Source organism: Rhineura floridana, chromosome 5 (assembly GCF_030035675.1).
Source record: "Rhineura floridana isolate rRhiFlo1 chromosome 5, rRhiFlo1.hap2, whole genome shotgun sequence".
NCBI classification, from domain to species: Eukaryota; Metazoa; Chordata; class Lepidosauria; order Squamata; family Rhineuridae; genus Rhineura; species Rhineura floridana.
The window spans coordinates 80,863,160-80,935,248 of record NC_084484.1 but is presented as its reverse complement, the minus strand read 5'-3'; the positions used below and the strand labels follow the sequence as shown (position 1 = coordinate 80,935,248).

Sequence of the window (72,089 nt, the reverse complement as noted above, 5' to 3'; positions counted from 1 at the left end):
TCCTTATTTGGTGGGGCAGCCACATTTCTAAGTGGGGCATTTGGGGGAAGAAAATGTGAGGGCCAGGCCAGAGGAAGGTAAAGGCAGTGACCTTCTCCCTCACTCCTCCTCTATCCAGAGAGTGTGTTAAATTACGCGAATGACGTTTAATGTGTTGAATTGTCTCACCCTTTTTTGAGAGATCCCTAGGAATGCCAGACTCAAAAGCTTGACTTTGCCTATACCTATGGTCCTCTTTCACTTGCGTTCTGTTCCTGTGTTCTGATTCTTCATGAACTGAACTACTTTAGTAATGACAGTGAGCTCCTGAGCTTGGCTTGGATGCTGCATTAGGTATCTCAGTTTTAGATTTCACTTGAAAAATAAACTTGTCCATATTACAAGTTTAGGGAAGGGCAGAAAGAAAAGAAATTCTTTAGGGTATGCTTGTTTATTCTTCCTTGAGAGGCCCTCCTTCTAGTCTTGTTCCTGATCTTCAGATTTTTCTTCCTGTTGGACAATCAAGAGAAAACTCTTTAACTGGTTGCTATATAAAGGACTAACTAAGCAATTGGAAACTGTGGAAAGCAATTTGATTTTTTTTTGTACTGGTTGCTGGGTTGATTTTTCTGTCCAGAAACCCTGAAAAGGCCTCATGCTGAGCTGCACATATTGGGAAAATCAGAAATTAGGTCTGAGTTACAGCTAGCTAACTGTAGTGTACACAGCAATATTTCTATTCCTTTAGAACTGTTTTCATCCTTTGCCATCTAGTACTCAAGAAAAAGAAGAAATAGCCACTATTATTGTAAGCATAGTGAGGGTTTTAAAAGGGTAAAGGGTGGCTTAGGGTACCCATTTTTTCAGATCACTTTAAGTAGTCTCTTTATTTCACCCCTTAGCAATAAGCTCCCAATCCTGCCCTACTAATTGTCCTGTTCGAACTGGTTGAAAACTGATGCAGACATGTGGACATGCTTTTCTTTAATAGCTTTAATAGAAATGTTCAGTTCAGAGTGCTTCATGATTCAGCTTACAGACTACACAGGATTCAGCATCATTATTAGGAATAGCTAGGCATGACTATACTGCACTAAGACATTGGTGCAACAATTAGACATGCCTCCTGAGTCCTTACCAACTTTAAGTAAGGATGGGTGGGCTCCCTACCTCAGAGGGACAGTGGGAACTCATTGGGCCTGCCGACATCACCACCTATGCGTCTGAGGTAAGGGTGGTTGGACTACCTCAGCAAGGTCCGAGGGCTGCACAGCAGAGATGGTGGGGTGAGTGAGGAGTGAAGGGAATGTAGAGAGGCTGGTTCCTGACTGGGCAGCACCTTCTCATCAGCAACTGTATCAACAGGGGTGGAGCTGTCACAGTCAGTGGTGAGGAAGCCTTCAAGCTCAGCCGTGTCTGGAGGCACTTCACTGATGCCTTCCTTCAGATCCAAGTCTGATTTCTTCTCCTTGTCCTCCTTGCTCCACATCCACGGGGCTCATGACACTGATTATAATAACTGCAGAATAAACAAACTCTTATTCTTACTGCAGGCAAATAAACATGCTTCTTTATTACTGGCTAGGTATAGAACACAACTGAAACTGAAATTGAAAAGCAGAGCAAAGGAAAGTCCAAGGGATGGAGTCTGACTCTAGCCCATAATACAACGTTCGAATGTCTAACTCTTCAAGGATCACTTCTTCCCTAAATTTTTCAGAAGGATCTATTCTTAAATTGTTCCTGTTCTTAAAACAAACTACCATTCTTGAAATGGAGGTTGTCATTGTCTGTCATGTCACAAATTAAAAAGACAATCCCCCCAAATCCTATGGGGTGGGCGGGGAGCTGGCAGGCCAGCGAGTGGGAGGGCTGCTCCCTCCCTGCAAACTGAGGCAGGCTGCCGCAGAAGAGGAGTTCTACTCTCCCACCATCACGAGAGGCCCTTTAGGGGCCCCTGTGGGCCACGGGGCCCTCAGCCGGGGCCCTCAGCCGGGGCCCCACCTGGCCGCCCTTTAGAGCCAACCCTGCTAAGGGTATAGACTTCCTGACTCCTATGAAAATTTAGGTAATATCACCCAGTAAGAATCAGGCACTCCTTTCAAACAAAGAAACAGTTTGCATAAGGTTTATGATAATCTAAACCTTTAGGAGAAGACAGGATAATGATTATCTGAAACATTAGGAATTTACAGCAGGGAGATTGCAGATATTATTTGGGAACTTATTAGGGAATGGATTCTGGGGAAAAATCAGATTCCTTGACCAGTACTCCTAAATTCTTAAATCCTAAATTTATCGGTCGCGTCCACATCTTCCTGGTCAGGTTTACATTGGGGTCAGTTCAGTTAGAAAAGGTATAAAACATGAGGGGTTTGAAGGGGTCAGCAGTTCCTCTTCTGGAGGGCTCCAATGGCTGCCTTATTTATCAATGCTCCCCAGCATATTCAGGACAATTGAGCTTCAGAGCTAAGGATTTGGGTGAGATCTTTCAAATCTAGTGCTGGTTACATGAGGGCAGAGCCTTGGCTCACTGGGCTAGATATGAAAGTCTCTCAGACTTGCAGCAACTCTTCAGGAAAGGTATACACAACTTCTGGGTCTCTTTCTTTCCTTTTCTCTCTGTATGGATGAGCTTGATGTGAGAGTGTGTGAAGGGTTTAGTCTCTTTGCTTTAGTCTATCTAGCACTACAAAATGGATGAATGAGTGAGTAATAGTTAGACACTGTTTAAATATTCATTCATGGTAATTGTACACAGCAATATTTTTCCTTGTTTCTTCTCTTAATAAAACCATTCTTTATTTTACTTTCCGTGTGTGTGTCATTGGGTTAAGGGTAGATTTATACATGCTTTAGGAATGACATGCGGATAACTCCAGCAAAGTCTTGCTACCCTCGCAATAGGGGAACTTGCATTTCTAGTGAGCTATGCTCATGAGGAAGTCCAAGGTCCATTCATAATAGAACTGTTGGAAGTCAGCTTGCCCACCATTGCTGAACTTCCACTGCAATGTGCAGCCAGAGCTTCTTCAAGCTTGTGCATCAGTGTAAATTTTTATGCCCTTCTTATAGTGGAACCTCCAGTCAGGCTCCTATGTCAGCTTAGCTCCAGCTGTAGATAAGAAATGATCTATTTTCTAAAGAAATTAATAGCATATTTCATGAGGCAGAAAGAGAGGCTATATCCCTGCCAATGAGATACATTGGTACAATAAAAGTTAGGGTATATGGTCCTCGCTTTCAGACACCCAGAGCTTGGAAGATTACTTTTAAAAAGTAATAAATTACAGTTACAATTACTTGGCCCAAAAAGTAGTAATTACAGTTACAATTACAATTGCTCTGAAAGTAACTGATTACTTTACTTTTTCTCAAAAGTAATCACTACAATTACATTTCAGTTACTTTTTTTAAAAAAACTCCTACAAGGTGCTGGCCTTGGCTGCTGCACATCTAAGAAGCCCAAAACAATATTAAAAATAAACACACACACACAGGGGGTAGTAGAATAAAAAAAATTATCCATAAGATTAACATAATGGCATAACAGAATCTCACATCCCCCCAAGCAATGAAGATACCCCAACTCTTGAAATCAAATTTTACACTTGAAATGCTTTTATAATATGTTTCTGTTATGTCTCAAAAGAACAAGATGCTCAAAGAGCATGTCAGACAAGGAATGTCTTTTTACAGTCATTACGTTGCCACCAGTACTGAACAGGCGTTCTACTGCCGCACTTGAAGGCATGCCTGTGTTGTGCTGCAAAAAACACCGCAGCACACGTGGAAAGCCATGGAGTGATGACACTTCCCTGCTGGGAGACCTCAGGTACCTCACCAGTTCCTCCTCAGCAGTGTCCACTGCTGACTTCTTGTCCTGGGGCAGAAAGTTAAAGAAGTCATCTTCTAAGTCATCTCCTTCCTGGTCTTTATCTGAAGACTGATCACTGTCCTCATTAAGTACACCCATCTTTATTTCAGCTTTCAACAAGGCTTCCATTGTGTATCTAAGAAAGAGAGAGGATATGTTAACACATATATGTTAGGAAACCATCATCTGCTCTTCATTTCCTGATGCTTGTCATGTCCCCTGGTTCAGGGTCCAGCCTGAGCCTGTGGATGATGACATGGAAGGTAGGAAGGTGACCAAGTCACCACACTCATGGGGCAGCACAGCAGACCCTTAAGGATTACCTGCAGCAACCCAAGGTTATGATGAGGAGCCCCAGGAAGAAAAGGCCCAGCCCCTGCCTACCACCTTAAGCCCTCTGATGCCTCCCTTGAGACAACATTTCCCTTGGAGTAATCCACCCAAAGGGCTTCCCTAATGTTCTTACTTGTTGGTATGGGTGGTGGCCTGACACGATTCCAGCCAATCTAGTTTGAAGCGAGGGTGTAGGCAGGCTGCCAGAAGAAGCCTCTTGTCCTCCCAGATAGCTGCAAACCGCTTTCTTAGGGCTTCGCGCACACCTCTCAGCAGCTGAAAACAGTATGTGTACCTCTCAGGTTTGTTTTCCAGTCCTTCTAACTTGCGGTCCAGATTGCAGAGCGTTGGTAGCAAATACCCCATGAACATGCCGTTCTCCCGTTGCAGGATATCTAGGGACTGGGCTAGTGGCTCCATAATCTCTGTGTATTCCTGTACCACTTCAATCTCAGCAGCTGTGATCCTGGACAAGGAGCAGCTGTCCATTATGGCATGCATTTTTAGTGGCACAGTTGACAGGAGCTCATGTAGTTGCTTCAACGCATCAAAGGTGGAATTCCACCTGGTCTTATTCGGTACCTTCAGATACACACCACATTGCGCACGGTTATACTCAGCAATCTGGGCTGACTGGTTCTGCTTGGACCACAACTTGCTGCACTTTCCCATCAAGGAACAAAACTGTTCCTTGAAAGGACCAAGAAGACTACTTTTGGAGGAGTCAGAAAGCATGGCCTCTATGTCTTGTGTTGCCACAAGGTTGAGGGTGTGGCTAGCACATCTCTGGCGTGGTGGTAAAACAAAATCCTCTCCTGAGTCTGCAGCTTCTTCCTCTGCCTCAGGTCCTGTGTCCAGGATCTCACATATAGGCACAAACTCCACCTCAGCCTCCTCCTCCTCCTGGTTATCACCATCATCGTCACTGGTGCCTGCAGCTTCCACTGGTTCTTTGGCCATGAAAACTCTGAACGCTTTCACAAAGTTGGAGCCATTGTCTGTAGTAGTGCACATAACTTTGTTGTGGATCCTGTACTGCACATGTACATCATGCAGTGCTTTTGAAAGGACATCGTATGTATGGCGCCCCTTCAGACGCTTACAAGCCAAGGCCCCGACCTCACGTTTCAGGGTAGTTGGGTTGATCCAGTGGGCTGTTACCCCAAAGTAACTCTTCTTGCCATTGGTCCAACAATCTGCAGTGGTTGCTATATATGCCATAGCACTCATTCGGTTTGCAAGAGTTTCTCTCATGTGGCATGCTCTCTTCTCAATTCTGTCTCTCAGAGTCTTAGCACATATGATGGTGAGATCTTTCGGGAGACCAATGCGAACCAGATTAATGAACGATGGTTTGTCCACAGTCTGAAGTGGTAATGTCTCCTCTACAATGAAATCAATGATTCTCCTGTCGAGATTGCTCTGGGTGACAGGCTCCCTGCCAGATCCCCACCTCTCAAGGGTTGTCTGCTGCTGCTTCAGCATTTTGGGAGGAGGGGTGTCATGCATTGGTTCAGGAAGGCCACATCTCCTTGCCTTTATTGCTTCTTCAATTGCTGTCAGCTTCTCAGGGTGTGCCCTCTGAGGAAGAAGAACAAAGCATGAATCCAAGAAAAAATGGAAGAGGAACTTCACAATTTAAACATACATAGACAATGGACACTCTTTGAGGACCAGCATGACAAAGGCTTACCTCAAAATGTTTCTTCACATTGGATGAGGAAGAAACAGCTGATCTCAGATTTTTGAACCTTGGAAGGCAGTAATTGCATCGTACAACAACATTTTTCCCACTCTGGCTCACAAATGTACAAGCTTTCTCAAAGCCAAACCATGGTACTTGCTGTTCTGCAGATGTGGCTGTGGGCAACTGGCACTGCTTCATGCCCTTCTCCTCCTCATGCACAGGGCCTCCTTTCTGAACCTCACTTTCTAGTTTTGCCTCCTCAGGATCAACAAGCTGTGACTCAAGTGGCCGCACTAACTGACTGCTGCTCTCAGCAGCAAAACCTGCAACAGGTGTCTCTGTAATAAACAAGAGATAATGCTCCTATATGGGTGAACTTCAGCTGTGATGTGCCCCCATCTCTTCCCCATGCTGCAAGATGCCCCAGTCAGAGTGGAAGTAAGCAGGTCGATAGCACAATTAAAAGAGATCCTATTTGCATCATTTTTGCTCACTGAATAACCCTGCCTGGGCCAGTCTAACCTACTATCTCACAGGGTTGTTGTGAGAACAAAATGAGACTAGGGTTCAAATCCCCACATAGCCATGAAGCTCACTGGGTGACCTTGGGCCAGTCACTACCTCTCAGCCTCATGAAAACCCTGTTCATAGGGTCACCATAAGTTGGAATCAACTTTTTTATTTTGAATATGATGATTATGATAATAAATATGCAGCGTTTCAAATTAATTCTGTATGAGAAGCATTCCATGCCAAGCTTGGAAAACCAAGGATGAGGTATAAAATGTAGACAAAAATACTTTTGACAAAATGCCGTTTATCTTTTATATCTATATCTATAATTAGCAATACAGCTGAATGATGTATGTAAAGTATTTTTTCTTTCCCTTTTCTTTTTTATTAATATTTTAGTACTACTACTAAAGTTCCGATGAAAGAATAAAGCGTTCATTAGCCAAATTCAAATGATTAGAACACATCACATAAATTCCACTGAAGTTGGAGTTTTTGCCATAGAAAATGAAAAAAACATATAACCTATGATAGCCCAATAGACAATCAGAACTAATATAAAACCCTATTGCTTCTCATTTGCAAATCTTGCAAGATCTAAGGTAACTCTAGATCATGTGAGTTCAGGTGATGCATGTTATGTACATTTGTATAGATATTAGCAGAGATTGTCAACAGTCTATCTCTCTCTGGGACTGGGAATCTCTCTCTTTCTCACAGAACATGAGTTTGAGAGCTGGGGGACTGAGAGGAGGAGCTGCAAGGACCCTACTTCTCACCTCATCTCTGCCAAGAACAAAAAAAATCAGCCTTAAGCCATTTATTATACGCCTAATGATTTTTTATTTTTATTATTATTATTATTATTACTGAGACAGTTTTTGTCCCACATACAATTCAGTCTTGTGATTAAACAGGACAAAAATACAAATAAAAAGAAAGATGGAGTTCAAATAAATATACAATAAAAAGCTAGCCGGCATTTTAAAAGGCAGGAGTGCTCTGTCTGGATAAATACAGCACAGTATGCATGGGAACAAGGGGGAGAGTTCAAAAAGGGGGGGAAGGAAGAGAAGTAGGCCGAAGTTTCAGAAGTGCCTTGTGATTGATGGAGGGGGCGGCAACGAGGCAAGGAGAGGCAGTGGGGGGGGCAGAAGGGGCCGTGGGGGGGTGGGGGGGCAAAATGCCACGGGAGTGGAAGGGGCTGCGGGGGGGGCACACACACACACACACACAAATCATCATCACTCACCTCCACAGCTCTTCACCATTCTGCTGCTGCCTTCTCCTCTGTTGTCCTTGCCCTGGCTTTTTCCTCCGGCATCCATTTTTTCCTCTCAGACACTAGCAGGCCCTGCCTATTCACCTCTTCCCTCGTGCCTCCTAACACAGATCACGAGGGAAGAGACAGTCTGCGCAGAGGTCCAATCAGTGTGAGGCACATGTCTTGTGTTAAGCAATCACAGCCAGGAGCTGACTTCCCCTTGTTCCCGCCCCCAAGTAACGTCCAACCTAACGTGGAAACGTTAAAGTTGCAGCTGAAAAGTAGGGAAATTACTAGTCGTTCCATTACTTGCCAAATGTAATGGAATTACCCACTCGTTATTTAAAATTGTAACGAATTACAAGTAACTCGTTAAAAATAACAAGTTACTTCCAAGCTCTGCAGACACCACCTATTTATTGGGCATTCATCCTGAGTTGTTTGCACAAAGTTTGTGGAGAGGTTAGATCACATCTTACTTTGGGAATGTGGAGGTTATATGGCATTGTGTTATATGGCATTGTTATCCCATGACAGCTCTTCACTGAGACAGCAGTGTCGGTGGGGGTGCAGGCAGGACTGGAGATTCCTTGGTAATTGCCAGGCCATAAGTCCTCAGCCGGCAGCTTGGCTATAAATCTGCCAGGCTAGCAAGGAGGAAGCAAGATAAGGGCAGAGGCCGTTCGAAGCCAGAAATCCAGAAGAGATGTCAGTGAAGGTCCAGGTCTAGTTTGCCGAGAGATCAGTCCAAGTCAGGGGATAGGAAGACACACAGTGGTCACACCTGACACTGTAGTCAGCAACAAGCTGAAGCCAAGGTTTGACTTTTAAGGAGCAGGTTTGTCAGCAGGTGTGAGCCCTCAGCGTTTTGGCCTTAAGTGGACAGGCCTGCCCTTCTTCTGCCTGACCTTCTGTTGTCTACGTTCTGCAGGTGAGGGGGGAGTATCCTGTTCACTGTCTGGCTGAAGGGCTTCAGCTGTGTCTGGGGTGCTCTGCAGCTGAGGGGGAGAAGGAGCTGGGTTCTCAGGAGTTTCCTCCATTTTCCTTCTGGGTCTGCTGCTTCTGGGTCTGCTGCTGTTACTCCCGAGTCATCGTCATCTGATGAGTCCTCTGACGGGGCCATGACATCCCACACTTCCCAGAAACCCTGTAGGGCAGGGGGGAAGCCTAGGGGGAAGGGGTAAATGGGAACATAACACCACAGAGCTATGCTTTGCCACCCCATAGGATTTGGGGGGGGTTGTCTTTTTAATTTGTGACATGACAGACAATGACAACCTCACCCTCACCCACTCCCTCGTCCTCCGCCCCCACCAGCTCCCTCGCTCACCCTCCCCCCTGCTCGCTCCTCTCCCCCTCCCTCGCTCCCTTCCTCCCTCCCTTGCCCTCTGCCCCCGCCGACTCCCTTGCTCACCCTCCCTCCGCTCGCTCACCCACCGACCTCCCGCCTGACCTTCCGCTCCTCCGTCTGCCTGGTAGGTAGGTAGGTGGGGCTTGCATTCATGTCCCAGGGCCCAGGGCAGGCTGATGCCCAAGGGTGCTGGCATGTCTGGGGCCGGCCCTGACCCTTAGGCTTTCAAGATATGTACTCAGGGCTGTCTCCCAGGAATCTTTGCTGTTGTAGGTTTTTCCAAACTCTGGTTCACTGAGATGAATCAAAGATTAAAAATCCCCAATATTTTATTCCTCATTATAATTCTTAGTATTGAGGAACTCCTAAAAAGCTTCTAAGGAAGGCAGAAGCCTGATGATATCTGACAGTGTTTGATAGTTGATGTGCAACACTCTTTAATATTAGATAGCATTTCATAGTTGAATGTAATGGTATTTATATCTCATTTATTTTATATCTTATTTCATATCCATAAGATACATTTACTGTCTGACAGCATTTGAAAGTTAACATGCACAGGTAATTACTGTTGGACAGATCAGGGCAACCTATGAGACCTCTTGTGATCTATGTATCACAGACAGGGCTTGAGTGAGCAAGGAGGCCTCCAATTATTGCCAGGAGGGTACTCTGTAAAGGAGTAATATAGGATTCATGGGTTGAGAGGTGGGGTTTCTGCTATCCATACAAATTCCATCTTTCTTTTTCAGATGCCCCAAACAAGATGGAAGTTGGAGTCCAACAATACCTGGAGGTCCACGGATTAGCCACCCAGTATTAGATGGCCCCATTGTGCTATTGCCAGAATAAGCCCCTCCCCCACAAAGCTATGTGCTCTTGAATGGCTAGCCATTTTGTATGGCTTTTCTGTCTGCCTCCCCCCCCCACTGTCCCTTCTGAACATGCCTTTTACAATTAGGGATGTCACGTAATGTGGCTGGCACTAGTATGACACTAACAAAGAGAAACATTACAGTATCTCCTTCTAAGAAAAGGAATGTCTATGGGGTCTGAAAAGATTCTAGCTCTACATGGGAGTCTTTGGTTTTTCCCAGGTCATTACTTTGTTGTGCAATAAATGTGCGGTTGTTACGTATAGAATCCTAATGACATCCAGCCAGAGCATCTGTTGCAAAGACTGAACTAGCATTTTCCTAGTTCAATGCTCACTATTTTTCACTGGGAAAATGCCATTTCCCCCATCTGTATTGTCATATGCATTGCCCATGTTTACTGGGGCTGTGCAAATATCACAGGCATCCTATTCCTAACGTTTATGAAATCTCTGATAATAATCAAAGTATTCTTCTCCCATACTGTCTTGAGACACTTTCCAAGGCTTTAAAAAGAAAAAAAGGTTGAGCATTTCACTGTACCCCTGCAACAGGAATTCTCAGTTAAACTATGTGATACGTTAATTGCATGGCTAGCTTAGCAGCCAATGGGAACTTTATTTCTAAGGCTAACTGCACTGTGTATGGGAGCAATTTTCATGGTGATCGCAGTGGGAGATGGAACAGTTACACTTTCTCTTCTCATATGCAGTGGTTCCAATGGAAAATTGAGGGTGCGTGCCTAGGATTAAACATTTTAAGTTCCTTGACACGGCTTCTAGTCATGCAATTAGCATAAAGACCCTTAGGAAGCTTTTAACATTCAGATAAAATGAACTCACAAACACCAGCAAAATTACTTTCCACAAAATTGTGGAAGGGTTGACAAAGCTAGAAATGGAAAGTGAAATAAGAGAGGAAAGCCTCGAGCTGAAAAATAATGGAAAAGTTTATTCCTTATTCAGCCACCCCTCTGGGTCTGACATTTATCAGGCAATGCCCACATGCTTTCAAGCCTATCTTCATAGCTAAACAGAAGGGAAACTGAAATTCTCAGCATACTGCCCATAGTATCAAATTCTACAAAGTGGTGAATTCTTTGTCTGTTTGCACTAACCCTAAGACCTCTAGTTACCATCATCTAATTATGCACAGAACAAATGATAACAGGTAAAGTTGGGGCACCAGTCTGACATCCATCCATTTATTTTTCTTTTCATTTGTATCTCACTTCATACATAACAAGCTCAGAAGCACTATTACTGTAAAGAAAAAATAAACACAAGAAAGAATAGTAACCTTGCCTGTTGTTATGTGCCTTCAAGTCGATTACGACTTATGACAACCCTATGAATCAGTGACCTCCAAGAGCATCTGCCATGAACAACCCTGTTCAGATCTTGTAAGTTCAGGTCTGTGGCTTCCTTGATGGAATCAATCCATCTCTTGTTTGGTCTTCCTCTTTTTCTACTCCCTTCTGTTTTCCCCAGCATTATTGTCTTTTCTAGTGAATCACATCTTCTCATCATGTGTCGAAAGTATGATAACCCCAGTTTCATCATTTTAGCCTCTAGTGACAGTTCTGGTTTAATTTGTTCTAACACCCAATTATTTGTCTTTTTCGCAAAGCTCTCCTCCAACACCACATTTCAAATGAGTTGATTTTTCTCTTATGCTTTTTTTTCACTGTCCAACTTTCACATCCATACATAGAGATCGGGAACACAATGATCTGAATGATCCTGACTTTAGAATTCAGTGATACTTCTTTGATCTTTGAACCTTGCCAATGGATAGGTTAAAGGACAGCTATAAAAAAAGAAAAGTATGCTTGTATGCTGTCTGACTCAGCAATACATTGAATTCACATATAGCATACAAGCATACTCGTCTTTTTGAGGGGTGGGGGGTTCAGTGCATTGCCAGTTTTCTTCAGTGAAATGGGCATTTTGTGGTGCCCACAGCACTTTTTTGGATTTCCAAATGTGCCTCTGTCTCCAAAAAGGTTGAGGATCTCTGTTCTGTTGTCTACCTTCTCCCTCAGCTCGTGGGCTTGTTTCATGATTAATTTTTGGTACACCTCTTTACAAATAACAATAGAAAACAAAGGGAGCCTTCCCACATTTTCTCCAAAAGGTTAATGATCTTCTTCCCATGTGGTTTTCAATGGATAATTATGTTGCTTCAGGCGACAAAACAGATGTGGAGGCCAACTACTTGAAACATCATCTATGCTTAAAACTGCAGCAAATTTCTTCACATAAATATAAGCCTTGAATGTTACCAGAAACCACCTTTCTCCTCAAAAAAAAAGGGACTCCTACTGGAGAAAGGGCGGAATATAAATCAAACAAATCAATAAATAAAATAAAAAAAGATTTAGGCTGCAATCCTATACTAATTTACTTGGGATTAATTATCTCAGTAAGACTTATTTTTTAGGAAACACGCATAGGAATGCATTGTCAGGTTACATGGTAGACATGCCTTCATGATAAAGTTAACTGTTAGTATGTTTTTAAAGCTTGTAGCTTTACATATTTCATTTCTGTAACTGAACAGAACAGTTAATGGGGAAAGTATCCACAGTCATGCTATAATAATAGTTGACTACTGTTTTAAAATTCACATTTAGTAATATGAATTTGAAGAGGCTTTGCTCTAAGTTTGTTATTGTTTTGTTCCTGCTCAGGTCATTGTCCCCTTAAATCTTCTAAAATTCTTTACTGTTACTAATTTTGTTTTCAGGCATAAAATAGAAATTAATTAAGCAGCTATAATTTTAATATTAACTTTTCTGAAGTCAGTTTTTTTTTAAGATGTTGGTTATAATTTGGATGTGATGTATTCTCATTTTGCAGTCTTGATGCCCTATCCACATTTACTGTAGTCCTCAGTGAAGAGTCCAGTGCAACATCTGCTGCAACTTGTTGGGATCAGTTTGAATTGATGCAGCCTGATGACATGAACAAGGTGCTTGTGACAATGTGGCCAGCAGCGTATCTTCTCGACCAGGGACGGTTCTAAAGGGCGGCCAGGTGGAGCACTGGCCCAATGGCCTCTGGAGCTACAGGGGACCCCTCAGCCACCCCTCCGCTCCCCTTCCACGATCCGCGGGCCCCCCACACCCCCACTTACCTGTTTGCTGTCTTTTACCATTGCCCTTAACGAAGATGGCGGCTGCAGTTTCCCTAAGGTACTGAAGCCCCTGCCACCATCTTAGTTGATGGCAGAGATGCATGTGCATAGCATGCAAGTGTGCCATCAACGAAGATGGCGGCGGAGGTGTCATCCCCTTAGGGAAACCGCAGCCGCCATCTTCGTTAAGGGCAATGGTAAAAGACAGCAGACAGGTAGGTGGGGGGCATGGGGGGGCCGTGTGCGTGCGTGCGCACACACACACACACTGGGGCTAGGGTTGCCAGGTCTCCGGTTTTCTGCCGGAGTCTCCAGCAAAAGGGGGCCGTCTACGGCCTCCGGCAATACTTCATTTAAACTGGTGGATCTCCGGCTTTTCATTGGCCCCCTCAGGCACGCATGTGTGATTGACACACGCATGCGTGAAGGCTGTGGCTGGCCGCCTTCCCACCCTTTCTGGAGAGACAGGAGGAGGAGTTGAGGCAGTGCCCTGCAGTCTCCATCGCGGCCGCTAGAGCACCTCATCGTTTGAATCAGCTCGGGATGAGAAGGCCGCTTTTCATGAGGAGCAGGTTGGAGGCCGGTTCGTAGGCTCTTTGGGCAGTGAGAGAGAGAGAGAGAGAGAGAGAGAGAGAGAGAGAGTGAGTGGGGGGCAGGCAGGCAGACCGTAGGCAGGCCCTAGGCAGGCAGGCTCCAGACAGGCAGGCAGGCTCCAGGCAGGCAGGCAGGCCCCAGGTAGGCAGGCAGGCAGACCACAGGCAGGCAGGCAAGCAGACCCCAGGTAGGCAGGCCCCAGGCAGGCAGGCAGACAGGCAGGCAGGCAGACCCCAGGTAGGCAGGCCCCAGGCAGGCAGGCAGACCCCAGGTAGGCAGGCCCCAGGCAGGCAGGCAGGCAGGCAGACCCCAGGCAGGCAGGCAGACCCCAAGCAGGCAGGCAGGCAGGCCCCAGGCAGGCAGGCAGGCCCAGGCAGGCAGACCCCAGGCAGGCAGGCAGGCAGGCAGGCCCCAGGCAGGCCCCAGGCAGACCCCAGGCAGGCAGGCAGGCAGACCCCAGGCAGGCAGGCAGACCCCAGGCAGGCAGGCAGACCCCAGGCAGGCAGGCAGACCCCAGGCCCCAGGCAGGCAGGCAGGCAGGCCCCAGGCAGGCAGACCCCAGGCAGGCAGGCAGGCCCCAGGCAGGCAGACCCCAGGCAGGCAGGCAGACCCCAGGCAGGCAGGGCCCAGGCAGGCAGGTAGACCCCAGGCAGGCAGGGCCCAGGCAGGCAGCCAGGCAAACCCCAGGGAGATGGGCTGCATAACCTCAGAGGGGGGGCAGAGAAAGCGGTGGGCTGCATAACCTCAGAGACGGGGGGGCGGCTGTGGGCTGAACAATTCTCAGCGCTGATGTGCCTGTCCCTCCACCTTTATCTTGCTGTAGATAGCCGGGACGAGGTCCAGAACAGCCAAGAAACACGCACAGCAGGATCTTGGTAGGCATGCCTTTATGGAATCATATGGCTTCCTTTATGGAATCAATCCATGTCTTGTTTGGCCTTCCTCTTTTTCTACTCCCTGCTATTTTCAAAGCACTATAAAAGATTATTCTTATTTTGTATAATCTTTTATAAGACGTTTCATCTTGATGCAATTAAAAACCATTCAATTGCTTCAGCAGGCAAAAAAGTCATTAAGTGGTCTGCCAAGACCCTCAGTGATGTTCAAGTAGTGGTGGTGGTGAGTTTGCAAATCCCTGGTCTATCGCCTTGCTGTCTGGTTGTGAGCTTACAGGATGCGGTGGACACAGGATGCTGGGTTTGAAGAACATAAGGAGAGCCCTGCTGAATCAGCCAAAGGCCCATTTAGTCCAGCATCTTGTTTGCACAGTGACCACCTAGATGCCTGTGGGAAGCCCACAAGCAGGACCCGAGTGCAGCAGTGCTGCCCCCACTTGTGATTCCCAGCAAATGGTACACAGAGGCATATAGCTTCTGATATGAAGGGCCTTTACTCTGATCCAACAGGGTTCCTCCAGCAGCATTGAGGCATACTTGTGTGCGGGGCTGGATTACCCACTAGGCCCCTGCATTAGTGCCTATGAAACTCCTACAGGCCTACAAGAAAGTTTGGGTTCTACAAAATAATTTAATTAATGCAAATTATTGTCTGATGTAGCAGTTTACTCAGCCTTCACCCAATGAACAACAAACATATGTCTTAAGTAAATGTAGATTAAAAACTCACTTTGCAGCTGTTGTTAGCAAAATCACAGATTACAATAGAGGAGCACAAGCCAAGATAGCCATGAAGCATTCTCAGTACATGAGATTTTGGCGTGAGGGACAAAATGATAAAATCTGACAGTGAAGCAGTTTGCTTCTCTTCAAGATACCCAGCTTATAAATGATGAGTAATAAAAATAGAACTCAACCCACAAAAAGAGTGACTGGACAACCAGCCAGATGGGTTTTCCCAGCATTGTTGTCTTTTCTAATGAATCACGTCTTCTCATGATGTGTCCAAAGTATGATAACCTCAGTTTCATCATTTTAGCTTCTAGTGATAGTTCTGGTTTAATTTGTTTAACATGGCTGCAACCATATCTACTCAGAAGTAAGTCCTATTGAGTTCTATGGGGCTTAGTTCCTTAATAAGCATGTTTACAGTTGTTGCCTTCAAGGGCATCCATCTGTGCTCCCATCTAACATCTCTGCAACACTAAGCTCCTTTCTTCCAATAATGGCCTGGCCTGAGGGCACGTAAACCCTTCTTGCCAGAAGCAAGTAAACTAGATTAAATGTTCCCTAAAGGCGTTGAACTGTGACCTGGCAGACCAGGGTTCGAATCCTCACACTGCCATGAAGCTCCCTGGGTGACCTTGGGCCAGTCACTGCCTCTCAGCCTCAGAGGAAGGCAATAGTAAACCACCTCTGTCTGAATACTGCTTACCATGAAGACCCTATCTGGGATCAACTTGAAGGCAGTCCATTTCCATTTTGCATCACCATAAGCTTGTGAGAAAGAATGACCTTGTCACTTCAGATGGACCGAGGAACACCCTATTTTAGGTAAGATTTCTATTTTAATCTCCAATCAGAGAATTTTTTTTTGAATGGTATGCTCCAAGCAACTGTGGTTGATACAATGTGTCATGTTTAATGATGTCACTACGGCCCGCCCCGTGACATCACCAGGGCCCACCCCGTGACATCACCAGGGCCCGCCCCCATTTTCTCAGGTTTTTGGATGGTTCCGACCTGGCAACCCTAACTGGGCCCAGGGCAAGCTGATGCCCAAGGGCCCCGGCATTCCTGGAGCCGGCCCTGCTATCGACCCTTGCCCTTCTTGGCTTATTAAAGCTTGCAGAAGGGGTTTGATTGAGTGGATCCAGGATGTGGTCAATACGTTGTTGCGGAAGGGAGTGGTTCCAGCTGCCCTGAAATAGGCGGTGATCCAACTGCTCCTGGAAAAGCCCACCCTGCACCCATTGGTTTGTGTCAGCTACTGTCCGTTCGCAAATACCCCCTTTTTAGGAAAGGTGATTGAGAGGGTTGTGGTGCAGCAATTGCAAGTACTCTTGGATGAAACAGATTATCTGAACTGGGAGAGGCCATGCAAGCTCTGGACCGGTGCCTGGACTCAGTGATTGGCTGGATGAGGGCCAATAAACAATCTGAATCCTAGCAAGATGGAAGTGCTAGGGTTGGTAGTTCCCAAGTTCATATAATTGGTCAGTTGCCTGCTTTGGATGGGGTCGTATTCCCTCTGAAAGAGCAGGTTCGTAGTCTAGGGGTGCTCCTGGATCCATGTTTGTCACTAGAGGCCCAGGTGACCTCAGTGGTTAGGAGTGCCTTTTACCAGCTTCAGTTGATAAGACAGCTGTGGCCATTTCTTGACCAGGATAACCAGACCACTGTTGTCCATGTACTGGTAACCTCCAGGCTGGATTACTGTAATGGGGTCTATGTGGGGCTGCCCTTGAGGTTGGTCTGGAAGCTGCAGCTGGTGCAAAAGACAGCGGCGTGACTGCTCACTGGGGCAGGGTATCGCCATCATGTACTGCTACTGAAAGAATGGAACTTGCTGCCCATTAGCTCCTGGGCCTGGCTTTGGTGTACAAAGCCCTTTATAGTTTGGGAACAGGATACCTGAAAGATCGTCTTACCCCTTATATACCCAGTCGATCACTGCGCTCTGCAGGTGAGAGTCTCCTGCAGATGCCATCTTAGCAGGAGGTCCGTTCTGCACAATATAGGAAGCGGACCTTTAATGTAGTGGCACCTACCCTTTGGAATTCCCTCCCTTTAAATATTAGACAAGCACCATCGCTGTTATCTTTTCAACACCTACTGAAGACCTTCCTCTTTCAACAAGCCTTTTAAGTAGAGATGTTATCCCAGCCTATGTCTGTGTTGGAAATGCTTTTTAATGTGTTTTTAAAGCTTTTTTTTAAAGATGTTTTAAAAGATGTTGTTTTAACATGTTTTTAAGTATGTTTTCTTTTAATATATTTTAAAGTCTGTTTTTATGATGTTTTAGAATGTTTTTAGTGTTTTTGTTTGCTGCCCTGGGCTTCACATGAATACTTCACGCAATTTGGAAACTATACTTCTGTTAATGCAGCCTAATATAGCATTTGCCTTTTTTTGCAGCCACATCACACTGTTGGCTCATATTCAACTTGTGATCAACAACAATACCAAGATCCTTCTCACATGTCTTATTGCTGAGCCAAGTATCCCCCATCTTATAACTGTGCATTTGGTTTCTTTTTCCTAAGAACTTTGCATTTATCCCTGTTGAATTTCATTCTGTTGTTTTCAGCCCAGTGCTCCAGCCTATCAAGGTCCCTTTGAGTTTTCTTTCTGTCTTCCACAGTATTAGCTGTGCCCCCTCCAATTTTGTATCATCTGCAAATTTGATAAGCAAGCTCTGTACCTCCTCATCCAAGTCTTTAATAAAAATGTTGAAGAGCAATGGGCCCAGGACCAAGCCCTGTCGTACCCCACTCGTTACTTCCACCCTGTTTGAGATGGAACCATTGATAAGCACTCTTTGAGTATGATTCTGGATCCACCTGTGGATCCACCTGATAGTTGTTCCATCCAGCCCACATTTAACTAGCTTGCTAATATCATGGGGCACTTTGTCAAAAGCTTTGCTGAAGTCGAGATATATTACGTCCACAGCATTCCCACAGTCTACCAGCGAGATTACCTGATTAAAAAATGAGATAAGATTAGTTTGGCAGGATTTGTTCTTCATAAATCCATGTTGGCTCCTAGTAATCACTGCATTGTTTTCAAGGTGCTTACAGATTGACTGCTTTATAATCTGCTCCAGAGTTTTTCCACGGATTGATGTTAGGCTGACTGGTCTGTAGTTCCCCGGTTCTTCCTTTTTGCCCTTGTTGAAGATAGGGACAACATTAGCTCTCCTCCAGTCATCCGGCACTTCACCAGTCCTCCACGATTTTGCAAAGATAATAGACAGTGGTTCTGAGAGTTCTTCAGCCATTTCCTTCAATACTCTAGGATGCAGTTTATCGGGCCCTGCTGATTTGAACTCATTCAAAGTGATTAGGTATTCCTTGACCATTTGTCTATCAATCTCACGCTCCAATCCTGCCCCTTCTACTTCATGTTTCCTGGGAGGGTCATAGACCCTTTTCGGGAGAAGACTGAGCCAAAGTAGGAATTGAGCACTTCTGCCTTTTCTTTGTCATCTGCTATCATTTTGCCTTCCTCATTGAGTAGCTGTGCCACCATTTCTTTTCTCTGTCTTTTACTATGGACATACCTGAAGAAAGGTTTTTGTTGCTTTTAGCATCCCTCGCTAATCTCAGCTCATTCTCAGCTTTAGCTTTCCTGACGCCATCCCTGCAATTCCATGATACCTGCCTGTACTCTTCCTTTGTGGCCTGGCCTTCTTTCCACTTCCTGTATGTGTCCTTTTTTTGTTTTCAGGTCATCTCACAGCTTTTTATGAAGCCACATTGGCTTCTTCTGCTGTTTTCCCCCTTTTTTCCTTGTTGGAATTGCTTGCCATTGTGCTTTTAGAATTTCGCCAGACCCCCTCTCCATGAGACCAAGTTTGTTGATTGCATGTACTGGAGGTTGGGCCCAAAGGGCAGTCTAGGGATTCTACTTGTGTACCGCCCACCCTGCTGCACAGCAGACTCCCTGACCGAGGTGCTCGAGGTGGTCTCGGACGTGCGGTTGCTTTCCCCCAACCTGTTGGTTGTGGGGGATTTCAACGTACACGCCGAGACTACCCTCACGGGAGCCCCTCGGGATTTCATTGAAACCATGACTTCATGGGATCTGCACCTTAGTAATACAGGGCCCACCCATGTAGCCGGTCATGCTATTGACCTTGTGTTTGTCTCGGGAGGGGATGGAAGTGCTCTGAAAATGGGGGCTGTTTCTTCTAACCCTGTGTCATGGTCAGATCACTATCTGGTGAATATGGACCTCTTGATGCCACACACCCTCCGCAGGGGACAAGGACCTATTAGGATGGTCCGCCCCAGATGCCTGATGGAACCTCAGGGATTCCTGAATGCGCTGGGTGATTTGGAGCTGGCTGAAGGACGCCCGGTCGAAGCCCTGGTGATGGAGTGGAACAGGGAGATTACTGGGGCTTTGGATCGGGTGGCTCCGAAGCGTCCTCTCCCCCTGAATAGAACTCAGACAGCACCCTGGTATACACCACGGTTGCGGGGTCTGAGACAGGAGGTGAGACGACTTGAGCGCCGGTGGCGGAAATCTCGCACTGAAGACGATCGGACACTGGTTAGAGCAGCAATAACTGCCTACCAAGTGGCAACAAAGAGGGAATTCTTTGCTGCCTCTATTACGTCAGCAGAGTGTTGTCCCAGGAGATTGTTCCAGGTTGTCCGAAGCCTGGTCGGTCCAGTTGCGCAGGAACCCATGGAGCAATCTAAAATCTCCTGTGACATTCTTGCTAAACACTTTGCTGGTAAAATCGAGCACCTAAAGAGCATGATTCCGTTCGCCGTGGATACAGGAAGTGGGCCAGGGTCGGCCAGTTGCATTCCGGTCTGGTGGGATCAGTTTCGGCTGCAGCAGGATCTTGGTAGGCATGCCTTTATGGAATCATATGGCTTCCTTTATGGAATCAATCCATGTCTTGTTTGGCCTTCCTCTTTTTCTACTCCCTGCTATTTTCAAAGCACTATAAAAGATTATTCTTATTTTGTATAATCTTTTATAAGACGTTTCATCTTGATGCAATTAAAAACCATTCAATTGCTTCAGCAGGCAAAAAAGTCATTAAGTGGTCTGCCAAGACCCTCAGTGATGTTCAAGTAGTGGTGGTGGTGAGTTTGCAAATCCCTGGTCTATCGCCTTGCTGTCTGGTTGTGAGCTTACAGGATGCGGTGGACACAGGATGCTGGGTTTGAAGAACATAAGGAGAGCCCTGCTGAATCAGCCAAAGGCCCATTTAGTCCAGCATCTTGTTTGCACAGTGACCACCTAGATGCCTGTGGGAAGCCCACAAGCAGGACCCGAGTGCAGCAGTGCTGCCCCCACTTGTGATTCCCAGCAAATGGTACACAGAGGCATATAGCTTCTGATATGAAGGGCCTTTACTCTGATCCAACAGGGTTCCTCCAGCAGCATTGAGGCATACTTGTGTGCGGGGCTGGATTACCCACTAGGCCCCTGCATTAGTGCCTATGAAACTCCTACAGGCCTACAAGAAAGTTTGGGTTCTACAAAATAATTTAATTAATGCAAATTATTGTCTGATGTAGCAGTTTACTCAGCCTTCACCCAATGAACAACAAACATATGTCTTAAGTAAATGTAGATTAAAAACTCACTTTGCAGCTGTTGTTGTTAGCAAAATCACAGATTACAATAGAGGAGCACAAGCCAAGATAGCCATGAAGCATTCTCAGTACATGAGATTTTGGCGTGAGGGACAAAATGATAAAATCTGACAGTGAAGCAGTTTGCTTCTCTTCAAGATACCCAGCTTATAAATGATGAGTAATAAAAATAGAACTCAACCCACAAAAAGAGTGACTGGACAACCAGCCAGATGGGTTTTCCCAGCATTGTTGTCTTTTCTAATGAATCACGTCTTCTCATGATGTGTCCAAAGTATGATAACCTCAGTTTCATCATTTTAGCTTCTAGTGATAGTTCTGGTTTAATTTGTTTAACATGGCTGCAACCATATCTACTCAGAAGTAAGTCCTATTGAGTTCTATGGGGCTTAGTTCCTTAATAAGCATGTTTACAGTTGTTGCCTTCAAGGGCATCCATCTGTGCTCCCATCTAACATCTCTGCAACACTAAGCTCCTTTCTTCCAATAATGGCCTGGCCTGAGGGCACGTAAACCCTTCTTGCCAGAAGCAAGTAAACTAGATTAAATGTTCCCTAAAGGCGTTGAACTGTGACCTGGCAGACCAGGGTTCGAATCCTCACACTGCCATGAAGCTCCCTGGGTGACCTTGGGCCAGTCACTGCCTCTCAGCCTCAGAGGAAGGCAATAGTAAACCACCTCTGTCTGAATACTGCTTACCATGAAGACCCTATCTGGGATCAACTTGAAGGCAGTCCATTTCCATTTTGCATCACCATAAGCTTGTGAGAAAGAATGACCTTGTCACTTCAGATGGACCGAGGAACACCCTATTTTAGGTAAGATTTCTATTTTAATCTCCAATCAGAGAATTTTTTTTTGAATGGTATGCTCCAAGCAACTGTGGTTGATACAATGTGTCATGTTTAATGATGTCACTACGGCCCGCCCCGTGACATCACCAGGGCCCACCCCGTGACATCACCAGGGCCCGCCCCCATTTTCTCAGGTTTTTGGATGGTTCCGACCTGGCAACCCTAACTGGGCCCAGGGCAAGCTGATGCCCAAGGGCCCCGGCATTCCTGGAGCCGGCCCTGCTATCGACCCTTGCCCTTCTTGGCTTATTAAAGCTTGCAGAAGGGGTTTGATTGAGTGGATCCAGGATGTGGTCAATACGTTGTTGCGGAAGGGAGTGGTTCCAGCTGCCCTGAAATAGGCGGTGATCCAACTGCTCCTGGAAAAGCCCACCCTGCACCCATTGGTTTGTGTCAGCTACTGTCCGTTCGCAAATACCCCCTTTTTAGGAAAGGTGATTGAGAGGGTTGTGGTGCAGCAATTGCAAGTACTCTTGGATGAAACAGATTATCTGAACTGGGAGAGGCCATGCAAGCTCTGGACCGGTGCCTGGACTCAGTGATTGGCTGGATGAGGGCCAATAAACAATCTGAATCCTAGCAAGATGGAAGTGCTAGGGTTGGTAGTTCCCAAGTTCATATAATTGGTCAGTTGCCTGCTTTGGATGGGGTCGTATTCCCTCTGAAAGAGCAGGTTCGTAGTCTAGGGGTGCTCCTGGATCCATGTTTGTCACTAGAGGCCCAGGTGACCTCAGTGGTTAGGAGTGCCTTTTACCAGCTTCAGTTGATAAGACAGCTGTGGCCATTTCTTGACCAGGATAACCAGACCACTGTTGTCCATGTACTGGTAACCTCCAGGCTGGATTACTGTAATGGGGTCTATGTGGGGCTGCCCTTGAGGTTGGTCTGGAAGCTGCAGCTGGTGCAAAAGACAGCGGCGTGACTGCTCACTGGGGCAGGGTATCGCCATCATGTACTGCTACTGAAAGAATGGAACTTGCTGCCCATTAGCTCCTGGGCCTGGCTTTGGTGTACAAAGCCCTTTATAGTTTGGGAACAGGATACCTGAAAGATCGTCTTACCCCTTATATACCCAGTCGATCACTGCGCTCTGCAGGTGAGAGTCTCCTGCAGATGCCATCTTAGCAGGAGGTCCGTTCTGCACAATATAGGAAGCGGACCTTTAATGTAGTGGCACCTACCCTTTGGAATTCCCTCCCTTTAAATATTAGACAAGCACCATCGCTGTTATCTTTTCAACACCTACTGAAGACCTTCCTCTTTCAACAAGCCTTTTAAGTAGAGATGTTATCCCAGCCTATGTCTGTGTTGGAAATGCTTTTTAATGTGTTTTTAAAGCTTTTTTTTAAAGATGTTTTAAAAGATGTTGTTTTAACATGTTTTTAAGTATGTTTTCTTTTAATATATTTTAAAGTCTGTTTTTATGATGTTTTAGAATGTTTTTAGTGTTTTTGTTTGCTGCCCTGGGCTTCACATGAATACTTCACGCAATTTGGAAACTATACTTCTGTTAATGCAGCCTAATATAGCATTTGCCTTTTTTTGCAGCCACATCACACTGTTGGCTCATATTCAACTTGTGATCAACAACAATACCAAGATCCTTCTCACATGTCTTATTGCTGAGCCAAGTATCCCCCATCTTATAACTGTGCATTTGGTTTCTTTTTCCTAAGAACTTTGCATTTATCCCTGTTGAATTTCATTCTGTTGTTTTCAGCCCAGTGCTCCAGCCTATCAAGGTCCCTTTGAGTTTTCTTTCTGTCTTCCACAGTATTAGCTGTGCCCCCTCCAATTTTGTATCATCTGCAAATTTGATAAGCAAGCTCTGTACCTCCTCATCCAAGTCTTTAATAAAAATGTTGAAGAGCAATGGGCCCAGGACCAAGCCCTGTCGTACCCCACTCGTTACTTCCACCCTGTTTGAGATGGAACCATTGATAAGCACTCTTTGAGTATGATTCTGGATCCACCTGTGGATCCACCTGATAGTTGTTCCATCCAGCCCACATTTAACTAGCTTGCTAATATCATGGGGCACTTTGTCAAAAGCTTTGCTGAAGTCGAGATATATTACGTCCACAGCATTCCCACAGTCTACCAGCGAGATTACCTGATTAAAAAATGAGATAAGATTAGTTTGGCAGGATTTGTTCTTCATAAATCCATGTTGGCTCCTAGTAATCACTGCATTGTTTTCAAGGTGCTTACAGATTGACTGCTTTATAATCTGCTCCAGAGTTTTTCCACGGATTGATGTTAGGCTGACTGGTCTGTAGTTCCCCGTTCTTCCTTTTTGCCCTTGTTGAAGATAGGGACAACATTAGCTCTCCTCCAGTCATCCGGCACTTCACCAGTCCTCCACGATTTTGCAAAGATAATAGACAGTGGTTCTGAGAGTTCTTCAGCCATTTCCTTCAATACTCTAGGATGCAGTTTATCGGGCCCTGCTGATTTGAACTCATTCAAAGTGATTAGGTATTCCTTGACCATTTGTCTATCAATCTCACGCTCCAATCCTGCCCCTTCTACTTCATGTTTCCTGGGAGGGTCATAGACCCTTTTCGGGAGAAGACTGAGCCAAAGTAGGAATTGAGCACTTCTGCCTTTTCTTTGTCATCTGCTATCATTTTGCCTTCCTCATTGAGTAGCTGTGCCACCATTTCTTTTCTCTGTCTTTTACTATGGACATACCTGAAGAAAGGTTTTTGTTGCTTTTAGCATCCCTCGCTAATCTCAGCTCATTCTCAGCTTTAGCTTTCCTGACGCCATCCCTGCAATTCCATGATACCTGCCTGTACTCTTCCTTTGTGGCCTGGCCTTCTTTCCACTTCCTGTATGTGTCCTTTTTTTGTTTTCAGGTCATCTCACAGCTTTTTATGAAGCCACATTGGCTTCTTCTGCTGTTTTCCCCCTTTTTTCCTTGTTGGAATTGCTTGCCATTGTGCTTTTAGAATTTCGCCAGACCCCCTCTCCATGAGACCAAGTTTGTTGATTGCATGTACTGGAGGTTGGGCCCAAAGGGCAGTCTAGGGATTCTACTTGTGTACCGCCCACCCTGCTGCACAGCAGACTCCCTGACCGAGGTGCTCGAGGTGGTCTCGGACGTGCGGTTGCTTTCCCCCAACCTGTTGGTTGTGGGGGATTTCAACGTACACGCCGAGACTACCCTCACGGGAACCCCTCGGGATTTCATTGAAACCATGACTTCATGGGATCTGCACCTTAGTAATACAGGGCCCACCCATGTAGCCGGTCATGCTATTGACCTTGTGTTTGTCTCGGGAGGGGATGGAAGTGCTCTGAAAATGGGGGCTGTTTCTTCTAACCCTGTGTCATGGTCAGATCACTATCTGGTGAATATGGACCTCTTGATGCCACACACCCTCCGCAGGGGACAAGGACCTATTAGGATGGTCCGCCCCAGATGCCTGATGGAACCTCAGGGATTCCTGAATGCGCTGGGTGATTTGGAGCTGGCTGAAGGACGCCCGGTCGAAGCCCTGGTGATGGAGTGGAACAGGGAGATTACTGGGGCTTTGGATCGGGTGGCTCCGAAGCGTCCTCTCCCCCTGAATAGAACTCAGACAGCACCCTGGTATACACCACGGTTGCGGGGTCTGAGACAGGAGGTGAGACGACTTGAGCGCCGGTGGCGGAAATCTCGCACTGAAGACGATCGGACACTGGTTAGAGCAGCAATAACTGCCTACCAAGTGGCAACAAAGAGGGAATTCTTTGCTGCCTCTATTACGTCAGCAGAGTGTTGTCCCAGGAGATTGTTCCAGGTTGTCCGAAGCCTGGTCGGTCCAGTTGCGCAGGAACCCATGGAGCAATCTAAAATCTCCTGTGACATTCTTGCTAAACACTTTGCTGGTAAAATCGAGCACCTAAAGAGCATGATTCCGTTCGCCGTGGATACAGGAAGTGGGCCAGGGTCGGCCAGTTGCATTCCGGTCTGGTGGGATCAGTTTCGGCCTCTTCCCTCTGAGGAAGTGGACAAGGTGCTCAGTACTTTGAAGCCAACCACCTGTCTGTTTGATCCTTGCCCTTCGTGGCTCATTATGAGTTGCAAAGAGAGACTGAGCGAAGGGATCAAGGCAGTGGTAAATGCATCCTTGAAAGAGGGTGCAATGCCATCAGCCCTCAAGGAGGCGGTGATAAAGCCCATCTTAAAAAAACCCTCCTTGGATCCCCAAGAGCTGAATAACTTCCGCCCAGTTTCTAACTTACCATTCTTGGGCAAGGTGATTGAGCGAGTGGTGGGCAAACAGTTACAGACACACTTGGAGGAAATGGATTATTTAGATCCATTCCAATCGGGCTTCAGGACTGGGCATGGAACTGAAACAGCCTTGGTCGCTCTGGTGGATGATATGAGGAGGGCGTTGGATAGGGGAGAATATACCTTCCTCATCCTCCTAGATCTCTCAGCGGCTTTTGATACCGTTGACCACGGTATCCTTTTGAATCGCCTAGAGGGATTGGGAATGGGGGGCACTGTTTTACGGTGGTTCCATTCCTATCTCTCAGGTAGGCACCAACGGGTGGCTTTGGGAGATGAGGTTTCAGACCCTTGGCCTCTTAATTGTGGGGTGCCACAGGGTTCTATCCTCTCTCCCATGCTGTTTAACATCTATGTGAAACCGCTGGGGGCTATCATCAGGAGTTTTGAGCTGAAATGTCACCAATATGCGAATGACACGCAGCTCTCTCTCATTTAAGTCCTCACCAGAGTTGGCTGTGAATACCATGTCCAAGTGCCTGGAGGCCGTAAGTGGATGGATGGGAGAGAACAGGCTGAAGCTGAATCCCGACAAGACCAAGGTGTTGCTTGTGGGAGACAGAGGAAGGTTGGGTATTACGGACCTGATGCTTAATGGGGTGAGATTGCCCCTGCAGGACCAGGTCTGCAGCCTCGGGGTCATTCTTGACTCCGGGCTGTCCATGGAGGCTCAGGTCTCGGCAGTGAGTCGGGCAGCTTGGTATCAATTACATCTGATACGGAGGCTGCAACCCTACCTTCCTGTTCATCTGCTCCCACAGGTGATACATGCCCTGGTCTCTTCTCGCTTAGACTACTGTAATGCGCTCTATGTGGGGTTACCCTTGAAAACGGTCCGGAAGTTACAGCTGGTACAGAATGCGGTGGCGCACTTGATCAAGCACAGCCGTCGCCGTGACCATGTCACGCCAGTGTTAATAGATCTTCACTGGTTACCAGTTGTCTACCGGGCCCAGTTCAAGGTGTTGGTGTTGACCTTTAAAACCCTATACGGTTTCGGCCCAGTTTATCTGAAGGAGTGCCTCCAGAATCACCAATTATGCCACCTGACAAGATCAGCCTCACAAGACCTTCTCTTGGTCCCACCAGTTAAAACAGCTAGACTGGTGTGGACCAGAGAGAGGGCATTTTCGATTGTGGCCCCCACCCTCTGGAATTCCCTTCCTTTTGATCTCCGACATGCTCCCTCCCTGATAGGTTTTCGCCAAGCCTTAAAAACCTGACTATTCAGGCGGGCCTATGGAATTGGGGAGGATTAATTTTTATGAGGTTTTAACTGGAATTGCTTTTAAATTGATTATGATTATGTTTGCTGGTTTATTATGTTGTATATTATGTACTGCTTTTATTATTGTAAGTCGCCTAGAGTGTCCACTAATCTGGACAGATAGGCGACCAACAAATAAAATTTATTATTTTTATTATTATTCCTTTTTTAGAAACTCCCACCCATCTTGAACTCCTTTTCTCATTAGGGTCGCTTGCCATAGAACTGTATTTGCAATTGTTCTGAGTTTATTAAAATCAGCTTTCCTGAAGTCCAGGGTGCACGTACGGCTTTGCTTCTGTTAAAATCAAGAATTCAAGTATGGTGTGGTCACTTTCCCCCAGAGTTCCCATAACTGCCACTTCATCCACCAAATCATCTCTATTGGTTAGAATCAAGTACAGGAGAGCTGATCCTCTGGTTGCTTCCTCCACTTTCTGTAGGAGAAAGTTATCTCCAACACAAGTCAGAAATTTCTTGGAGGGGCCGTGTTTGACAGAATTTGTCTCCCAACAGATATTGGGATAACTGAAGTCCCCCATTACTACTACATCATGCCTCCTTGAAACTTTGGCAATTTGCTTTTCAAAAGTTACATTCTTGTCTTCTCCTTGATTGGGTGGTCAGTAGTAGACTCCAAGCACCACATTCCTTTTAGTACTTGCCCCATTAATTTTAATCCAGATACTCTCAGTGGAGCTACCAAGCTCATCTTTTTGTATTTCTGTGCAGGGATATATATTTTTAACATATAGTGTGACTCCACCTCCCTTTTTATTCCTTCTGTTCTTTTTTAACAAGTTATATCCTTCAATTGCTGTATTCCAGTCATGGGAGTTATCCCACCAAGTTTCAGTTATACCTATCAAGTCGTAATTACCCTCCTGTATTAAGAGTTCAAGTTCGTCCTGCTAGTTTCCCATGCTCTGCGTGTTAGTATACAGACATCGAAGACCATGTGATTTGTGGCTTGGCTTCCTTACTACATTTTTCTGAGGACTGTTACTGGGCCCTATTAGAGCCGATCTCTCTGTTCCCATTACTGTGCACAAGCCTTCATCAGTCGTTACCGCCAAGTTTACGTCTCTCCCCCCCTTAGGCTTCTGTTTAAAGCCCTCCTGATGAACTTCTCATGCTGTGGCCAAACACATTCTTCCCAGTCCTTGTGAGATGCAACCCATCACTTGCCAGCAGTCCGTCTTCCAGGAAGTATAGCCCATGGTCCTAGAATCCAAATCTCTCATGTCAGCACCACTTTCATAGCCATTCATTCACATGGAGTATTTTTCTTTCCCTTTCTACTCCTCTTCTAAGTACCGGAAAGATGGATGAAAAAACTATCTGGGCCCCAAAGTCCTTGAGTTTCCTTCCCAGAGCTTCAAAGTCTAATGTGATTTCTTCATTGCTCTGTTTGGCAGTATCATTTGTTCCCACATGGATGAGGATAAAGGGATACCTGTCAGGGGCTTGATGAGTGATGGCAACCCTTCCGTCACATCTCTAATCCATCTTCCTGGTAGACATCATACCTGGCAAGTCCACAGATCATCTCTGCATACTTGGGTTTCAATCCCACGCAGTAGGGAGTCTCCCACTATTAGTACTCTTCTCTTCTTGATGTGGGGTGTGGTTTCATTGCCCCTGCTTGATTGAGCTTCAGCCTCTTGGTCATTGTCACACAAGGTCTCCTGTAATTCTTCCACCACAGCCTGTTCTCTAGTCTCATCCTCGAGTGGTTGAAAGCGGTTCCATAGTTCCACTGGTGAAGGGTGTTTTCTAGCTCTTCTACTCCTAACTGTCACCCTTTCCTACGGAGTTTCCTATACTTCGTTGTTCCTCTCCAAAGTAGTCTCCTCTTCTGCTACCACATGCTGTTGTTCTTCCACCTCCACTTCTCTTTGCTGCTGTTGTTCCAGCGTTCTGTCTAAGAACTCCTCATCTTCTCTTATAGTCCTCAGTGTGGCCACCTGCCATTCCAGGCCTCTCACTTTTTCTTCCAACAGTGCCACGAGCTTGCACTTGTTGCACGTGTACGCCATGTTGTTCTCAGGCAAGAAAACAAACATGGCACACACTTTGCAAGTCACAACCACTGGAGTATCCTTCCTGTTCATACTCTCTTCTACCTTTTGTTTCTTTCTAACTACTTGTTTTGGAGTGGCCTGTGCTTTGTCCTGTCCTACTTCAGGATAAACTTGAGAGTCCCACTGGTATGTGGTGTGCTGTACAAGGAGAATTAGTGTTTTTTAATATTTTTTTAAGGGACCTCCCCCGTTGAACTCCTTTGTCAAACCCCTGTTTGCTCTCCCTGTTCACTCGCTCTGTTTACTCGCTCTCTGAAAGCTGGCTTGCATGTATCTCCTCTCCTGTGGACCAGCTGAAACAGCCCCTCTGCTCTGCTCAGTTAAGAGTCAGGAAACAGAATGAAAGTCCCAGCACACACAGCTACTGCTTGTTGCCCTCAGCAGTTCTCAGGCCACCCCCTTAAGCCAAAAGATGGTGATGTGATTTTGTTCTATTTCCCTTTCTCTTTCAGACATTTCTCACCATTACTAATATCCAATCATAGACAGTGTTTTGTAGAAATTTATAGTTAAAGCTTTTAATTTTTAATCTCTAATTTTTAGGATTTTGATTATGTCTATATGGAATGTACTTGTGTTTGGTTGTAAGTCGCCCAGAGTGGCAGATTAACCTCTGCCAGATGGGCGTCTAACAAATCTCATAAATAAATAAATAAATAAATAGCTATCAGGCCACATCCCTTCCAATCAAGCTGCTATGGAGCCCTTCAGAGCACAAGGATTAGAGCACACGGCTTCAGAGCCCTCCTGGCCTTTTTCTTTTCTTTTTCCTCGCTACAGCTCCTTTGTCAAATTCCTGTTTGCTCACCCTGTTCGCTCACTCTGTTCGCTTGCTCTCTGAAAGCTGGCTTGCTTTTATCTCCTCTCCTATGGACCAGCTGAGACAAATCCCTCTGCTCTGCTTAGTTAGGAAACAGAATGAATCAGAATGAAGTAGATTTGTACAAATTCCTTCAACATGACATATTTACAATAAATATTTCTGGGGGAGACGGAAACTTTCTAATATTTTTCTTCTGGGTTCTGTATTAGCATGTGGGTGCCTTTTCCTCAGTCCATAAAGCTGAGCTAGTTTTCCCCCCTCAAAACTTGCATCTTAAAAGATAACAATTATTTATTATTTATTAATTAATTTATATCTCGCCCTTCCTCCCAGTAGAAGCCCAGAGTAGCAGTTTTTAAATGTTTTTAAAACTTTTTTAAAGAAGATGTTTTTAAACATGTTTTGTTTTAATATATTCTAAAGTTTGTTTTTATGATGTTTTAGAGTGTTTTTGGTGTTTCTGTTTGCCGCCCTGGGCTCCTACTGGGAGGAAGGGTGGGATATAAATTTGGCATGTATATGATTTTAAATAAGTTAAAATGGTGAACTTCAAAAGTCAATGAAGCTGATCAATAAAAGCCCTCTTTTCAAAACTGCATTCAGCCATACAGAGGTGTTGTTTTAGCATCATATCCTGTTTTACAGTCCTAAAGCCAGTCACAAGGATCCTAGATTGCAGGGCTAATGGCAACAGCAAGAGGGAAAATTCAGACGTGTCACTGATTCAGAGAAACATCAAGCCTTAGCTACAAACATAATATAATAAGCAACAAAGGCTGCAATCCTGTTGTTATTATGTGCCTTTAAAATGATTACGACTTACAGCGACCATATGAATCATTGACCTCCAATAGCATCTGTCATGAACTACCCTGTTCAGATCTTGTAAGTTCAGGTCTGTGGCCTTCTTTATGGAATCAATCCATCTCTTGTTTGGCCTTCCTCTTTTTCTACTCCCTTCTGTTTTTCCCAGCACTATTGTCTTTTCTAGTGAATCAGGTCTTCTCATGATGTGTCCAAAGTATGATAACCTCAATTTCATCATGTTAGCTTCTAGTGACAGTTCTGGTTTAATTTGTTCTCACACCCAATTATTCATCTTTTTCACCATCCATGGTATGCGCAAAACTCTCCTCCAACACCACATTTCAAATGAGTTGGTTTTTCTCTTATCCACTTTTGTCACTGTCCAACTTTCTCATCCGTACATAGTGATAGGGAATACCATGGTCTGAATGATCCTGACTTTGGTGTTCAGTGATACATCTTTGCATTTGAGGACCTTTTCTAGTTCTCTCTTAGGTGCCCTCCCCAGTCCTAGCCTTCTTCTGATTTCCTGACTAGTGTCTCCATTTTGGTTAATGACTGTGCCGAGGTATTGATAATCCTTGACAAGTTCAGTGTCCTCATTATCAACTTTAAAGTTACATAAATCTTCTGTTGTCATTACCTTAGTTTTCTTGACATTCAGCTGTAGTCCTGCTTTTGTGCTTTCCTCTTTAACTTTCATCAGCATTCGTTTAAATCATCACTGGTTTCTGCTAGTAGTATGGTATCGTCTGCATATCTTAAATTATTGATATTACTTCCTCCATTGTTCACACCTCCTTCATCTTGGTCCAATCCCGCTTTCCGTATGATATGTTCTGCATATAGATTAAATAAATAGGGTGATAAAATACACCCCTGTCTCACACCCTTTCCTATGCTGAACCAATCGTTTCTCCATATTCTATCCCTATATTAGCCTCTTGTCCAGAGTATAGGTTGTACATCAGGACAATCAGATGTTGTGACTCCCCCGTTTCTTTTAAAGCATTCCAAAGTTTTTCATGATCTACACAGTCCAAGGCTTTGCTATAATCTATAAAGCACAGGGTGATTTTCTTCTGAAATTCCTTGCTCCATTCCATTATCCAACTTATATTTGCGATAAGACCTCTGGTACGTCTTCCCTTTCTAAATCCAGCTTGAACATCTGGTATTTCTCACCCCATATATGGTAAGGGCCTTTATTGTAGAATCTTGAGCATTACTTTACTTGCATGGGTTATTAAGGCAACAGTTTGATAAGTACTGCGTTTCCTGGGATCCCCTTTCTTTGGAATTGGGATGTATATTGAACGTTTCCAGTCTGTGGGCCATTGTTTAGTTTCCATATTTGTTGACAAATTTTTGTCAAAATTTGGAGCAATTCAGTCTCAGTAGCTTCTAGCAACTCTATTGGTATGCCATCTGTTCCTGGTGATCTGTTTCTTCCAAGTATTTTAAGAGTAGCTTTCACCTCACATTCTAAAATTTCTGGTTCTTCACCATATGGTTCCTCCATGAATGAATCTGTCATCCTGGCATCTCTTTTATAGAGTTCTTCAGTGTATTGCTTCCATCTTCCTTTTATTTCATCTCGGTCAGTCACTGTGTTCCCCTGTTGATTATTCAACATCCCTACTTTTGGTTTAAGTTTCCCTTTAATTTTTATAATTTTTTGGAATAGGGCTCTTGTTCTTCCCTTTTTCTTGTCCTCTTCTATTTCTGTAACATAACTATTGTAATAGTTCTCTTTGTCCCTACGTACTAGTCGCTGTATTGTTGCATTAAGGGTTCTCGCCGTGTTTCTGTCTCCTTTTGCTTTTGTTCTCTCTTTAACCATTTTAAGAGTTTCTTCAGTCATCCATTGAGGTCTTTCTCTCTTTTTAACTAGAAGTGCTGTCTTTTTGCATTCTTCTCTGATAATGTCTCTGATTTCACTCCTCGTTCTTCTGGTTCTCTGTCAACTAAGTTTAAAGACTCAAACCTGTTCCTTATTTGATCTTTATATTCTTCTGGGGTGTTATTTAAATTGTATTTTGGCATTATGATTGCTTTGTTGTTCTTCTTTAGCTTTACTCTGATTTTCAATATTACCAGTTCATTATCTGTACCACAGTGTGCTCCTGGTCTTATTTTCACAGAAAGTATGGAACTTCTCCATCTTCTGCTACCAATTATATAATCAATTTGTTTCCTATATTGACCATTTGGTGATATCCACATGTACAGTCATCTTTTTGTTTGCTCAAAAAATGAAACAAATTATTGGCTTTACAGAATTCAATAAGTCTTTCTCCTGCTTCACTTCTGTCTCCTAAGCCCCATTTCCCCACACTCCCTAGTTCTTCTCTGTTCCCTACTTTTGCATTCCTGTCCTCCATGATTATCAGCACATCTTATTTTGGTGTGTGATCAATTTCTTCCTGTACTTCTGTGTAAAATCTCTCCAATTCCTCCTCTTCTGCGTTTGCCGTTGGAGCTTAGACTTGGATGATGGTTATGTTAATAGGTTTCCCATTTAATCTCATTGATATCACTTGCTCAGACCTTGCGTTGTAGTTCCTAATTGCTTTTGCTACATCACTTCTCACTATTAAAGCAACCCCATTTCTTCTTAATTTCTCATTTCCTGCATAAAATATTTTGTAGTTGGCTGATAAAAATGTCCCATTCCAGTCCATTTTAATTCACTCAGACCAAGTATTGTAATGTTGATACGTTCCATTTCTTGCTGGACAATTTCTAACTTTCCCTGGTTCATGGTTCTCACATTCCATGTTCCTATTGTGTGCGTCGTACAACTCCGGACTCTCCTTTCGCATCTGTGCGCATCAGCCTCTGGGCTTCCATTCAGACTCTCCTTTCGCATCTGTGGGCATCAGCCTCTGGGCTTCCATTCGGCTTTGATCCAGCTGCGTCATTAGTCACAGTGCTACTTGTACTTGTCCTTTGTTCTTCCCCAGTAGCTCTTTGAGTGCCTTCTGACCTGGGAGGTCTCATCTTCCAGCACTATCTCGTGTTGCATCCTAATCATACTTATTTGGGAGTGAACCTTATTGTCAAGAATGAGACTTTCTTCTGAGTAGACAGCACTGAAAATAAATTGTTGAAAAAATCTTTAACTGGGGTAGCAGCTGATCTTCCACATGCAGGATTTGTATTGATCCGAATCCATCAAATGATCATTTAAAGAGCAAAATTAAGTACAAAGTCTATAATGAGGCTGCATATCTGTTAATTTTCTTCCCCTTTCTGCCTTTAAACTTGCTTAACAGATGAAACACTGAGCATGTGGGAATAGCAAGAAATCCATAATGGTGAATTTAGTGTGCCATCTAGTGACTATTTTTATTGCAGTGGAGACCACACAAATTGCTCATGTAGTAAAGAAAAGTTGTTGGTTTTAGACCAATAATACAATACAGAAATCATCAGGTGGGAAATTACTGAAGGAAATGGAGTTTTAATCTTTGGGATGTGCCCTAATTGAGCAGAAGGTGCTAACTATGAGACAATTGCATTTCTTTCCTGCATGGAGAATAACAAATCGAAATATGGTGTCAGAATAGCAAATCAATGTGGATTTTGCAGGAACAAATCATGAGCAATAACCATTTAGTATGTACTCACGATGATCACAGATTTTTCTTGCTCAGTGCATGTTCGTCTGTGAAAGAATAATGTTGCATCAGAATCTGAAGTGTGTTCTGTAACTTCAGTAGTCAAGTGAAAATGAGTCTCATTCAAAAACATCCATTTACATGAAAATAATTGATTTCTCTGGAACCGTTTCATTTTTGTAAACATTAAAATAGTTTATTTCTCACCATTTCAATGAATGGTGAAATTCTATGCATATTTAGATGGGAGTTAGCACCACTGAACTCAGTGGGACTTATTTCCAAGTAAACATGCATAGGATTGGGCTGTATATGCACAAGCTAAATTTAGCTATATGTATTTGAGGGGAAGTTCAATGGAAATCAATGGGGCATATTTAAGATTGAGGTAGACTCAGCTATATTGTAGATTTGTGTGTCATTTGACTAATATCCAAGGTGCAAGAACTAAACAAATGGATTTTAAAATCCTCTCAAGCTCAAGCATAACTACATAATGCAAGCTTTATTTGCAGCCTGTAAAGTGTTCAGCAGCTGCGTTGTTTGAAGAATCCAGAACATATTTTATAATTGTTCATGCTGTAGAAGAAGTGAATGGAGAGAGGTTTCTAGTATTATGAAACAGAACCCAGGGTCATCCAGTGAAGCTAAATATTGGAAGATTCAAGACAGACAAAAGGAAGCACTTCTTCCTACAGGGCATAGTTATACTATGGAATTTGGGGTCACAAGATGTAGATATGGCCACCAACCTGGGTGGCATTAAAAGGGGATTAGACAAATTCATGGAAAACAAAGCCATCTGTGACTAGCAACCATGATGGCTTTGTTCTAGCTCCAGTATCAGAAGCAGTATGCTTCTGAATATCAGTTGCTGGGAATCACAACTGGGAAGATTACTGCTGTGCTTATTATCTGTTTGCGGGCTTCCCATAGGCTTCTGATTGGCCACTGTGAGTACAGGATGCTGGACTAGATGGACCTTTAATCTGATCCCACATGGCTCTTTTTATGTTCTTGGATCCCAAGGTAAAAAATCAGTATGCTCTGCATGGTCAAAAGGAAAACCTAAAAGCAACCTGTATAGTCTACAGTTACAATGACACAGTCGGAGTTATTTCTGAGTAAGCATGCATGGGATTGTATATGTTCAATATGCACATATACAACATGAATATATATTCAACATGGGTTGAGCTAATTACCTAATCACAGAATACTGAATTGTCTCCTGATGACAATTATTATTGGTCTTCTCATTTGCTGAGACCAAGTCTTTCCTTCTGGATGAAGAGGAGTGAGAAAACCCTCCCCAAAAGAAAAAGGTATTGCCTCTCCTTTATTGTGAAGCTTATATTTATAATCTGAGCTACATGCCAGTGCAAGGGGTTTGTTGAAGCTGGAAACTCATTTAAAGCGAGAGAGAATGTTTACTCTTAAAAAACATTTACTCTTTAGAAAAAGGTTGCAAAGAAGCACTTTGATTTATGGCTCCAAGGGACCCAACACATAGCAAACTGCCTGTATCCAGAGCAACCAAATCACATATGAAAGATTTCTATTGTACATAGTATACGGGTAGTGGCCGCTAGTACTATTGACAATAGCAGGTAGGCTCATGGTAACAGTGTACTAGACAAAAGATAATGGAACTGGGATTCTGAATCCAAGGACCAACAAACAATCACAGATAATGAGTCAGGGAAACTGAGGGACAGAAGAAATTGCAAGAGAATCTCCATGGCTATATAGGCCAGCTCAGTGTTGCCACTTGTATAGCACTATTGCTGCTTGACAGGCTTGAACATATTCCCAATGACGTTGATATTCCACAAAATCATCAAGGTCCAGTTTCATCGGCTTCTGATCACTTTGTAGACACAAAGCATAGCTGTGATCTGTCTTGTTCTACAGAATAAAGATCGCCCATTGGCCTGATGCCCAATGTTCCCTTCCTTCAATGGAAGGTGCCATCCTCTAATAGAAGGTCTCCTTCCATCAACTAAAGGAGTCTTTCAATAGGAGGTTTGTCTGTTAGCTGAAGGGAGTATTTGAATCCAAACTATTATGTTTTATGTGATTTAAAAATAAAATACTAACTTTATTTGGTTTACAGCATTTATTACAAATCACAAAAACATAAGAGTTCATCAACATCTCATATCTTCTCTTCCCTACACCATACCACCCCATGGGAAAACATCCACATCAGTAACTTATTTTTAAAATATTGATAATTACTTTAAATATAATTCAAATAATACTTCTGAAATTTTCCTTCCACCATAGACATTTTTGTAGTTGTCTGGATCTGACCATTCTTGCTTATGGCAAGACTAGAGAAGGAACTGTTCAGGAAATGTGCTCCTTTCTCTGAAGCCCATGAGCTGGGCACACCAGTACTTTTGCATAAAGTCGTAGTGTATGTCCCAGCGTTTCTGTAGTTATTGTACAATTACAGTACAATATTCTTAAGTAGAACAAACCTGTTAAATGAAATCATAATCCTGATTCTGGCAACCCAACCATGCATGGCCCATTAAGTACAGCACAAACTTACTATGTTTTAAATTTCCTTAAAATTCTGAGTGGAGGTCACTAATGATAATACTCAAAATCCTGCTGACGGTTCATTTTTCATTTGCCATGGTAGAAATAAGAATCACTACTGTACCTTTTATTTATGCCTAAATAACTTTGCAGATCTCTCCCTGCCCCCCCCCCGGTCTATTTATGGATGAATGGTTAGCAGTGGTGCCATCAGGATAGGACTTTAGGGCTGAAGTCCAGCATCCCATTCAACAGAGCTGCTTCATAACAGGCAGAAATTCAACACTTGCAACATTTCTCTGCCTTTATTTATTTATTTTTGCTCCATTCTCTGAACTCAAGTATAGCCCCACTGGGAGAGACTAAAGACCAAATCCACTTAGCAGCAAGGTGGAGAGAAATTCCGTTCCATTCACATTTAAAGGCAAACTTGCTGAATTCCCATTTTCCAAAACAAGATACAAACCAAAACACTAGGGCTGTGCAGAGAGCCCCCTATCCGCCCCGTGGTCCTGATCTGTGAGTCCTAGGGAGGGCCTATCTGTCCTGTCCTGAAGGGGGGACCACTCGCCCCACCCCAGATCCATCTATGAAGCTATTCTGGGAGCAGGGCTAAGGTTTTTTTTAAATATTAGGATCTAGTCAGGGGGGAGTGTCTCCTCCTTCCCCCATCCTGACTGAGAACAGGCGGGTGCAACCAGCACTATGCAGGATGGAATCATCCTGCTTACCAGCTAGTAAGCACAAGGATTCCATCCTGTGCATTGCCAGTCGCTGCTGCTTCATAAGCAGCTGATCTTCATGCAGGGAAGCTGCCCATGAACGAGCAACAAGCAGCACTGCACAGGATGGGCTCCTTGCACTTAATTCCCTGATAAGCAAGAGGATTCCAAACTATGGGGTGCTGCTCTTTAGTGAGCAGCTTTCTTGCATCACAAAAGTGATTTGGATCCTGCACAGGGCTTGGGGACGCCTGGTGGGAAGGAGTGGTTAGGTGAGAGTGGCACCTCCTTTCTCCTGCAAAGGGGTGCCTCCTTTTCCTGGTTTCTTTTTTCCTGCACGGACACCTGCCTTCTTTCTGTCTGATGGCCTACCTCCCGATAGCCCTGGATCACTCTGGGCCGCCCAGCCTGACCCATAGAGATCTGGAGCGATCTCAACCTTACTCGGCCAAGGCCAAATACCTCAGAATCGGCTGGATTCGGCTTGGGCCTCGGCCAAATCCGGTGCACAGTCCTACAAAACACAAACCTTCAAAATTTGCACGTCTCCAAATTTTGCAATGCAGTTTATCACCAAGCAATGTGCACAAAAATGCATATACGTTTAAATGTGTATATTAGTAAGAACAATATACAAAATACATTCTAGCAGGGGAAATGGCTTTATAAAAACATGTATATTAGGAAAAATTGGATACAACAATCTGTATATTAGGAGACACTTGCAGTAAAATGCTGAAGAATTTCCATGAATTTCCATTTTCTTAAAAAAAATCAAATTGTTGTTGAAAAGTGGAGAACTGAACTAAAGACTGGAAAAGAAAAAAATGGAGAGAAACCGAAATTGACAGATTCACCCATCTCTTCTCAACAGGATACCAGGAGGGTACTCAAATGGCAACAGGGATGGACTACCACAATTTGAAGTAAATGAAGTAATACATATAACATTTTTAAAAAAGGAGCCCCATAACACCATTAAGTCCAGGATCTAAATTTACCTAACTGCACCACTGTAAGTGGCATACAGGCAACATTAACCTATTAACATGTAGTAGTTTGGGTTTCATATATATCCATTGCCCAAGTTTGCACTAATAAAAATCTATGACTGAAACGAAGGGTGTAATGAATGTGTGTTTCCTGCAAAGGAACTGCAGTTTTATTTGCATTAAAGGTAGAATACAAATGAACTCCTCTGGGTTTGGAATTGCAGTGATGTAAAACAGAAAAGCATCTAAACAAGCCTGAATATCTTTAACATTTTGCCGCTTTCTTGAAAGCAATCATTTCAGTGCCAAAACAGAGCTAAATACAGAATCAAAGTAAGTTGAAGCAATCACTAGGACAGTCTCTGAAAGTTCTCAGGCATATGAGAGGCTTATGTGTGTAACTCATAAAAAGCTATACAGCAACATAGATTACTTCAGCTCTTTTTCCAATCCCAAAGAAATGAATCCCTCTCTCATTAGCCTCCACATAGGTTCAGATGTTATACATTGTGGTAATTATTTCCAAATCACAAGTGCAAACACTCACCCTGATTGGAAAATTAGCAGATTTCAAACTCGAGTAATTTGTTCTTAATGAGGAACTTGTTGAACTGAATTTAACAATTAGCTCACTCCCTTTGCTGGCTGAGTGTGATACGGTTTCGTGGAAGATATTAAACATTCATCAAAGAGTTTTCAGCCAAAAAGGGAGAGGGGAGTCAAGGCTGTAATCCTATGTACACTTACCTGGGAGGAAGTCCCATTGTACTTCATGGAACCTGTTTCTGAATATACATGCACAGGATCAGTCTGCACAAAAACTCAAGACCATTCTACATGGCATTTTATTTCTTAAGTGTTTTTCTGGACCAGCCAAGTCTGAGGTTGTGATTTAAAGGTGGGGTTTAGTTGATTATTCTTCAGAGGCTTTAAGGTGATATCATGGAAAAGGGGTTGATGACAGTGGCGTCACTAGCGGGAGTGCGGGGGGGTGCGGACCTCCGGTGCGCGCCCTCCCAGGGGCATGGATGAGGTGGCTGGGCTTGCGTGCGCACGTGCGCACTCAAGGCCAGCCACCCCGTTCATGCCCCTGGGAGGGCGCACGCCAGGGGGGAACCCAGCCGGAAAAGTCCTGGGAACGCCGGTGCGTCTCCCTTGCCCCACCGACGCTGCTCCCGGTCTCGCCCGCCCGCCTGCCTCCAAGGAGGAGTTGGAGCAGCCTTGCTGGGCAATGGCACGGGGCGGCTCTGGGTGTCACCCCCCTCATGGTGACACCCGGGTGCGGGCCGCATCCTCCGCACCCCGGTAGTGACGCCCCTGGTTGATGAACCTGTCAACTTCATTTTATCTGTGTTTTTCATTTTTCCAGTGTTAAATTCAACGTTCCGTAATATAAGGCATTTTATATGTTATTTTCACAAAAATATACATTTTTATGCACACTTTCCCCTAATGTACAGTATCTTGCAATTTGGAGAAGTGCAAATTCTGAAGGATATCAGTGGCTGTGAGCACACTAGTCACCTACAGCAAAGCATGTCCAAAGCACCTGGTTGGCCACTGTGAGAACAGGATGCTGGACTAGATGGGCCACTGGCCTGATCCAGCAGGCTCTTCTTATGTTCTTATGTTCTTAACCACACCTGGAGGGGAATGGGTTGGCCTTCTGATCCATTGTGAAATCTCTTTGAAGCAAATTTCTTTAAAATGCACTCAAGCTGCTCTCACCGTGTTTTACAGTAAAAAGGGGGTGGGGTTTGACTAGCGTTGTGCGCCCGTTTTCAGAAAAGAGAGGTTCAGAAACTGAACCAAATTTCTCCCCGTTCCCTATAATAGAGCTCTAGTTGCCTGTTGTGGGTACAGATATTCCTTTTTGGAAGGAGTCCCACTAATGGTAACTGGTCACACCAGTTTTACAAGTATTTAAATGCTACCAAAAAAAACCTTGTTTGTGTGGGAGAAAAAAAACTTATGTACAACCCACAGGCAACAAAAGCTCCATCTTCCATCAGCCCCAGCCAGCATGCCCAACGGTCAAGAATAAGGGAGCTGGAGTCCAGCAACATCTAAAAGTATTTTGTCCTTGTTGTATTAATGTAATTTTATTGTTGATTTTATGTTGTTCGCAGCCATGCTTTTTTTCTTAGTATTGGTGGTATATTAAATTCTGCAAATAAAATAATGTCATGAGCCATAATGAGGTTTGTTAAGACACAGATCTTGAGTTGATAGCTTGGTTTGTAGCCATGAGATGAAACCAGTGTTTCCTGGTGGCAGATGTAATGAGAAACTGTTATTTAACAAGCCCTGGAAGTCTTGCTAGAACAATATGATGACCTGTTTCACACAGATTCTTTACCAGTGACGTTGCATTTTCAAGTGGCTACCCTGTGGTTGGATTGCATGTGTCAATCAGATTTTGCCTCTTAAACCTGGGAGTGCAGAAAGTCCCCCAGAAAGATGCAGAGTACGACAAGAAATAAAGGGGACCCAGAACCAGCATGTTCATGGATACTCTCTGCCCCTAATGTGTTGAATTAAGCCCTAGGATGTATGAAACATATTTTCCCATGTTACTAGCCCACAGATGTAGCCAGGAACAAAGGAACTTTAAATGAAGAAACACATATATTTCCTTTATTATTATAGTCCAGGAGCAGTATACTAAGCACAGCTCAATAAATGGAATATTTGTCCTAAGGGCTATCCTTTCTGGAAGAGAGTGCCTCTTCTCAGCTCTTTGGCTCACTCTCCTGTGCCTCCTCATAGATTTGGTGACATCTAAGAAGTGGATGCTTACCTCCTTGCCCCTTCTTTTTCCTGCCCATGTCCTAGAGCAGCTTCTGCCCCCAACATTAGTCACACATTATTCCGTGTGCCACCACAGCAACACACATCTATTAGGATCAGTATGGAGAAAAAAACTTGAATGAGAGTTGGTGAGGTAATTTGAAACATTACTTTTAGGGATCATAAAGGCAACATAAAAAACATTTGTCTTTTGTTCTAATACAATAGTTTGAAACTTGGAATGAGGCTCAATCAAATGCAAACTACATCATTTTATGACAGCTGTGTAAAAATTAAACCATGACACTGGAAGATAAGCCAGTCCCCAGTCTAGGGTTTGTTTTACTTGTCTACATTTTAAGGGCTGATTAGCTTTAACCATCATGAGTAATAGCTATGTTTAGCATTAACTAATTCTGTGACACCACCAGATAAATATGGCTAAAGTTGGCACTGGTGGGCTCTCACAATAGTTGTATCAGGTTTCATTATGTCAAAGCAGAACACTGCATCACCAAATGATTCCTTTAGCTAATGTGCCCTGTTACAGTTTAGTCCTGGACACCCATTTTTTAACCCTGAATGCCCCCAGCTCATATGAATTTATTCCACTTGTACCAGTATTCTTCGTTGGATTGCCACATTATAAATGGTCAGAAAGCCTCTTCAAGGACAGCAAATGTTTTGGACAGAATCTTGATTAGTGTTCCAGTTAATATACGATCACCCTTTCAAAAAATGTTGCCCTCCATGGTGATCTTGCTGTTCTGTTTGTTGTCCTTAGTTTCCTGGTCAGAACCCACTGGAAGCTCCAGGTCATCATATTTTTTCCTGTAGATGACCCGTGAGGTCAGAGTTATGAGAAACATTTCCAAAATGAGCAGCTGTTGGTTCATATCTGGCAAATTAAAGGAGAAAAACAACAGGTAAATATAGTGAACTCGGTTCTGCTCTTCTTACACTGTTGGAATGGACAATGCTTATGGGTCTCAACTATAGCTGGGTTTTTATAGTGGTCCTGAACAAATGGAAGGAATTATTTACTCTCTTTCCAATGTCCTCCATATTTTGACAGGTGCCTTTCTCTAGCAAGTGCTGAGCACCAGGGCTGTACCGTCCTTGGGTCTGCCAAGTTCAGTCTGTTTGCATTTGATCTGGATTTCAGGTGAGTCTTTTTCTAGGAGAATGTTTGGGACCTCCCGCGGGTATCTTAGTCTCGTGGTTACAGAGGGAAAGCATAGATGATGGCTACAGGCAGCACCATACAAATATCAGAGCAAGAGAAATGTTATCAAGTTCCAGAGGGTAGCCATTTTAGACTGTTGCGGTACTTTATTGAATAAGCCCAGGGTAATCAACATGGTGCCCTCCAGATGTTATTGGACTTCAGCGCCAATCAGTCCCAGCAAGCATGGCAACAGTCTGGGATGATGGCAGTTGTAATTCAGCTAAATTTGGGAAACACTATGTTGGCTACCCATGGCATAAGCTTTGTGGTTTACAGCCTTCTCCATCAGATGCATGCAATGTTATCCTGAGTTGCAGTTATATATTCTCATGTTTGGTGGGGAATTGTAAATAGTGAGGTCAGAGGGAAATGAAATGCTAGAAAGTACAGAGGATGATCATTACGTTAGCAATCTTTCTATAAACTACATGCTGTATCTTCCTATAAGCTGCCTGAACAGGAGACTGCCTGGGAATTATAGATAGGCTTTTGTGAGCACTCTGGAAGAAAAGCAGGGTGCAAATAAATAACAATTAGGAAATCAACCCTACTTTGTGTATTAGATACCATGATCTTAAGCATACCTCCCTGACAGCAAGGTCTGTTTGTTTCATCATGAGAATTACTTCCAAATATGTGTATTTTTGAGACTGTTTTGTTTTTGAGCTTCTCTCACCCTACCTGTGTAAACATTTGATTGCTGTTAAGATGATACAGAAAGTGAAACACAGGCATTGGTAATTCACATTAGCCCTGTAGTCAGTGTGGGTTTTACAAACCACCTGAAGCAAAAAATGCTTTAAGTCACATGTGAAAACACCTTTATGACACAATCTCATGAAAGTAAATTGCACTAAGCTCAACAGCATTAATGTCCTGATGATGGCAGAATGGGACTAGATGGCAGGGGAACTCTGTGTGGAGCTGCCAAATAGGCAAATTAAGCTAAATGCAGAGGGCAATTTAGAATGAGATCATGGCACTATGGGAGGTAGGGAGTGCAATTTTTTCTGATTTGTATGTTTCTCCCACCCATCCTTCAAGACCAGAATGATCAAGGAGATGTAGTGACTCCCCTATGAGGACAGGTTTCAGCATTCAGGATTTTTAGTTTAGAGAAAAGGCGAGTAAGAAAGAGGTGACATGATAAAAGTGTATAAGATTATGTATGGCATGGAGAAAGTGGATCGAGAAAAGCCTTTCTCCCTCTCTCATAACACTAGAACTTGTGGACATCCAATGAAGCTGAATGTTGGAAGATTCAGGACAGACAAAAAAAGTACTTCTTCACACAAGCACATAATTAATCTATAGAATTTGCTCCCACGAGGCAGTGATAGCCATGAACTTGGGTGGCTTTAAAAGAGATTAGACAAATTCATGGAGGATAAGATTATCACAGGCTACTAGCCATGATGGCTACTCTCTCCTTCCATAGTCAGAGATGGTATACTTCTGAATACTAGTTGCAGGAAACTGCAGGAGGGGAGAGGGTCTTGTGCTCAGGTCCTGGTTGCAGGCTTCCCATGAGTAACTGATTGGCCCCGTGAGAACAAGATGCTGGACTAGATGGGTCATTGGACTGATTCAGCAGCCTCTTCTTATGTTCTTATGCTATTGCAATTCAGACTGGGAAATGGCAGAGGAAGGGTCCCTCTCATAGAATCAAAGCTCACTGACTGAAATGTTCGTAATCTGAATTGCGGGTCCCTGCAGTTACATTTGGTCTTTTCAAATCAAGAACACTAGTGATCCAATAATTATTCTCCCTTTGTCACATATAATTTAACTCTTAGTGTCCTTTAGGTTTAGGGTTGCCAGGTCAGAAGCATCCCAAACCCTGAGATTTCAGGGGCAGGCCCGAGTGATGTCATTAAGCATGATACGTTAAGCATCAACCACAGTTGCTTGGAGCATACAATTCAAACGAAAACATTTCTCTGTTTGGAAATTAAGAAATCTTAGTTAAAAGATGGAGCCTAGGTAGGGAACATTTAATCTAGCCTACTTGCTTCTGGCAAGAAAGGTTTAAATGCCCTCAGGTCAGGACAGTCACCAGAAGGCCATTGTAGAAAGAAGGGAGCCTAGTGTTGTGGAAATGTTAGATAGGAGCACTCAGGAGTAAAGATGGATGCCCCTGAAGGCTACAATTCTAAACACGCTTACTAAGCCCCATAGAACTCAATAGGACTTACTTCTGAGTAGACATGGTTTGGACTGTGCTGTTGGTAAGGCTTGACTAGGGATCCTCTGCAAAGACATCCATATCCTAGCAGGGTTGGCAACCCCCTGCCTGCAGTGCCCTGCCCCTACCTTTTAACATGGCTGCTCCAAGCTTCTTTACAGTTTTTACCTGTCACTTCAGAAAGAAGTCTGAGAAATGAGTAAGAGTAAGAAGATTCTCTACCCTTTTCTATCTACCCTGTGGGCTACTATAAACTCACTTTGACAGCCAACCCAAATCCAGTGAGTAAAAATTGACAGAGAGAAAATACACATGGTTTGGTCTACCTTCACGGGGAGCAGCTTGGGAACAACAATGATTGCAGCCACACTTCCCAGTACATGAATTCTCTTTTACTACTATTGGGGAAGATACAAACTGTCATGCAACCTACAAGGTGCATCATCAGTGGATTTAAGGGGGTTGAGTTAAGTGCATGGAACCACTGTTGTTGCTTCTATGGATGTAAGGGAGTGAGGTTAGAGGTAAACGAAATGCAAATAGAAAAAGAAAAAGACAGTGATGATGTCCTAAATGCAATACTATACCAACCACAACAAGATTCCTATGAGTAAGGCAGAAAACTCAGCATCCCTCGACCAGTCAGGGTTCCCAACCAAAAACCAAAACTAAAAAAACCTGGCAGCTAGTCAGCTGGGGTCACAGAAATCCCCATGCAGCACAACCTGACCTGGGGGCTGCAGTTAGTACAGAATGCTGTGGCACAATTGCTGACATGAGTGAGACCCTGTCAGCACATAATACCTCTGCTCTGAAATGAGCACTGGTTGCCGATTTGCTACCAGGCCATGGTCAAGGTGTGCTTTCCATGTTACGGGTGCCACACAGTACTTGTTCTGCTCTTGTAAGAAATCAGTGCTTTAGTGTGGCAGCACCTATGCTTTGGAACTCCCTGCCTATCGACATTAGGCAGACCCCTTCATTGTACTCTTTTCAGCACCAGCTAAAAATATTTTTGTTTAGGAAAGCCTACCCAGGCATGTAGAAGCTTTTGTGTTTTTTATCTGTTTTTAACTCATTGTTGGTTTTATTATTTTGAATGTTTTAAAATACCTGTCTTTCCTGTTTTTGCCAATATTCTTATTGTTTTAATTCCTTCTGTAAACCACTTTGAGATTTTTTACAATAAAGGAGTATATAAATGTTGTAAATAAAATACATAAATAAATTTTGGAGTCACTGTGGCCCTTGGGTCTCTTTCCACTTTTAGGAACACAGGAATCTGCCTTATACTGACTCAGGCCATTTCGTACCATCTAGCTCAGTACTGGTTACATGGACTAGCATTGGCTCTCCATGATTCCAGGCAATAGTCTTTTCCAGATGCTGAATTCTGGACCTTTGCATGCAAAGCATATGTACTACCACTGAATGAAAGTTCCTGCCATTTAAAAAAACCTTCTTTTAAAATCATTATTTTCAATTCACTAATAAATGCACATCATACCTAGGGCAGATAAACACCATTTATTTAAAACACATTCAACACATAGTTGAAGCACATGAATCACACCACAGAATCATGAGAACTGTAGTTTGTTAAGGGTGGTGGGAACTATAACTGTGATGGGGAAACTACATTTCCCAGGATTCTTTAGGGGAAGTCATGTGCTTTAAAAGAAGAGATTTACTGTATATAAGCATGACTGTTAAATATGTTTATTATTTACACAACCTATAAAGATATTTGAAGTGCAATCCTATGTTTGTTTACTCAAAAGCCAGTCCCAATGTATTCAATAGGGCTTACTCAAACAGGGAAGCGTGCACAGAACTCCAAGCTCAAGTGATAAGAAACGTCACTCACCCATCCGCAAATTCAGAATCATGCCACTTTAAGCTGTTTTGTGACTATTTATACTTGTTTTTATGGTTATTGGATTTTAAAGGGATTTATTTCATATTGTGAGCTGCCTTGGTTACCAATCACCAACCCTACCTCACAGGGTTGTTGGGAAGACTCCATATACACACACACACTGGAGAGTAAAAATACATACACCTCGTATAATAGTTTATTATCAAAACCAGTTGATCATTGCAGAACATTTTTAAAAAATCAATATTAGTTTCCTACATAATAAAAGCAGCGATACCTATGTCAGCCTTGCCTAATTGCTTTAAAAATAGGATTGGAGGGGGAGAGACAGATTTACACAACAAAGACAATTCTTTGCTATGTTCACTTAAAAGTCCCATTCATTTACAGCACAGTCCTAACCGTGTCTACTCAAAAATAAGTCCTACTGAATTCAAGGGGTTTACTCTGAGTATATGGGATTAGATTGCAGCTTTACTCTCAGAAAAGTGAGTATTGGATTAAAGATTCATATTGGGAAAGTTTTCAAAACCCTGCCCTTTTCAACAGCCCAGGAAAATTCAACTTGTTTGACTTCTGCACAAAAAAGGGAAAAAGACTGAAAACTATATACTTACTCAATTTATGAAACCACACTTTTCAGGCCTTCCAATGTGGTCTTGGTACTACTGCCTGGAGGGCAATACATATTGGCTACAAACCTGAAAGGGCAGGGTTAGAGCAGCCAGCTACGAGCTAATTTAACAGACGTTGCAGGGGGCGGCAGCTGCCATTTTTGTGTATACCTCGAGAACCAGACCATATAGAAACTTAATTTTTAAAAAAATGAAAGCCGAAAGTCCGGAGATTAAGGTGACTTACCCAGAGAGTAGAATGTTGGAAGATTCAGGACAGACAAAAGGAAGTACTTCTTTACTCAGCGCATAGTTAAACTATGGAATTTGCTCCCACAAGACGCAATAATGGCCACCAACTTGGATGGCTTTAAAAGAAGATTAGACAAATTCATGGAGGACAGGGCTATCAGTGTCTACTAGCCATGATGGCTGTGCTCTGCCACCCTAGTCAGAGGCAGCATGCTTCTGAAAACCAGTTGCCGGAAGCCTCAGGAGGGGAGAGTGTTCTTGCACTCGGGTCCTGCTTGCGGACTTCCCCCAGGCACCTGGTTGGCCACTGTGAGAACAGGATGCTGGCCTAGATGGGCCACTGGCCTGATCCAGCAGGCTCTTCTTATGTTCTTAGAGAGGACCCCAAAAATCTGGAGTCTCCAGGCAACAACTGGACATCAGGCAACCCTATTTAGACTGCAGGCAGATGGTAAGCACTTTGAGGAGCCATTATATTACCCCTTTTTTCTTAATCTTTATACTACATCTGTCTCTCCCTTTTACTCTTTACCCTACTTTTTATTCTTTACGTTACTAGGATTTTAACTCCACTGAACTCAGAGCAATTTCCTTCCACAAACAACATGATGGCTATGTTCTACCTCTGTATCAGAGGCGGTATACCTCTGAATACCAGTTGCTGAAAATCATGTGTGGAGAGTGCTATTGCACTCAGGTAGTGCTGGCAAGCTTCCCATAGACATCTGATTGGCCACTGTGAGAAGAACAGGCTGCTGAATTAGATGGGCCTTTGGTCTGATCAATCAGGGCTCTTCCTATGTTCTTTATTTACATGGAAACCTTTGGCCATTATACATGAATATAGAAATGGACCTAGTTCAGCTTGTCATACAAACCTAAGTCCAAGCAACTTACATGCTCCTCTTGCTGAAGATGAAAGTGGGGGTATACAAGCAATTACCCCTTCCATAGCCAATATGTTGATGATGGTTGCCTGGAGCTGACTCAGAATAAGGGCAAACTATATAAACACAAAGAAATAGAGAACAGTAGTGCTACATAAAGTTCCGTTTTGGTACAGAGTGAATGTGTTTCAATGAAAAGTATACATTTTTCGCCTTAAATTAAAATAAAGAGGTAAATCTCTCTGAGGGGGATGACACTAAAGACAGTTGTCCCTTTGGAGGTGGCATAAAGGTGAGGGTGCCATCCCAATGGTGTATGTTTTGTCCTGTAAAAGAAGATGGTGCCCTTGGAGAAGAAAGATAGGGGAGAGCTAGAGAACAGATGGCCCAAGTGAGGGGCAAGCTGCAAGTTCTTGTATGTAAAGTATTATTACTCCAGCCTTCCTGGATATGGTGCCTGCCCACAGATGTTTTGGTCCATCTTTTGGTCATTGGAGAAGGCTATGTTACTCCCTCAGCATAGACTATTTTCGTGGATGAGGGGATGAGAATTTTTAGTTTAGTTTCTGCTACTTTCATCTTGGGGAAAATTAACATGTACTTTTTCTGTTAATGCTGCTGCACTGATTTTGCAGATGTTCATGTACTTTTAATCATGTTTCTGTAGTATGGGTATTAACAGCAAAAGTGGGTTTTGTAAGCCCTTAAGGTTGCAAAGAAACTTATATTTTGAGCCTGGAAGGATAAACACCCACTGTCAATTCTGAAGTGGTCTGAGGACCTTACCACTCCCTGCTACATTAAACATTTATCTCCTATACATACTTATTTGGACAGCTGGAAGGCTTATATTGACTTGGCTACAGAATCATACTCAAAGAGTGCTTATCAATGGTTCCTTCTCAGACTGGGTGGAAGTAACGAGTGGGGTACCGCAGGGCTCTGTCCTGGGTCCAGTGATTTTCAACATTTTATTCATGACTTGGATGAGGCGGTGCAGGGAATGCTAAATTTGCAGATGATACAAAATTGGGAGGAATAGTGAATACCTTAGAAGACAGAAACAAAATTCAAAGGGATCTTGATAGGCTGGAGCATTGGACTGAAAACAACATGATGAAATTTAACAGGGATAAGTGCAAAGTTCTACATTCAGGAAATAGAAACCAAATGCTCAGTTAAGGATACTTGGCTCAGCAATACTACATGTGAGAAGGATCTTGGAATTGTTGTTGATCACAAGCTGAATATGAGCCAACAGTGTGATGTGGCTGCAAAAAAAGGCAAATGCTATTTTAGGCTGCATTCATAGAAGTATAGTTTCCATATTGCGTGAAGTATTGGTTCCTCTCTATTCATCACTGGTTAGGCCTCGTCTTGAGTACTGCTTCCAGTTCTGGACAGCGCACTTTAAGAAGGATGCAGACAAACTGGAGCAGGTTCAGAGGAGGGCAACGAGGATGATCAGGGGACCAGAAACAAAGCCTTATGAGGAGAGACTGAAAGAACTGGGCATGGTTAGCCTTAAGAAGAGAAGACTGAGGGGAGACATGATACAACTCCTCAAATACTTGAAAGATTGCTACACAGACAAAGGCCAGGATCTCTTCTCGATCATCCCAGAGTGCAAGACATGGAATAATGCATTCAAGTTATAGGAAGCCAGATTTCTGAGCATCAGGAAAAACTTCCTAACTGTTAGAGCGGTACAACAATGGAACCAATGACTGTAGTAGCAAATTTAGAAGTGCAGGGTCCCGTCAAGATAGACAGAACCATATACACCCTTTTGGGCTACTGAGTTGTAGCCTTCTTCCACAACAGCAGACATCCCTAGGAGCCAATCAGCATGAAAGGGGGGAGTGTAAGCTACTGAAAAGAGTCTTCTCAGGGGCTGACTCACCTCCTTTCACTGTATTTGGCTCCAATCAGCAGGAAAGGACAAGGAAGCATATTAGAAGACTCTTCTCAGAGACTAATACATTTACCTTTCATGCTGATTAGCGTGTAGAATGCTGGAAACATAGGGACCCAGCTGGGACTCTGCTCCCAAAAAAGTAATGGGTCTAAGACCCCTCAAGACCCTGAATGACTACACCCCTGCCTAGGGAAGTGGTGGGCTCTCCAACACTGGAGGCGTTCAAGAGGCAGCTGGACAGCCACCTGTCAGGTATGCTTTAATTTGGATTTCTGCACTGAGCAGGAGGTTGGACTCGATGGCCTTATAGACCCCTTCCAACTCTATGATTCTATGACTTATATATTTAATTTTAGATGGAAGTACTGATGGTTATTGTATTCATAATGTGAGCTGACAGTTTTTTTGTCATTGTTTTTTCCCCTTTCCCTTTTTTAAAAAATCTTTGTTTATCTTTTTCTTTTCTTTTTCAATCAAGTTGAGGGACTTGTTTCACACTGTGGAGAAGACTTGGCTGGAGAGGCAGCGAAGGAGCCTGGGAACTGCTGTCTCCTAGGTCCAGTGTCCACCTCAGGACTGGTTACAGCACTGGAGAAGGAGTGTGGCCAACTGCTGTGACATCCTCCTTGCAGCTCTGCTGGAGGAGGGAAAGGGGAGGCCAGAAGGAGAATGCCAGGGCTGGTAGAGGCAAGCCCAGTGACACACTATCCAGGCTTCAAGCCAGCAGGGCGAGAGCTGTAGGGGGTGGGTCAGCTTGGAATGCTATAGACGGTGTGTCAAGAAGAGCAGAGGAAGCAGACATGAGAGAGAGTGAAAGAGATTCTGAGAGCTTGTGTGTGGAGGAGAGTGAGAGCGTGCAAGAGAGAGAAAGAGAGAGAGAGAGAAAGGGAGAGAGAGCATCAACTTGGACAAACGATACATGGAAACAGTAGTGTAGTGGCAAATTCAGAAGTGCAGGGTTCCTTCATGTTAGTCATAGCCATGCCCCTCCCCCTTTTTTGCTGCGGGGTTGAGAATGAGATCCTTGTTAATGCCTTCTCCCACAACAGACATCCCTAGGAGCCAATCAGCATGAAAGGGAAAAGTGTTAGCTACTGAGAAGACTCTTCTCAGTGGCTGACTCATCTCCTTTCACACTGATTGGCTCCAATCAGCAGGAAAGGTCAAGGAAGCATGTCAGAAGATTCTTTTCAGTGGCTAAGACACTCCCCTTTCATGCTGATTGTCTCATAGGATGCTGGAGACACAGGGACCCTGCTGGGACCCTGCTCCCCAAAATGTAAAAGGTCTAAGACACACACCCCAAGACCCTGGACAACTACACCCCTGCATGGCAACCTGTGTTGGGGTTGGCAAGAAGCCCATGTGCTGGAAAAACTGGGAGAATTGGACTAGAAGCCTGTCCCTGGAGTTTGGGGCAAAGGTGGAAGAACAGCAAAGAACTGAAGGTTCTCAGCAATAAACTCAGTAGCAAGTCAGAGACATCAGAGACATGTGGGTACTATAAAGAAGTCTACTGATCCAAGAAGTCCAAGGATGAACTGGGTTCTGAACTCCATTGGGAACAAGGGACCCATTAGGTGAACCCTAATGTCCCAAGGGCTCCCTTTACTAAACCTGTAACCCTAATCTTACAATATTTTTAGTAATGTATCCTCCTGCTGTCGCCCTAACCATTTTTATTTTGATATGTTTTGTGATAAGGAGTGTGTTAGTGACATGTTCTAATTTTGTTAGTTAAATGTTTGTTTTTGTTATATTGTTTTACTTTATAAAAGGAATTGTTTGCATTTTTTGGAAAAAAGTTTGTGCTGTTTAGATATGTTTAGGAAACTGAATCAGTGGTGCTGCAATTTGTTAGCTAAATGTGGATGTTATATTATTTTAATACTGTTACTTATGAAATGGCTGATGGTATTATGATGTGGTACGTTTGGTGCATTTATATATTGTCTGAAATATGTTCATACGTATCATATGTTCAGGTAGGTGAAGAATAGTCCTGCTATGGACAAGCAAATGTTATTCTTACAAGTTAAAATCCATGGAGGAATTCTTTTTCATCACACAGGGGCTAGCAGTTACAGAGTTGCAAGGACTGTGGCAAGTTTTCTTGGCAGAAAAAAATATTAATGAAATGCTAAATGCATGTAAATGGGTACCATTTTTTAAAAATAGGAGACCAACCGTACTTGTTACATCACAGCGCATCACATACAGATATCAGTTCCAAATCAAGATCCCCAACTTTATGCTTAAATCCTAATGAAATTAATAGAGTTTATTTTTCTGATTGATTTCAATTAGTTGAAGTCTTATTTCCTCCTAGTAAGCTTGGGACAGTGTACTCTGCTTCCCCTCTGCTTGTTTTATCCTTGCAACATCCTTGTGAAATAGGATAATGACTGCCATAAGTCAGGTCACCCAGAAAGTATTATAGTTGAGTAGGTAGTTGAACTCTGTCTTCCCAGTTCACCCCACCACATTGGCACTCTCATTTGCAGATTGGGGCAAAGTGTTTCTTTTTTTAAAAAAAAATACTGTGGGTTGGATCCAGCTAACTTGAACTTAGGCCCCAGTGAAATCAGGAGGACAAATTAGCAATGACTTCACTGAAGTCCCACTGTTTTCAGGTAATTTAGCTAAAATTCTGGGAGTAAGCCCTATAGAACTCAGTGGAAATTACTCTGAGAAGATGTATTGTGCTGTTAATCTGGATCCAACCCACATTCTTATGGGTGGAGTGGCCCAGGAAAAATAGCATTACATAAACTGTGATGCACTGAAACAATTTAAACAACTCCATTTTTACCAGTACCTATCATAGTCTTCAGAAGTACACTCTGGAATTTTAATATTGTATTACAGGATATACTTTTTTCTACAACACTTCCTCCCATGCATAGGAAAAGGAACTCAGCAACTGCTATATTTTTAGCATGTGAAGACTTCATGGACTGTAAATATTGTTCAATTCTTCATTGTTACTCAAAAATGTTGAAAGAAGCTATCACAATATAGGAATGAATTACAAAGATCACTTTTCAGACTTCAAATAATAAATCTTCAAATAATAAAGTTTTCTTTTTTAAAAAGGGGGTCTTTGATCTTGGATTGCTCTTTTAGGTTTGCCAACTTGAGTCTACAGCTGTTCTCCTTGAGAAGCATTTCAAATTCAGGCCTGCAATGTAGTCTTAACTTTCTCACCTGATAGAGTGCAAATTTAGGAATAATCTTCTTGCAGTTAAGAAGAACTCGAACTCGTTGAAACATGATTCCAATTGGCCACAGGGCAATGACTGTAAGGACGCCTATGAAGCAGTTAATCCATATGGCAGCTCCATTGGGTGATAACTGAAAAGGTAAATTGAACAGATACACAGATAATATTCCATGGCATGTCATTTTCTGCTTCCAGGCCAGCATTATTCATATAAGAATGCATGTTTCCTTTTTACTCTAAGTAACACTCAGTGGCACCAAAAATATCCACGTCAATCTCTCTTTGAAGACTTTGAGTAAAACACCCTTCCTCTCAAACCAGGAAAATAGTTTTGTGGACATACTTGGAGATACCCAAAAACAACAGTCACGCTGTGATCCATGCCAAAGATTATGCTGATATAGCTAGTGTAAAAACAACATTACAGTTAGCAGAAAGTGAACGTGCAACAGTGATTGTTGATGATACAGGCTGTGTTCACACCATACATTTAAAGCTCATAGTTTCCCCCAAGGAATTCTGGGAACTGTAGTCTACCCTTCACAGAGTTACAATTCCCAGCACCTTTAACAAACTATAGTCCCCAGGATTTTTTTGAGGAAGCCCTGTTCTTTGAATGTGCTTTCAATGTATGGTGTGTATGCAGCCACAGGCGTATCTGTCCTTCTCTTGCATCATGTAAAAGGGAACATAGTAATGTAGTCTGCAACACGTGATGTAGGAGCAGAACACAAAATTCTCCCTTTTTCTCAGGCTGTGATACAACCAGCTCCACTTTTGGAAAGAGTAAAACATCTACATTTCACCTCCTTCTTATAGCCAAAAAATGATGTGAGCGAACATCGTTGCTTGGGAAAACAAAACACGAAACCTAGAAACAACTGTCAGAGGTCAGGCATGAAATGTTGTCATCTGCATATGGAGGGAATGATGAAAATCCATACTTTGACAATCTGAGATATAAACTGCATATAAGGAAAATCTCTACAGGGGGGAAAAAGAGTTCACCTTGCACCTCTGTCTCCAACAGTCAATACAGCAAATTACCACTCAGGCAGGACACATTACCAAGATGTGATATGGAGAAGGCTTGGAGATACTGAATTGGATCCAAAGATACGGGGATGGTGACGTTTACATGGGCAACCATAGCCCATAACCACCACCACCCATGCACAAAGTCCACCAGAAAAGTGACTGAAAGAACAATTTATTGCACTGGCAAAATCAGTGTGAATGAACCATGTATACCTGCCGAATGTATGGTCTGGCATGCTTAGTGGCTTACGAGAACTGCAGTGGAAGTACTTGCACAAATATATCAGCAGTTCTTAGTGAGGAGGAGGAGGAAGAAGCAGTATCAATGTTCATTCCTTTACATTGGTTCAATTTCAATTGAATTGTTTCTTAGTAAGCTTGTTTGAAATTATATCAAGGGTCTTTATGTATGTTTTCAATAAAGCTCAATAATAGAACCCCCTCTCTCTGTTTCTCTCTCTCTCACACACACTCACACAAATGTCATGACTGGATGCTGGTAAGACGGGTGTGATCACACAACAATAAATTTAGAATGATAATTTTTGGAAGTAGTTGACAGGGCAATTTTAAACGTTCCTCTTCTGCACTAAAAGTCATCCATAGGAACCTCTCGGGGCCAAACTTATTTATTTAGGCTGCAATCCATAGACCTCAGTGGGACTTCTGAGTAGGATTTCACTGTTAGTTGCCTTGGGCACAAAAGTTAGCTAACAGCAATAAAAGCCAAGCACAAAATAACAAAAGTATAAAAACAAGAGCACAGACAGTTCAATTAAAAAAAAAAACAGCAGCAAAGTAGTGGCCAATTAAAAAAAAGTGCAGTGGCATTTAATGTGTTTAGTTTTTTCCTTCTAAGTAACAGACCTATCTGGTTTTGCCTTCAATGCTACTCCTCAAAGCCAGTCTGGCAAGAAATGCAGCAGTTAAGAAATGCTCAGTTAAAGACGCTTTTGCTTAACAAGCCTTTCTAGGTGGATGAAAAGGTCTTTGCCTTAGGGCTTTCTTTCTGAATTCTTTTAAAACCCATCTCTACTTGGTTTTTATACTGTTTATAAAAGCTATCTTAGTTTTTTTATTGTATGTTTGTACATCGCCTTAAGACTCATGTGAAAGGTGATTGATAAATGAATAAGATAGATAGTCAGGGCTGTGTCTCAGGGGGCGGGCAAGCTGGCAACCCCACGGACAAATGAAATATGTGATTTTAATATGCAAAGAAGATGTCCTATTTGTGACAGCAGCGTTAAGATGATCAGAGCTTGAAAAAAATACTTTTTTGAACTACAACTCCCATCAGCCCCAGCCAGCATGGCCACCGGATTGGGCTGATGGGAGTTGTTGTTCAAAAAAGTAACTTTTTCAAGCTCTGAAGATGATGACCTGTAGGCTTTCACACTGCAGTGGCCTGTACGAACCCTCTGTCAGCAAATGCACTGGCACTGGCAGGAGAGTAGATTTCTTCTCTAGGTCTGGTACCACTGCCCACTCCTTTCAAAAGGGAGAAGGCATTCTGTTGAGACATCTCCATCCATCAGTCACTAATATACATATTACCTGTTTATTTTTTTGTTTCATCAGGTTACCATTTTATTTGCCACTGAACTTGCATGAGACCACAGGAAAATATTTGGAATCACTGCTGCCATGTTCTTCTTTTTTAATGGCAATACTGGTTGCTTCCAGACAACCTAGTTATTGAACATTCATCCTGATCTGTTTGTTTGTAAGGAGGTTATATGATGTCAGCTGTTTATTGAACATTCATTCTGACTTGTTTGCAGGAAAGTTAGACAATTGTTGTGTCAAGCAAGTGCTACCCCACACTTTCCAGTGCATTTTCCTTCTACCTTCCTTATCACAAAAAGTCCAATCTTATTTATTTGTTCCAAAAAAATTATATGCCACTTAACACCATTGTCTCTTAACACCATAGCACAGTAAGTTTACAAAAGATACAATAAGGATAAAATCTTTTGGGGAAACAGGTTTTTCTCAAGACTTCGGAATCGCTTTTCATTGCACGACCTGAATCCCACCCCAAAACAGTGACAGTCTGGAAGTGCCCTCTGTTTAACCCTCTTAATTCAACTATAGCAGGCCATTTTTTGTTAAATTTTTGCTTTACACCTTGACTCTGCTAGCTACACACCAGCTGTGTATTAATCATACAGTATTGCAATTCTGCTTTGGGTTCCTTATTACTGTATTGATTTTGCAGCAAGACAATGATGATTTACATCTACATTCTGACTGGCACTTTTTAGTTCAAAACTGTTTGGTGTTCAGGTGTTTGTTAATCATGCTTTGTCAAGTTTCAATAAACTCTTCAAACATTTGCTTACATCAGAAAGACTGTAGTTTCCATTGGTCCAAAGCACGATCGATAGAAACATTAGCACCGGGCGGAGAAAAGCAAATTGGAACGTCCCCAGCTTCAGTAAAAACAGTGTTCGCCTGACAAAAAAAAAAAAAGTTGGGGAGACCAGTTCATAATCTCAACGAAGATTGAGGTGGCCATCTTGATGCACTGACTATTGGGCTTTTGTTTGGGCAGTCTGAGCAGTAACACCCCTAGCCAACATCCCTTCCCCCTCCCCATCACACCTTTCCTTCTTCCCTTTATTTAGATCTCCAACCTTCCTCACTTTGCACCTCAGACACTCTCATTAATGAAGGCAAGCTGCTATTTGGTGTACTCTGTGCTATATTAATGAACTTTGGCTTAATATAATTGCTCAATTAATACAGCCATAATTGCATAATAATGATATAATTATAGTGGCAATTTTACTCCTGCAAATAATTACAGAACTATAAACAGTACAAACGAGTGTACAAATGAGCTGGCAGATCACCTCTTCTTGCTTTCTCTAAGGAAGCTAAGGAACTATTTGGAGAACATACCAGTTGTTGACAGAAACATGCTTCTGTGACATCTCTACCCTCTGTCAATCTAAGGGCCAAATAGTAAAGATATGGAGAGAACTGTCATCAGATCTTCCACAGATTTATTCACATTTTAATTCAAAGCAGTTGTGGGGCGAAGGGCAGATCAATTGAAGGTGCAGTGCTAAAGGAGGGATGCAGACCTGTAGCATGGGTGGGGCAAATGGGTGCACAGCCCCTCCCAATATTCTTGGGAAATTGTATTTTAATTTGTGAAATGACAGACAATGACAGCCTCCATTTAAAGAATGACAGCTTGTTTTAAGAACTGGAACAATTTAAGAAAAGAGCCCTCTGAAAAATCCAGTGAATTAGGCAGGGCAAGTGCACAACAAAAGCCTCACCTGAAGAGCCCCCAAAAGTATGCTCATGCAAGACTTTCCCTGACTGAGGGTGGATTTTTCACGATCACAATCACCCTATTACTTCAGTGATCCTGAAAAAATCCAGACTCCACCCCTTGGACTTTCCTTGGTCTGCTTTTCAGTTTCAGTTGTGTTCTTTACCCAGCCAACAATAAAGAAGCATTTTGTTTGCCTGCAGTAAGAAGTAAGAGGTTGTTTATTCTGCAGATATTATGACAAGTAGAGCAGGACTGGGTGCTTATTCCTAAAGGGTAAAATAATGAGACAACTGAAACTGATCTGAAAAAATATCTACCATAAGTTATCTTTACACTTTTAACACACTCACTATATTCATAATCATAGTGACTATTTTTTCTTCTTTTTCTTGAGTACTTGATGGCACAGGATGAAAGCAGCTCTAGAGGAATAGAAACACTGCTGTGTGCATGCTATAGTAGCTGGCTGGCTGGCCACCTAGGCTGTAACTAAGGCCTAATTTCTGATTTTCCCAATGTGTGCAGCTCAGCATGAAGTCTTTTCAGGGTTTCGGGGCAGAAAAATAAATAAATCCAGCAAACAGTGAAAAAAATCCAATCACTTCCTACAATTAATTTCCAGTTGCTTAGGTAGTGCTTTATATAGCAACCAGTTAAAATGCTTTCTCCTGATTGCCCAACAGGAAGGAAAATCTAAAGATCAGGACCAAGGCTAAAAGAGGGATGCTCAAGGAGGAATTAACATCTTTAGGTGTCCCTTTGTTCACTGTATTCTTAACATCCTTTTTTCTTATGAAACAAAAAAAAGCCAGTCATTTAATTCATGCCGCTCATACTAAATTTTCTGTTAACATGACCTTTCTGTAGCCCTGTATGTAAATTAACACTCTCTCTGCATTGAGGAGGAGCCAGGCCTTCACATCCTCTCCACCAGTGAAGGGGAGGAATTGGCTGGCACTAAGCGCCTCCTTCACCCCCATGCTCCACCATGGCTGCCCCACCTAACAAGAAAGGCTGGTTACAGGGCTGGAGGGATGGGGAACCTCAGGCCCTGGGGGCCAAATACAACCCTCCAGGTCCCTTCATCTAACTCTCAGAATTCTCCCATAGCCACGCTCCCTGACCCAAGCCACACCCCTCAATGACCCCACTTTGCACCATTAATGTTTTTGCCTGTCTGGAATGTGTCCTTGAATTCTGTTAATGCCTCTTGCTTGTCTGGATGGGGGATAGATTGGAGTGTGTGAACATGTGTCAAAACTAGTCTACTATACAAAGGTAAAATTCACATTTGGTGCTCCACCCACTTTTAACTCTGGCCCGACCCACCAATGGCATATGGCCCTCAGAAGGTCGCCCAGAAGGAAAAGTGGCCCTTGGACTGAACAATGTTCCCCAGCCCTTTTTTGGCATCTATTTTTCACAATCTAGATTGCCTCCCCCCACTCCCCATGCCCTTTGGAGAAGCATCACAGCTCAGTGGTAGAGCATTTGCTTTGCATTCAGAAGGTGTCAAGTCCATTTAAGGCTTGGCATTTCCAGTTAAAATGATCAAGTAGTAGGTGATAGGAAATACCTCTGCCTGAGACCATGCAAAGCTCCTGCCTATCAAAGTAGAAAACCATCCTAGACTAGATGGACAAATAGCCTAACCTGGTATAAGGCAACTTCTGGATATGAGGCCAATTAGTATTAGGGATATGTTCCTATGAAAATGGTCTCTGCCCCACAGGGAACAACATATATAACTCAAATCAGTTCAACCAAGCTCATGCTCTGGTCCAAACATCTGATGTGCAAGCAAGAAAGTACTGAGGAGATGGGGTTCCACAGTGTCAGCATCAAAAACTATCATTGGACATTGCATCAGTGCCAGAGGGTAAGTTGGTGTTACTTCACTGGAAGAAGCCACTAGTTCCAGATGAATTGTACCATCAGAGGGATGGTATAAGTCAGGGGTGGAGAACTGGTAGGTTTCAAAGATAAACTCACCTATTGATGTGTATATATGGGAGGCAAAGGCAACAGCAACAGCAAGGCCCTGTGCTTATCTTGAAGCGGTCATTCTCAAAGTGCCTGAGGAATAGTTTTTGACCCCCACATTCTTTAATCATCATGAGCAGGAACTTGTGGATAACTATAGCAAAAAATCTAACAGAAGAGAGAGAAAAAGCACCCACCTGTTAACATTTATGTGACAGGTCTCCTGTCCGTGTACACTACTGTGTCATGAGTCATGGCTCCAGGCTTGAGCTCAGGGGAATTGGCTGAGCCTGGCACTGCTGTTCTGCTAGTTGGGAAATTGGAGCAGGCCCCAGATTGTTTTGCCACTCAGAGCCCACAGACCCTAAGACTGAACAGGAAGGTGGCCCATTCAGAGCCACAGTCTTCAGGCCAAAGGGGTGGAGCTTTGTGAAAATGGACAGGAAGAAATTACTTATTGCATTCATTATTCACTTTTTTCAGAAAGGTGAACTCAAAGTGACTTAAAAAACAAAACTTACACAACTCACTTTAACAAAGGCTGGAGGTAAACTGAAGCCTTGAGTGTCGGTAAAGGTGTCAGTACACCTCCAGCCTTCATTGAAGGAAGTTGGCCAGTTGTTACTCATCTGGAGCTATCCATGGTGCTACCTTGAGTACCTGATATGGACAGGTCAGAACAATGACATATATGAGGCTATACACACTCCCTCCACACACAGACATTTCTGCAGAGGGAAATGTGCTAAAAGCAGAAGTCTAGGGAACTTGCCCGACTACTCAGCTATAGCAATAACCCCTGTGTTGGGGTTCTGTTAGCTCGCCATCCTGCTAGTACTTGCAGTTCACTCCCTAAATTACCTTTCTTTTCTATCTTCCTATCTTTCTTTTTCCCTTTACTCTTTCTTCATTTATAGCACCAACGTTATACTATTCACTGGCCCTACTTGATTCAGGCAATAGATTTTGGAGTCTCCTTAAAAAGCAGCCAACTGGCAATGATTTATTATTAAACATTTGTCACCAATGACTGGGGCACGAGGGCTATAGTTTTCACTGTACAAGAATATTTGTATAGGGCCATTTTACTTCGTGAGTGTGTGGCGGGGAAGATAACTCAAGTCAGCTCTGCAGCTATTGATATTACTCCATTGCCTCCTAGATGCAAAGAATACTATTCTTAATTTTTTCTCTCTTAATTTTATATGCAACAGCTGACAAGCCTCATCACATAGATCTCCAGCTTGGGGGGTGGGGTTCTACATCAATGTACTTATTTTCAGCAATTTAAAAAAATCTGCAGTGTGCCCTTAAGAAAACACTGGTGAAATGTTACAGGTCAGAATCTTGTTCTTTAGTGTATTCTGAAGAAATTAGTGGTTGCACTGCTTCAATCCAGCTTTCAGTAAAAGGAATCTATGAGCTTTTTAGTGTGCAAACTAAAGAATACACCCCCCACACACCTTAAATGTTCAATTTCTTTATCTAGTTGGCATCATTATCTGGTTTCTACACTAGCATCAGAGACCTAGTTAATATTACTCTCACAAACAAAACCTGATAAAGGATTTTATTTTTGACAAAAGGGCTATTCTTATACACAAAATAACTGTATGTTTGCTTGATGCTAGTGGCTGTTAAAATAGAAACGCCTGAGTGTTCCAAGATGAGTGTTTAAAAAGGAAAAAGGAAGCATACACTGCTGCAGTAAAATCTGTAAACATTGTTGAGCGAGGAATCCACATCCCAATGCATGAGGTAGTAGCAATCACCTAGAAAGAGAGAGGAACAGCAAGGTTTGCTGGGATAAAACAGATTTATTAAACAAGTACAGTCGATGAAACATCAATTCTCTACTGAATGAAGCACAATTCTAAACTCTGATCAGACTTTTGACTTTGATCAGAGCTGTAAAAAAAAAAGTTTTAAGACACAGGGAAATGCATCACTCTAAAAGTGGGATGTTGAAATTTATCTTCCCACAAGCTCCTGGCTCTCTCACAATGCCTCCACATATTAAAAATCCTTTTCTACTGATTTCAGTGTTCTGGATATTGATATATTTTGTCTAGCCTAACAACGTATTCTGATCATGAAAGTATCTGTTTTCTCTTAGAAGATACTGACCCATATACAGCATATAGAACAGCACTTTATGCTTCAGCTGCAAGGAAACTCCGAGTAGAAAGAAAGAACTAGTGAAACATAACAGATAACATTCAAGAAAGTTCCCAGTTAATTTCAGCTTAAATTGGATTTTGCTGTATTGTATCAAAGGTTTTACATAATTATATTGTATTTTAATTTCATTATTGTATTATCTATTTTTATTCTATTGTATACAATGGAGTATAATTTAACATTGTCATGGCCAGTGGCTAGTACAATAAAATATTTTTATGATGATGACGACAATGATGATGATATTAATGCTCAGTGGGAAATGAACTACCTGGGGAGTTATTCTCCAAGAGGAAACACCCTAGACATAAAATCAACAGTCCCAAAGTGGCTCTGCAGTTTTAAGGGAGATAGCCAAAGACATGCCTGGTTGTTGTTATAACTTTATTTAACAGAGTTCTAGTCTGCCTTTTATAGCCTATGCCCTCCCATGGTGGGTAACAACAAACCAATTAAACCAGTGAACAACATTAAAATAACAGCTGCAGGTAAAACATTACTTAAATATACAGTACAGCCATATAATAGCCCAAATGCAGACTACAGTAGAAAATATTCTCAGGTTTGACTGGTCCAATAGTTCAGACTGAGGCATAATTTATTTTTAGACATAATTCATTATTTTCTAGTCTAGAGTTAGACATCATTCATTATCAGATTGGAACCCATCTCCCTTAGAAAACATCAGATAAAGAAATCATACCTTGGGTATGCAATCAGCAAGATAGGAAGCTGCCTTGTAAGCGGCCAGACTATTTGTCCATGTAGGCCAGTATGGTCTACTCTGACTGGCAGCGGCAGTCCAGGGTCTCAGACCAGGGTAGAGATCTTTCAAATCACCAACTACCTGTTCGTTTAATTCAGGGGTGGGAAGCCTATTCCAGCCCAAGAGCCACATTCCCTTGTGCACAGCCTTCCGGGAGCTGCCTGCTAGTGGTGGGTATGCTAAAAAGTGGGTGTAGCCACACACACACCATTCTCCATCTTCCATCCAGGTCAGCAAGAGGAATTAGCACAGTTCAAGGATACATTCCAGCCATTCAAAATCGCTAGAAGAGGGAGCAGAGCAGGGCCAGTGAGGGGTGTGGCTTGGGCAGAGTCTTAAAGGCCAGACAGAGGCCTGGAGGGGTTCCCCACCCCTGAGGTTTACCAACTCCTGTTTTAACAGATGATGCCAGGGACTAAACCAGGGACTTTATGCATGCAAAGAATGAACTGTTATGGGATTTGGGGGTTAAGATGGATGATTTCTATGAAACCCCTTGTCAGCCTCTGATTTGGGATCTGCAAAGGATGACACCTGCTTTACTGCTCAGACTACTTCCATTCATAAGTTAATGGATTCAGCCAAGTCTGCCAAGTGCCTCCATTAACAAGTGTAAGAATCTGCCAGGGGAGCAATTAAGTACACTTTCCTCAGTTAGTCTGTGAAAAAGCTGGGAGCTGGAAACAGAGAGGCTTACTTGCCCTCTGTGTCTGAAAGGATCCCAAAGCTATAGGCCTCGGGGAGCAAGATCTGATGGACCATTAATGCTGAGAACACCTCTATCTTAAGATCAGGTTGTGAATATGTGTAAATAAAAACCATATATCCTATAAGACACCACAGTCTCTGCCAACCTTCAATCCAAGGAAAGCAAACCCTGAGTAAGCACTGGCACCCCTGGAAGTCTCGCATCGCTCAGAGATTGGGGTGGCACGCCACGGTACTCTACCACTGAGCTGCAGTCTGTCCCCTAAGAGGAAGGCATATCCAGAAACCCAATAATAGGGACAACTCAGGATGCCATTACTATGGATGGTTACATTCTTGACATTCACTTTTCCAAATGTGAGAACTAAGAGGTTTGTCTATGCTTAATTTAATTCAACTTACTGGAGCAGCTGCATTTATCCAAATAAAAATTGATCTTTTGGAGGGGGGAATTTTGCGGTAGATGTAGAATACTTCCTCCACAAACACCAGGTTGGCAGTCAGTGTCATTAGAGTCAGGATGGCAAAGAGCAATATTCCTGTCAAATCAAGGCCTGAAGGAATAAAAAGCTCTGGTGAATTTAAACTGCAGCTCATAAAGATATGTAAGACAGCGTAGTAAAAGCAAGTAAGTATACTTAATATATGCATCTTGCTTTCTTTTCATGGTATTAATAACTTTAAGCATATAAGTAATTCAGGTCCAGGGCGTTAGATTTCTGTTTACTATGTTGCTGTGGCTATTGCTCAACTATTGCTCTGGTAGGCAGATTGCTGGTTAATAGTTCAGACCGGTCCATCAGTTGACTTTTCATCAATGGGACTTAAGCTTATGATAAGATCACATCCACACCATACATTTAAAGCACTCCTATATCACTTTATAAGTCATGGCTTCCCGCAAAGAATCCTGGGAACTGTAGTTTGTTAATGATGCTGGGAATTGTAGCTCTATGCAGAGTCTTCTCAAGTTTCCTTGAGTTCAATGGGGCCCACTCCCAGGTAAATGTTGAAAGGATTGCAGCTTAAAACATTTAGATCCTTCTGTGAATTAAGAGAGCCAATGTGGTGTAGTGGTTAAGGTGTTGGACTATGACCTGGGAGACCAGGGTTTGAATCCCCACATAGCCATAAAGCTCACTTGGTGACCTTGGGCCAGTCACTGCCTCTCAGCCTCATGAAAACCCTATCGTCATAAGTCAGAATCTACTTGAAGGCAGTACATTGACATTGATTGTGAATTAAGTGCTTTTTAAATGTTAATGTATGTTTTGGTGTATTTGAGAACTTTTTCCCTTTGTCAAGCCAATTATATGTCATTGAAATCATGTTTGTTTGTGTGCTTTGTAAAGAGTGTTATGGTTCGGGGAAATATAGTATTAATCTTTATTTTAATGTGCAATGTGAACTTGGGGGTGGAGTCCTCAATTTCTTTTCATTTCATGGAGGTTGCATGAAGAAATGCACATGCATGCGATATAGGTCACATTCACAACATACATTTAAAGCACATGTAAAGCACATAGCTTCCCCCAAAGAATCCTGGGAACTGTACTTTACCCCTCACGGAGTTATAATTCCCAGCACCCTTAACAAACTAAAGTTCTCAGGATTCTCTGGGGGAAGTAATGTACTTTAAATGTATGGGGAGGATATGACCAAAGGCTATCTTTTTTTAAAAAAAAGTATTACATATATATTTGGAAACCAATACAAATGACTCTGGTGCATGTTCATGTAAGACTCCAGGAACAGAACAATCAGTCAACTTCCATAAAAGAAGAACCAGGAAGTAGTGGTAGTAATGCTATGCATGGAGGCATCAGTAGAATTATGATCTTCATAGCAACAGAATGACTAGGTAACTAGGGGTGGAGCAACACAATAACCACAGAATGCTGCTAAACAACCATGGGCATCAATACGAGAGCACTTTGGCCTACATTTAAGAAACAAGCAAACTTCAACACATTTATCACACGGTAAGTTGGTTGTCTGTATTCACCCTTTGTTTTACTTTGGCTTTTCTGCCCCCGAAATGTTCCTATTACTGAAACACGTATGTGTTTTTTAAGTGCTTAAGTTCATTTTAATAATGGCTATAACTTTTAATGTTGTGTGTGGAAAATAGGAACCTCGTGATAACTAGGTTTCAGGTGTTTGATCCAATGTAGCTAGCCCACATGGACTTGTAGCCCTCGTGCACATTCTTTCAACACAGAGAGGGGATGATCTGAACACTCTTGTCATGTCTCTTGATTCCTAATTTATGATGCTGAGGAATTTCATGAAGAATTTTCTCCCATCCTCACTTCACCTCTCACAGGTTTGCTGCAGATGATCATTTCTTTTAAGTAACGGAGCAAGTTTGCTCTATTGTGGCATTAGCCTCAATCCAGCATTGGTGCTGAATTGAAAACTGTATAGTGGGTGGGAGAACCTAGTTGTAGAGGGAAAAACATGTTTGTTGTTGTTAATTACAAATCACAGTCGCCTTGCCTCCCACCAGTCAATGGACTACTGAAGCTAAGAGACTGGGCTTGCAGCTATTTCTAGTTTGATTACTTTAACTCCTCAGAGAAATGTAAAAAAACAAAAGGTTCTGGGAATGTTGTTGAGAAGGACTGTGCAAACTGTACAAAGGGCAATTTTTTTTAAAAAACAAGAAAATATTATTGAAAGGGGAAGAGAATGCTGTTGAGAAATGAGTAGTTTTGCATTCTTTTTATTTTTAAATGGCTACACGAATTCCCCTATAGATAAATGTGCACCCACATATCCTGTTCTGTACTATACTAAAAAATTACTTTGGGATGAAGAGAAAAGGAACATGCATTACCTACCAAGCCATATTTAAGGCGTTGTTATTAGCATATAAAGCCACAAACAAATTGAAATCTCATTCCCTGGCAGACCGTCTTCTGCTGTGTCGACCCATTTGATCATTAAGATCAAGGGTGGGGAATCTCAGGCCCCCTCCAGGTTGCTCTTTGGCCCTTGGGACTCTCTCTAGACAATGCTCCTTCTGCCCAGCCTTATTCCACACCCACCTTGAGTGCTTTTGCCTGGCTGGCATTGGTTCTTGAGCTATGAAGTAGTCTCTTACTTGCCTGGATGGTCAGATGGGGGTTAGGTGCATAGAAACCTCTGACGTTTGCATGACTGGAATATAACCTATTGTACAAAGGTAGGAATCACATCCATTGCTCTTTTGCCTATGGCCACAACCACCTTTGCCTCTCGCCCCTCCCACCACGGGCATGCAGCCCCTGAGCTGAAAAGGTTCCCCAACCCTGATTAAGATCATCAAAGGAGGCCTTACTGGTCATGCTGCAACCTGTGGACTGCCATCTAGCAGCTATATGGAAATGGGTCTTCTCTGTGGTGGCACCTACCTTCTGGAAGGCTTGGTGTTTGATATTTCAGATACCATCTGTGCATTTTTGCATATTATATTTTAGTGTTTTTTATCTTTATTAGTGTAAACCACTTTTTTTAAAATAGTAAGTGGCCAATAAATTGAAAGAATTAATAAATAAACAGTGCTAGGCCCACTTCTGGTGCTATTATTTATTTCTTTATTACATGTATCCTACTTTTCCTCCAAGAAGCTCAGGATATCATACATGGTTCTCTCCTACCATGTTACCCTCACAATAGCCCTGATAAATAGTTAAGACTGAGAGTGATGACTGGCAAAAGGTAACCCAGAAGATCTGAGGTTGGGTCTCCAAAGCCTGTAAAACCAGTTTTATCAGGGACCATGGCAGCACAGTGAGGGAAAATGAACTATATTATGAGCAATTCACTAATAGGCAAAACACTTTGCAGTTTAAGAATGTACCTATAGCCAACAGATATTTCTGTCAAACTTTAAAAAGCAGGAAAAATGGGCAGCTATAGTTAATGCACCAGGGGAGCAGGAGACCTGACCTCCTCTCTGAGATACTGTACTGCCCTACAAATTTGTCAAAATGCAAACACCATTTGGGTTGGTCTTTCACAATCCAATCCACTTCCTGTGTAGCTTGGAAGAATTTGGTAACATGTGCCTCTGAGCACATGGTAAGTGGTGGCAACACCTACAATCAGCCCAAATACCACAAACAAGACATGTGCTGTGCTCATCTTGTTTTAGCAGCGAGGAGGCAACAATATTAAAACAGTTGGTATAGTTCAGATAGTCACTTTAAATATGTGAAGGAAGGGGGAAGGGGCAAGAGGGAGGGGTAGGAGGGAGGAGGAGGGGAGGGCAGCTTTGATCATTTGCATGCTTTTTGAGTTCACTGGAATTTATTCCTGTGCAAACACGCTCAGGATAGGTGAAACTGACCAGGGGAGGGGCAGGGAGGGGAGGAAGAGCAGGGAGGGGAGGAGGAGGGCAGGAAGAGGAGGGGGATGGCAGGAGAGGAGAGGGAGGAGAGGAGATTGGATGGGTGGGCACTGGGCAGAGGGGAAGCCCCTTTCCTTTCCAAAAGGAAAACACTGTGAACAGTATCATTGCTTTTCAGCATTTCCCCCATCTTTTTATTCTACAGCAGACACATGTACCCTCCCACCCAAATTTAAACCAAAGCTGCCCCTGGCCACATCCACACCAGACCTTTAGTTCACTTTAGACAGTCATGGTTTCTCCCAAAGAATGTTGGGAAGTGTAGTTAATGAAGGATGCTGAGAGTTGCTATGAGACACCCTGTTCCCCTCACAGAGCTTCAGTCAGAGCGGTTGACTGTTAAACCATTCTGGCTACTGGAGCTCTGTCAGGGAATAGGAGTCTTCTATCATCTCCCTTCACAAACCACACTTCCCACGATTCTTTGGGGGAAGCCATGACTGTCTAAAGTGAAATAAAGGTCTGGTGTGGGTGTGGCATGATTAGGCAAGCCCAGCAGCTGTGAGTCTGGCTTTTAGAACACTGACAGTTGGTTCTTACTGAGCATGACTGGCCTTATCATTGAGTTCAGTGCTAAATGTCTTAAATTAATTAAAAATCAACCAGGCATTTAAAAAAAAATTATACTGCAGAAGATGAAGGTCAGAGTAGGGGCAAGGTCAGTAATTGTTGTGGCCCAGGCGCAAGGGGAGTTAGATCAGGGAGAGGAATCAGATGAGGGTGAGGTCCCTGGGGGCGTTGAAGGAAGGGGTGACTCTGCCAGCCCACAGACTTCCTCGGCCAGCACCCCCATTGAGGCAGGGCCTGCCCCACCTGCGAGCTCCCCGCCTGAACCATTGGGAAGCAACCCTTCACATGCACCAACCCCACCCATGCAGGAATCCCTGCTGGGCACTTCAAACGGTTTCCCACTCCCTGAGGTCGCACCATCACCTAGCGAAGCCCCACTGTTAGATGGGCTGTCGGAGGCTCATCCCCCCTCACCCCTCACGAGAAGACACGAGAAGAGAGACTTTCAGAGGGTGGAACTTTGGAGGAGCCATCATTTATGTGTGAAGACCTTCCCTACTTAAGCAGGTGCCCACCCAGGCTCTAGTGCTGAGTCAACTCTCCCCACACGCTGCAGAGCCTGTTTAGGTAGGCTAGTTAGGGAAAGTAGTGAGTCAGAGTAGACAGCTTTATGAAGTGCATCGCTTTGGATGTAACCATCACACTAATAAAATGGGAATTAGACCAAACCTCACCTCCGTCTCTTGTCTTGGACTCTGGGCAGGACAGTAATAGGATTACAGGTGAACATGGCTGATTTTTAATTAATTTCAACAAATTATGAGAACTCTGACAGAAAAAAGTCCAATAGGGGTCTGGCTTTTCTCTCTCTCTTTTTACACTTTGAACTTTCGATTCTCTCTGTTTTGTGTATCTCCATGAAAATTTAGAGGGTTGTTATGCAAGCATTTCTGAGTTCAGGACTATAAATTTTATAAGATTTTGTTTTGAAATGCGCTTATGGGAAGGATCAGAATGGCAAGGGGGGTATTTTCAATTTAACATTGCGGAATGTGAAAAATCCATGCTGACTATAGTATACAGCCACTCTCGTGGCTGTATAATAAGACCACCTCAAAATTTCTGAAAGTTGGGGCCAAACTAGATGTGATCCAGGAGATCCAAGATTAGGATTTGTTCTGGTTCTTTATAATAATAGCAGCTGTAGTGGACCCAGATCTGATCAGAAGCACAGCACTGAGGGGGAGGGGTTCCATTTTGTCCCACAGAGGAAATCTTACAGGTATTCCTCCAGGGAAAATACCAGCTTTGGGAAGGTGATTAAATCCGGAAAACAGCACAACAGCAGAAAACAGCGGCTATTACTAATTTTTAAAAACTCTGTACTTTAGGTGGATTTTTTAAACAAGTTTAACTAAATTACACAGTCCCTTTTGTATAGGGTGCAATTTAGAATAACAGAATATATACATTAAAAATAACCATCCAGGTGGAAAAAACAGAATAACCAAGAACAGAAGGCATATAACTGAGGTCTGTTTAGATACATGTACACAATAATTCAGTAACAACTATATATACCGTAAGCAAAAAAACTTATCAAACAGAATCACAGTAGTCTTTTGTATTTCTAGTTAGCTGAGTCAATTACATCTAGAACCAGGAACAATTATTCCATACAATCATAATTATATCTGAGATTGACTGTGGCCTTTAACTGATGCAAGATCTTATCCATGGTTAATATTTTCTAAATATATCCATATCATCCTTGGATTTTTAGTTTCCATTTTGCTGCAGATTGGAATTTAGCCACCACTAAAAGAAGAGCAATTGGCTGTCTCCTAATCTGTGATATCTCTTCCTACTCCATCAAGATTGCCATAAAATCAAAGGGCAGTATCACATATTTTCAAGCATTTGTGAATTGCTTATACATAAATGAGTCATTATGGGTGTTCCATGTCAATTGAAAAACAAGCTCCCTAATATTCAAGCATGTGGGATTTGATAGGCTTATATGTCCATATGATGTCCCATGCCTTGTATGTCAATCTGGAGATCTCTCTTCCATTTTTTCCTACATAAAATAGATTATTTGTCCAAGAGAATGAGCCTAAACTTTTTTTTATAGCAGGGAAATAATAGCCCAAAGGTGTCCACTCTGATTACTATGAATGCTTCAAAACTGGTTAATTGGCAGCAAATGTGATTCCTGATGAACAGACCAAGTGCTCTAACTGTAGATACTGATGCAAGGGCAAATGCAACCATTCCAGACATCATGCCAGCATTGTTCACAACACTGCAGAACCGAATGAGTTGAGCTTGTTAGAAAAACAAAACTATGTGAGAATTCAAGTGCAGGTGTCCCTCATCACAGCTAGTTGGCCCTTTAGTGGCTATACACATACTACATGTTCATTTCTGTACTATCATCATATCACAGTTCAAGAAGTTTTGTAGTCTGACTTTCCCTTGCCATTCTGTTTGTCCACATGACCCCACGCTTTGGCATTTCATACCTGACCTGGCTGTCTGGCAGAACTGTTCGTACAATACAAGGGCAGAAGCAGCACTGTGGGAAGTCCCAGTTTTTTTGAGCCACACACCTGAAGTTCCCCATCTCTGATCCATGGGTATAATCTACCTGAAATCCTTCCTGCACAAGCCCTACTGAAATGGAGCACAGTTCTGTTTGTATTGTTGCAACTCTTTAATTTAAAAGTTACAGGTGAATGGTACTCTCATCTGCTATACAAAGCAGCTATGCATTCATCAACACTAGATTCAGTTTGCCTTTCAGCCCTCCTGGTGAACATTAATATATCCTCCTCATTTCAAATACCATTTAAAAAGTCATTCAGTCTAAAACTACAGTGAAAAGAAAAAGGCTCTCTTTAATACACATGCATACACACACATCTTTCTGATCAGTCTAGAAAACAGCCAAAGAAGGATTTCTTTCCACAGACTTCTGTTGTTATCAACAGTACAGAAACTTACTTTCTAATATTACTTGGGAGAACGGAGGTTCATTTTCAGAACAGACAGGATCTAATGTCCCATTATTTCCCGTTTCTTCCATTTCAGGACCTTTCTTCAGGGACTCTTCTTTTCCTTTCTTGTCCCTCTAGCTGTTGCTGTTCAGATTCTTTTCTTTCTCTGACTGCAGCAGCCGCAAGGAAAACAGCCTGCTTCTAGTTTCTCTTTGTTCTTCCAGTCAGGTTCTGCTGGCTGATGTCTGTGACAGACACATCTGAAATCAGGGAAATTTTGACGGTCCAAACGTTCAGCTACTTTTCCTCTACAATTCCACAAGATAAGAAGCAGTAAAACATTAGTCAGGTGAAAGGCAGAGATCCGTGTGATAGAGCACACGGG

The 72,089-nt window shown here is 43.1% G+C and overlaps 1 protein-coding gene and 1 long non-coding RNA gene across 3 annotated transcripts; one reads left to right on the top strand and one right to left on the bottom strand.

Annotated features, from left to right (window-relative positions):
• The first annotated feature begins 39,577 nt into the window (after nt 1–39,577).
• LOC133385855 (uncharacterized) lies at nt 39,578–53,641 on the top strand. 2 transcript variants are annotated; one of them, XR_009762978.1, is made up of 4 exons: nt 39,578–39,756; nt 42,433–42,574; nt 42,724–42,813; nt 53,480–53,641. It is a non-coding gene; the product is annotated as an uncharacterized LOC133385855 (long non-coding RNA). The 2 variants fall into 2 exon arrangements; XR_009762979.1 differs by lacking the exon at nt 53,480–53,641 and adding an exon at nt 51,845–51,970.
• Nucleotides 42,086–71,793, bottom strand: LOC133385854 (organic solute transporter subunit alpha-like). Its single transcript, XM_061629443.1, has 8 exons — nt 71,712–71,793; nt 64,205–64,356; nt 61,846–61,919; nt 60,157–60,315; nt 57,218–57,329; nt 53,819–53,965; nt 48,704–48,809; nt 42,086–42,546 (listed from the first exon to the last, which is right to left on the bottom strand). Exons 1-8 carry the CDS (start codon nt 71,791–71,793, stop codon nt 42,380–42,382), a joined length of 999 nt encoding a protein of 332 aa, XP_061485427.1. The 3' UTR covers nt 42,086–42,379.
• Nucleotides 71,794–72,089: the final 296 nt, after the last annotated feature.

Coding starts and splice junctions, on each gene's coding strand:
- LOC133385854 (XM_061629443.1), bottom strand. CDS start 71,793: ATGGAAGAAACGGGAAATAATGGGACATTAGATCCTGTCTGTTCTGAA. Junction 64,357..71,711: donor CTCCCAAGTAATATTAGAAA/GTAAGTTTCTGT, acceptor TTATTCCTTCAG/GCCTTGATTTGACAGGAATA. Junction 53,966..57,217: donor GAAACTACAGTCTTTCTGAT/GTAAGCAAATGT, acceptor TTACCTTTTCAG/TTATCACCCAATGGAGCTGC.